This window comes from Alligator mississippiensis, chromosome 14 (assembly GCF_030867095.1).
Source record: "Alligator mississippiensis isolate rAllMis1 chromosome 14, rAllMis1, whole genome shotgun sequence".
Classification (NCBI taxonomy): Eukaryota; Metazoa; Chordata; order Crocodylia; family Alligatoridae; genus Alligator; species Alligator mississippiensis.
The window spans coordinates 26,404,043-26,464,425 of record NC_081837.1 but is presented as its reverse complement, the minus strand read 5'-3'; the positions used below and the strand labels follow the sequence as shown (position 1 = coordinate 26,464,425).

At 46.3% G+C, this 60,383-nt stretch overlaps 2 protein-coding genes across 8 annotated transcripts; one reads left to right on the top strand and one right to left on the bottom strand.

Moving 5' to 3' along the window:
- Window positions 1-13,480: 13,480 nt before the first annotated feature.
- UNC45B (unc-45 myosin chaperone B) lies at window positions 13,481-39,210 on the bottom strand. Of its 3 annotated transcripts, none has more exons than XM_059717395.1 (20): window positions 39,123-39,210; window positions 32,785-32,946; window positions 30,942-30,978; window positions 30,131-30,306; window positions 29,667-29,756; window positions 29,107-29,274; window positions 27,436-27,604; window positions 26,946-27,116; window positions 26,103-26,274; window positions 24,689-24,989; window positions 23,801-23,895; window positions 23,113-23,254; window positions 21,361-21,501; window positions 20,943-21,070; window positions 19,612-19,678; window positions 19,206-19,319; window positions 18,987-19,102; window positions 17,165-17,282; window positions 15,809-15,964; window positions 13,481-14,234 (listed from the first exon to the last, which is right to left on the bottom strand). In XM_059717395.1, exons 2-20 carry the CDS (start codon window positions 32,944-32,946, stop codon window positions 13,968-13,970), a joined length of 2,790 nt encoding a protein of 929 aa, XP_059573378.1. In that variant the 5' UTR covers window positions 39,123-39,210; the 3' UTR covers window positions 13,481-13,967. The 3 variants fall into 3 exon arrangements, with proteins under 3 accessions (XP_059573378.1, XP_059573377.1, XP_059573379.1); XM_059717394.1 differs by lacking the exon at window positions 39,123-39,210 and adding an exon at window positions 38,855-38,959; XM_059717396.1 differs by lacking the exon at window positions 39,123-39,210 and adding an exon at window positions 34,644-34,822.
- RAD51D (RAD51 paralog D) lies at window positions 39,207-60,065 on the top strand. 5 transcript variants are annotated; one of them, XM_059717399.1, is made up of 11 exons: window positions 39,207-39,283; window positions 40,136-40,286; window positions 43,015-43,076; window positions 43,240-43,358; window positions 45,120-45,201; window positions 45,794-45,928; window positions 46,491-46,586; window positions 47,948-48,038; window positions 51,893-51,963; window positions 52,338-52,505; window positions 57,516-60,065. In XM_059717399.1, the coding sequence occupies exons 2-11, from the start codon at window positions 40,205-40,207 to the stop codon at window positions 57,597-57,599; spliced, it is 990 nt and encodes a 329-aa protein (XP_059573382.1). In that variant the 5' UTR covers window positions 39,207-39,283; window positions 40,136-40,204; the 3' UTR covers window positions 57,600-60,065. The 5 variants fall into 5 exon arrangements, with proteins under 5 accessions (XP_059573382.1, XP_019348525.1, XP_014451443.1 ...); XM_014595957.3 differs by lacking the exon at window positions 39,207-39,283 and adding an exon at window positions 39,517-39,619; XM_059717400.1 differs by lacking the exon at window positions 39,207-39,283 and adding an exon at window positions 39,691-40,037.
- The last annotated feature ends 318 nt before the right edge of the window (window positions 60,066-60,383 follow it).

Here is a 60,383-nt window from a genome sequence, read left to right as displayed (position 1 = left end):
TAGTCCTTATGTTGAGATTGCCCCCTCACTCTCATGTAACCTTGTAACAGGCCCCCGCCCAACTCACCTTGGCACTGCCACTCAGGTGGCCTGGCGACATTCAAGCATCCAGTGTCACGGCGAACAGTGGAGCCTCGCCCATTGGCCAAGGGCTTGGCTGCAACGGGTGAAAAGTGGGCTTGCAGATGGAGGCACCCCCGGGAGCTTCTACTGGGACACTGTCAACGTGTTAGATGCTCTCCTCCCAGCGAGGAGGGATCTGGTGGTTTTCCCCAAGGCCAGCATGCCCAGGGAAGCAGTTCACACCCATCTTGCTTCTGCAGCATCGTTGCCTTACTTGGCTGCGCAGTATGAGCCATTTAACTTCCATTACCTGTTGAGCTGTGAAGTTGAACATAAAAGGCAGAAGCAGAATGCTTGGGGTCTCAATTCTCACCAGACACCTGAGAGAGAGAAGAAAAGACAAGATCGTCATGCCGATGTGTCACCAGGGGTAATGACAAGACCCAGGTCAGTCTGAACCTTACTGCTGGCTAAAATTTTCGGTTTGGTAAAGGATCCAATTTTGTGTCTGGTAACGTACGTTTTATTGAGGGAGAAACTGTTTGAAGCACCTTCATCCAACAGCACATCGGGCTTGTAGTTAATTAACTCAGGCGGTGTGGGGGAGGAGGTGTGGCTGACAATGAATGCGCATGTGTGTGTATTTAGAAATATGAGCCACTGACCAGGTCTGAGACTACGGTTGGGTTCAGCCACCCCAATTCTGCCTGACAGGGCAGTTTTGAAAGCAAGGAGCCCAACTGGAACCTCGTGACCCAGTGGACAGGGCTTCCCAGTGATTTGGTCTTTTTCCATCTGGCTATTGAATGAATGTGTGTGTGTGTATTTAGAAAAAATGAGCCACTGACCAGGTCTGGGACTAAGGCTGGGTCTAGGCACCCCAATTCTGCCTAAAAAGGTAGCGTCGAAAGCAAGGGGCCCAGCTGGAACCTCGTGACCCAGTGGACAGGGCGTCTGAGTGATTTTGTCTTTTCCAAACCCCTTGTCCCACTAGCTTCTGCCGAGAGCAGGAGTGAAAGGATCCCTCTTGTGTTTCCCTCCCCATTTCCATTTTATGAGCCGGTGTCGGGTCAGAAGCCTTTTGTCTGGGCGGTGAAAAACTGCGGGGCAAGGCACTGAGCGACCCGGACATCCTAAATAAGCCTCTCCTATGTCTCCCTGTGTGACTGAAAATGGGAACAAGTCAGTCTAAACAAGTTCCCGTCCCCCCTAAGGGGACTCCGGCGTACTTCATGTACACACACTATTCTCCCGAGGCTTGCAAGTACCTGGATAAGTGGAACTGGTATACTAGGGATGATCCCGTGAAGCATTTTCCACAGGAAGGAACATTTGATCAGGATAAAATAATGCACTTAAAAGGGGCATTAGAGTCCCGTGGATCCAAAACACCACAAAACCAGTGGGACGCATTCTTTTATTGGTATGATGAAATGTCCAAAAGGCGGACAGAATCTCAAACTAGAAGTCTAAAAGACTCTCAAGAAAAATTAAAACAGCAGTTAAAAGCTGTTTGGGAGAAATTGGCTGCTCCCCCAAATTACACACTGGCCACCGCTCCGATGTATCCAGCATTGCCCAGGGCACCCCCACCGCAGGAGCCAGCAGAGGATATCCTTGACCTTTGTTCGAACCCTGCTCTCCTGGGACTCCCACATCAGCAACAACCGGTTCAACATCAGGCTGCAGCCCAGGTCCAAGAAGCCTTACCTCAACCACCAGATGTTCCCTGTCACAACCTCAAAGCAGGAGATTGGGTCTATGTAAAGGTCTATCAACGGAAAAACGCACTTCAACCCAGATGGAAGGGACCTTCCCAGGTACTTCTGACCACTAATTCTGCTGTTCATTGCCAAGGTCACCAAACGTAGACTCACGCCTCGCACTGCAAGAAGTTATCACCTCCATTGGACCCCGAAGCAGCTGAATTCCAACCCAGGTTGGGACCTTTCCCTGAGGCCAAGGACAAAGACCCTCAGGACCTCACTCAGGCAAGTGAGGAGCATCAGGGTGCAAGTGCTAGTAACCTCTCCCCTGAACCCAACACCTCAGCCCAGCCGGATTCATCAGTTGAAGAACAAAGATATCATCTCTGGCCTCGAAGAAAGGAAATGCTACCACTCGGAAGATCACCACCTCGATCAAGACCAAGAGCCGACGTTCTCAGTCCTTTAGGTAACCTGAGCCCAGAGGACGAAGAAAGACTTTGGCTGCCATCCTGGGTTTGGCTGGTAGTGTTCTTTTTCTTACTGGTGCTGGTTATGTTTGTTGTTGAAATTCTTTGTCCCTCCTGTCTCTAAAAATGACACAGATATCCTGATACATCACACCTGGGTATCTTAGTATCACCCAAGTGGGGTGGGAGAAAAATTTGTACTTGCAGATCTCCCTTACGGTGGCTCAAGCTGGAAATAAAAGTGATTGCTGGATATGCTCTCACAGCCCAGCGCACCTACACCAAGGAATCCCAATGATTGGAGTGCCAATATCCCTCCAGCAATGGGGAAAAATAAACGACGGCTTCGTTAGACACTACTCAGTAGCTGCCCATCGGTCCGCTCCTAAGGAATGGAGAGCCGCACCTGCTAACTGGATAATCTCCCCAAGAGTAGAGGCGCCTTTCTGTTACAGATCCAACAACACCGGAGCTTATAATAAAGCCACACCTGGAGGACCCCACCCTCATTGCCTAACTACTCTAGATTATAGCCCTAATAGCACCAGTGGAATCCTGTTGGGTAAAGTACCCTCTCTCAGTTGTACAGGATTCATGGTCTACAACTTTTCTAAGGAACCTCATGTTGCTCTCATTGCAAACAGATCGGAATTTGACATTCACTCCAATTTTACTTCTTGTAATATATCTCGGTCCAGCAGGGTAGCAGCCGAACGTGGTCCGTCCTAGACAATACATATCAATCGAAAGTGCTGGATATGGCACAACACCTGTCCAGATTTGAATACCCTTTCTGCCCCGGGCCTTTACTGGCTCTGCGTAAACAGGACTCATAAAATCTTGTCCTGGAATTGCGTGGGGGCATGCACTCTTGGACGTGTTATCCCTGGTTTTGAAATGCATAGTGCAATATATCTGGAACAAGTAAAACATTTCAACCATCACATGAAAAGGGCGGTTAACCCCTTAGCTACCAGAAACACAGGGTTCCATCAATTTCTGACAACCTTCATACCGTGGCTTGGAATAAGAGAATTGGAACTAGCTATAATTAACATTTCAGCCACAATGGAAGCTATGGGAAATGCCACTGCGGATGCAATTCAGGCTCTGCAAGAAGAGATCTCCCAGATCTCACAAGTAACTATACAACACCGCATAGACCTATATTACCTATTAGTATCCCAGGGAGGAGTATGTGCCTTAGTAAACTCCACCTGTTGTGTCTATGTCAATCAGGACATGCGAATAGAAACAGACATTCGTAAAATTCGAAATCAGTTAAGGGTCCTACTTCAAGCGGCCTCAAAAAATACTGACTGGTGTCTAGAAGAAATGTGGTCTTGGCTAACCTCCTGGTTCCCAGATTTCGGAGCCCTTGGCAAGAAAATCCTATATGGAATGTTGTTTGTCTTGATAGTTCTGACAATGTTTTATGTCTTAGTGCAACTGATCCTCTGCTGTGTGAAAGCCAGCAGGAGAAGCTTTAGCAAGGCAAGAAAACCCACGGCAGAGTCTAGAATAATGGTGTTACAAAAGTGTGAGCAAATTGAAAGAAAACATTAAAGGCTGCATGATGAAATAGAGGGGCTCATGAGAATGGAAGTTTAAGGCTAAAGTGAGACTAAATAGTCTCAAAGTGGGGACTGGAATCAGAAAAAAATAAATGCCTTAAACTTTGATCATTTGAGTTATAAGATGACATAACTGCTTTGTGGAGAATTGCTGGCTCTGTACAGTAGAACAGATAAAGGAAAGTGTTTGTTCTTTGTAACTCCTCTGCAACTGCTTCCCTCACCGCGGCCTTGAAGATAGCAAAAAGTATGTACAACTCTGATTTCCAGGTGCAAGAAGGAGGTTTGTGAACTAACCTTGCCTCCCCCATAAGTTCCCATCCTGATTACAGCAAAGTAATGAAGTAATATTTATATCCACTTTTCATGCTAATTTCACTATATGATCATGTGAGTTGTAAGTAACTGTTAAAAAGTATATAAGCCTCCTGATTTTGCTCTTGGGGGGGACCCCTTCCAAGTGCTTGGGAAATCCATGTCACAGCTGTAGTTTCTTTTGAATAAAAGCTTCTGCTGACCTGACCCAAAAGTATGCTGCGTGTGTTTCCATGACACAGTGGTATCCTAGCACAGAAGTACAGAGGGGTGAGGATGCTGCACGAGCAGGGCAGTGTAGGACTCCAACTCCTGTCATGGCCCGCTGAGATTTGAATAATCCTCAGACTCTGCTGAATCCCTATCGTCAACTCTCTCAGGTGGGACACGTGAAGAAGACGAGGAGAAGACTAGCCCCAAAGGCTGCTGGATAGATTCTTGTTAGATCCGTTCCACTACATCCATCTGTACGGCCACAGACTGATGTCAAGAAAAGAAGTAACCAGAGCAGAGGTTCAATCTCAAGTGTTTGGAAAACCCTGCTAAGAGACATCCCCCCCAGCAGCGCCTCTGAGAGAATTGTGCCAACTGCCCTGATGCGCTTGACACTAGTGATAGTGGACACGTTATGTTGCAAATAACGTATCGCAATAGTTATATCATATCCCATGAAGTCATCAAAAAATTACTGGACGCACTTGTGATTGGCTTGCTGAGTTTTAGGTCCTTTTTAAGTGACCACCTTTCCTGTGAGTTTTTCAACCTTCTGACTCTTAAACAATATGAGTTAGTGACCATGGACCCCTGCAAAACCAGGAAGCTGTTTATGTATCACCTGCCAGGAAAAGGGGAAACAATTGTGGCCCTGAAGATCATTGAGAAGTTAAGGAATGTGTTTCTGTGAGAAATGGAGGAAATTCTCTACATCTGTGAGAATCAGCCCCTGAGAGAATTGGTGATGTAAGCATTACAGATGTCCCTCCAAACTTATTTAGATACTTTATCTCCTCAATTCTGAGTTTTTATTCTCCATTTAGCATGAAAAAAAGCCCCTTGTCTTGGAAGCAAGTATGAGGGCTGTGGGGGGCCAAGTGACTGCTGCAGCTCCAGCACCAGCTCCAGCTGCTACTCAGGGTCAGGACTATAGGTGCAGCTGCAGCTGCTTCCTGCCCCACCACATCTGTCTCTGTACCCTGCTATCTGCCCCCTGCAGCCTCTTCCCCACATTTCCATCCCGCATTTAATTTCTGCTTCCACACACGTCCCCCTCCCCTTACCCTTGCTTCTTACTGGCAGGCTCCTTCCATACTTCCACCTGGGGCATTGAACATAGCTACAGCCCAGCTATGTAGTACTGGCATGCAGCCCATACAGCTGCTATCAGGGCTAGACTGTGGCTGTGCTCAATATCCCAGGCTAGAATAGGCATGGACTCTGTCAGCTCAAAGCAAGGGTAATGAGAGGGGTGGGAAACAAAGGCTGGGGGGAAGAGGGAACTGCCAGGCAGAGGAAGGAGGAGAGCAAAGGCTGATGGGGAGGGAGATGGGTGGGCAAAGCTTGGTAGGGAGAGGAGAGGGGGACAGGCAGGGGGAGAAGTGGCAAGGGGGCAGGCACAAGAAGGGGCAAACTGTTTAATCTCCCCACACAGCTTGCTTGTCACACAGCTTTCCATGTATAGAACCTAATGATTGGGGCATCATCTTCAATTCAAGGTCATCTTGGATTCAGGGAAAATACAGTAATACACATGAAATGGATTAAGACTGGGGAGAACTTGATAGCCAGAAATCTTTCCCAAACTTGTAGGAAGCCTTTACTTCTCTGACACCTTCTTTCCAGTATGAGCTGGCAGGCTCATAGTTCAGCAGCAATGTAGTTCCATACTAATGAGGGGGAGATGAGATGGTGTTAAAAACCTCTGCTCCTCATCCACATTTCTAGTTTGTACTCCTGCTATCTCCAGGAGAGCAGAATCAACACTTGAGAAGATGTCACAGCTGGGAGGGTAGTTTTCATGTTTTAGGCCAGTATAGACACTTTAGAAAGCTTTTCTTGACCATGTGTCTTGAAATATTTGGGGCCAGATTCACCCTCCCACTCTTCCAGGGTTGTGTCAATTATTCTGCTGTAAATCAACTATCCCCTTTGCCCCATTTGGGAGACTTGCCCCTGTGGAGGACAGACAAACTTCAAACTAGTAGCCTCTTGCCTAGGGGCTAAATCAGAAGGTTCAGCCTTAGTTTCCCAAGGAACACCTGACTATAGTAAGGAATCCCTGACTATAGCCATCATGTGATGGGGTTGATGCATCTATGGATTGCTGTTACATGGCCCTGCACTACTATGACCACTCATTGTCAGGTTTATATGTTCTCCAGTTTAGTTTAACATGCAGCCCCTTTCACCATGAACAATATAAACATATTTATGCGATTTCCACCCCTGGCACAGATCTATGCATACTGTTAAACTTTTGCTCATCCTAATGGACCTACTCCTATGCTTAGATTTGGTTATATACTTGTTCAGCCTTGGTTTCTGTAGAGACATAACTGGGCAGTTTTTTGCCCTGGCAGCAGCAGGGCTAGAAGCTCCTATTTTTGTACCCCTGCCCCCCAGTCAGTGCCCAGGGATGATGACCCAGTTTTACCCCCTTTTAGTTATGGGTTTTTGCAGGGTGCTCTGTAGAAGTCTTGGCTGGTAGGAACCAGAGCCAGGATATAATGAAGTTGGTATAACCATAACTCGTTATTACACAGTCCTGTGTTGCTATGATTACCCATTGTAGCTTCCCGTGCCTCTCTCCCCGAGCGTCACACGTCTGGGTCTCCTTCAAACCTCTCCACCGCCACTTGGGTTGCACGACCAGGCTACAGACAGCAGCCGTGGGTCAGCTCCCCAGGGGTCTCGCCTGCCACATCTTTGATGATGATCAGTTCTTAAGTGGGAGGAAGATGTTTAATCCCATCTCCCCTGGTTCTTCGCAATGTTATTTGTTGGGGCCGGTGTTCTGGCCCTTAATGACACTTGATTTCTTAAGTGTGTGCTACCGATGGTACGGGCGTCCACCGCTGCCCTTTGGTGTTCCCTGATTCATGGGATGTCAGCCTCTGCCCGAACTTCAGGTCCCCTTAACGGGTTACCCCCTCCCCGGGTTCAGTACCTCTTGCCTGTTGTCTGCATCCGGGCTCTGGCTCCGTCATCATCACCAGTGTCCCAATCATCGCTGCTGCTGGTCTCTGTCCACGCTGGCCTCATAGGTGATTCGCTGGGCCCTAGCTGGCCCACCTTGTCTCTCGTGGTTCCCCGTCTGGGGTGCCATATCTCTTCGACTGCCGGCCCCTCAGTCCTCCTTGACCTTTCCGAGCCAGGTGGGAACGCCTCTTCCGGTCCCCCCAGTTCCTTCCTGCCGGGGCTTTTATCTTGGCGGGGGGTAGCCACATGGCCAATCGCCCTGGCACGCTTTTACAAAGCACACCCACACAGACGCAGGTTTTCCCATTGATCCCGCCGCCATGGTTTCACTTTCACCACCAGCAGCCACCAGCACAGCATCCTGCCACCTCTCTCTGGCTTCAGGTAAGTTTCCTCCACACCCATATTTCTGGCTGAAGGACTGTCCAACGTAGAAGGGATTTCTGTGTCTTGTAGCGCATAGACATTACAAAAGTAATTTGCACATTTCCAACTCATGTTCTTAGTTAGATATGCATTTAGAGAATGAGCAGACTCAGGGACTGTATCACTGCATAGACCAATATTTATCAATATCCTCTTATGTCTCTCTTATTTTGCAAAAAGAAAACATTTGCCAGTCTGTGACCTGAGTTTCTTTCCTAAACAACTTTTATAAACCAGTGAAACACATAGTAATTGATGAGGCGCAGAATTTCTGGACAGAAGAGGGAGATTGGTACCAAATAGCTGAGCAGATCACACAAGACGATAATTGCAATAAGCCTGGTGTTTTATGGATCTTCCTGGACTATTTACAAACAAGTCATGCCTATTCTTGTGGCCTTCCACCTCATTCACAACAGTTTCCACAGGAGTGGCTAACCAAAGGGGTCTGGAGTGCAACACAGATATACAATATCATGGCAAAATAGATGAAGAAGATTCACAGCTAAATATCCCTTGTCAACAATTGAGAGAGTTGTTAGATGAAGCAGAATGTGGCCACTGCTTGCCAGGTTCTTACAGCATAAAGTATAATTTGAGTCAGAGGCAAATAGCACATTACGTGGTTGATAAGTGTCTCCAATATTTAAAAAATGGTTACTCAGGGAAAGACATTGCTATTTGATGCTGTACACTGAGAGAGAAGGAAAGCTATTAGAAATTCTGCCATCCTTAATGAGAAACAAAATGAGGCATTTCAGGCTGGAGGCATCTTTCACAACAGCAGAAGACATGATGAGAAATGGCATTGTTCTTGACAGCATGCGTCGCTTTTCTGGCTTGGAAAGATGCATCATATTGGGTATCAATTCTGTCCCTACCTATGAGGCAATTTCTGAAAACCTGTTACTATGTGTTGCATCCCGAGCTAATTTACAGCTTCATTTGCTGTAGTGTGAGATGAAAGATAGTGTAAGGTTGGAAAACTTCATGGCAAAGCTGAAGGTGTTGTCTGCAACAACTCTCTACAATTACTCCCATGACTGTCCATCCTGCTGCTGTTCGTTGCACTGCACTGAAGCTGTTGTCTGTTACTAAAGTAGCAACTCCCATGACCTCTTCTTGGCCCATCTCAAGGCCTATACTGCAGTCTTAGACCCCTTGATCCCTTGGTATGTGTTGATGCTGGCGGTTACACCTTACACGTCTTAAAATTCTGCCCTTTATTGGCTTCCATCATAGGTGCTTCCAGGATTTTTTAAAAGGGGGGCGGGGGGGTCCAAAGTAAAAACTGGCACGTCAGGGGTGGCTGCACCCCCTGCTCCTGGCCTTTCCCCCACACCATATGCAGCATCCAGGGATTTTTTAAAGTTCCCAGATCAGGTAAGAATCTCCCCATCCCCAACCCTCAGTGTCCCCTCTCTTCACTGTGTGCTCAGCAGGACCTCCAGCCCCCTCCCATTCCACTCTCACTTATGCTTTGGGGCACAGGAATGGGAGACCCATGTGCCATTGTGGCTTCTGCCTGCTCCAGCTGGGGCTGCAGGGAATGGCTGCAAAGGGAGCCAGGCTACACTGTAGACACCAATGGCAATGGGTGGGTTTCCCCTCCCTATGCCTGCTCCCCAACTGGTGGGGAACATCTGGTGGGACCAGCAAGGCAGGGGAGCCCACATGCTACCACTGCTACTGCTGTCCCCACTTGAGCTCAGCTCCCACTTCCCACAACCCTAGCTGGAGCAGCATAGAAGCATATCTGGGGCTCCTGCAGCCCTGGGTCAGCCAGGGACAGAGATGGGGTGGGTCTCCCCTTCTCTGTATTCATATGTGTAAGTAAAGAGGGGCTTCTGATGTTCCTTTCTGATGTCATCTTGAACTTACGCTGGCCAAAACTGAGCTCCCAATCTCCCCTCCCAGACTCTTCTTTTTCACTACAGACACCACTTACACTTTCCTTGTCACTCCAGCCTCTGGCCTGTGTCATCTTTGGCTTGACCCTCTCCTGGGACCCACTGTTGATACTATTTTTTCTTTCATGTGAATAGTATCTGGTCTTTTGTCCCTGTCTGTACAGCCAAAACTGGTCCAAGCACTCATGAGTTCATGTTGTCACTGCAGCAGTCTCCTGTTTTCTGGCTTCATCTCTGGAAGCTTTGCACCCATCAAGTCTATCCAGAATGTTGTTACTAAGATTATTTTCTTGGTTTGTTGCTCTGACTAGATGGAGCTCCTCCTTGGCACCTCTGTGGGCTCCTCACTTCAAGTTTGCATCAGGACCTTCAGAACGTAGCCACACACTACCCAGCTGATCTGGTAATCTACTGCAACATGGACTCCAGCTATCACTCCCCTTGAAAACCTCTACCTTAAACCTCCTTGCCATCTCCTCCCTCTCTACCCTGTATAGACCTTAGTTGACTGCTAAACAGTGATAATTTAGACTAAAATAGCATTTGCTTGACTAGAGCTAAGCTAAGAGAATGGTGAAGGGTGGGGAATGCTATAGTTCAGAAGATTTTAGAGAGGAACCTAGGTTAAAGTACATCAATTTTGGGTCACTTAGAGCTACTTTAATGATTTTATGCCAGGTAAACTGCATCTACAATAAAACTAGGTTTATGTTAGTGGTTGCAAAGAGATCTCTACTTGACAACAAAAAGGTGCATTTGATTCCCATGTTAGAATAATGCAGCTTCATATTATTGAGTAGATAACATATTAGGTATATCCAAACATCTACTAACCTTATTTGAGATATTTTTATTTCATAAGTTTTTACAGTCTGGCAAAGTAAGCAAGCATAGAGCTCAGATCCACCCAGGGATTTTTACTGAACTGCTCATTTGCAGATAAACTAAGGTTAGGGATTTTTTCAAACTTAGTCTTTGAAATCTAGGAAGAAGTTCCTTTTCCTTGTCAGGCTGCTCATCTAGAGATTTTTTAACACTTTAGGACTCAATATATTTAAGATTAATATCTTTCTATTTTAGATATGAGTAATTATTTTGATAATGAGCATTATATTATTTTTAATCATTACCTGTATTGTCATCACTTATTCAGTGCTAAAATCATATTAAAAGATCCTTCACTGTGTTTCTTGGAGTGTTTGGTTTTACTGGGACAGACGTTTTGAATCTTCCTTAGTCCCTACGACTTAGAAAATCCTTCTCGCAAGCGGGTGTGTAGCTGCGGTGGCCTAGGGTCCGCAACAATACCTCAGTTTAATAAGAGCATACAAACAAGTCAGACTTATTTATACCCATAGGCGTTAGCACAAAAACTGTAATATAACGCATGAAGCCCAACATGGAAACCTTTTGAAAGGGGTAATTTTGTCATCAGTGCAACTTAAAACTCCAACATTTGCAAAGACCCTTTAGGGTGACATTCTTCACCTTGTGCATAGTACAAGCTGTCCCAGATGCCTCAAGGACTTTCACAGTCACCCTGACCTCCCTCACTACCTTCTGCCGCCTTTTAAATGTCACTCACTCTTTAGCAGTAGTCGGTCACAGTCTCCCTGGGCCTCCTTCAAGGGTGCATGGAGCGTATCAGGGAGCAACGCCGCCCTCCAAATTCTTTCATAGGGCTCCAGGCAAAATGGCCTCTAACTTGCAGCTCCTCTCCCTTTTCCCTTCCTGCTAGCCCTCAAAGTAGCCTTGTAGCTATCTAGGTCTGGCTTTCCTAGGTTTGGAGTGGCCCCACCCCTCTGCTTAACTCTTTACAACCCAGGGGGAGTAGTTACTCCTGGAACACCTCTGGGGGCCAACACTATAAACGAAGAGAAATTGTCCCATCAAATCAAAAAGCTTCCTGAAATCACTCCTTAATGATTTAGTGCAATGACTATATCAGTGGTTCTCAACGGGTGCCACAGCACCTCTACTGTGTCCAAGGAGGACCTGCAGGGCATATCAGGATGAAGCTGCAGCCATTCCTGGTCCACCCTCCACTCCTCCTCCTGGCAGCAAAGGTGTAGGGTACAGTTCTGCTTTGGTCACAGCTGGGTGATACCCAGGACACTGGCTCCCAATAACTTTTGAGGTACAACCCATGGTGTTGGCTTGGATCTGTAATCTGGTGATCCAGGCTGACCTTGATAGGCTTAGAAAGTGGGCAGATAAAACCCTGATGACATTCAATATGTATAAATGTACTCCACCTTGGAGGGGTGGGGGTGGGAACCGCATCACGCTTATAGGCACGGCAGTGCTTGCCATGCAGGTTTCAGCTGAGGGACAGCGTACAAACACAGAGTGGCAGAATTGGTCTGAGTTGGCCCGGCAGCAGGATTGGGCTCAGCTGCATCTCTGCCAGGCTTCTCGGACCTTCTCAGGCAGAGGAAATCAGAAGAGTTATGTGGCACATGAGACTGAACAAGGCCTGTTTGCAGTGGGGTAGGGAAATAAGCAGGTTTAGAAAGCTGAACAGAGGGAGGACAGTTCTGGTAGGAAGGGACAGAAGATCCCTGCTCAGGGTGTCACTATTTTATAGGGATGCCCTACATCTAGACACTTGGGAGAGATGAGGCCAGTCAAGTCAAGGTGTGATGCTGAGGGAATAAGTAAATTTTACAAAGCTAGGTCAGAATCAAAAAGCCTATTAAACATGTGGGTGGATATTCTGGTCTTGTGTCACCGTAGCTTAGTCCTCTTCTGGTGGTTCACGTGCCATAAGTGCCGTTATCAGAACACTTCCTATATTTAAAGAATAAACCCATAACTTACATAACCTGCACCATTTCAGCAGAGACTGCCTCAGTACTACAGGTCACACAGATCGACAGCTTTCTCCAAGGGCTGGCCCCTAATTATTTTTAATTTATACAACAGGAACACCTAGGGTTTGTAATAATGAAGAATTGTGGAGGCATAATATAGACGAGTCACAGAGAGAATAGCCTGGCTTACAATGTAGGTGTCAGGCAGCAGAGTCAGGAGCATGGGCTGCACAAATGGGGTGTGGATGAGGTGGTAATAAAATGGAACATAGCATAGAAGCAGCGGTCGCAGCCCATTGCTGCCCACCTTTCAGTGACTTCTCGGACAGTCTCTGATTTTTTTCACCTATCTGCTCTCCTACTTCCCTGCACACCAACTGTTCTTGCCTGAGAATTACTATAGCGCAGAAAGGAGACAGCTGGACCAGGATGTGTGAATTCTACTTGTTCCGCCTGGAAAGGATCACTGTGTTAGTATCCATCCAGTCCCTGCAAAGCAGGAAGTTTCTCTTAACCTTCTATCATGCCTGGCACCCAGAGCCAAAAAGCAGCTTTATGTATTGTACGGAGGTACATAAGGTCTTTTCTATGAAGGAAAGATAGATCTATTTATTTATTTATTTTTTGCTACAACTATACCAAAAGTGTGTGTCCACATTGCTCCGTACGCACTAGCTGAATCCACTTCCCTTGTGAATCCTTGTGTCTGCAGAGCTTTTAGAAATTTTTCGCAATACTAACTACCTACGGACAGACCTTCTATCATAGTCTCTAGTCGTGCATGATGTCTCTGCAAGCGCAACTGTCTCTGCACATACTGAAGTGTTCTCCAAGATTTATCTAGATGTTAATCAGCGACTCATATTATTGGATGAATAATCAGAGGACAATACAGCACTGCCTATTTCTGAGGTGAAAAAGTGCAAGCTCTGTCTTCACTTCTTTTCCCCTCAGTAAATGCTGACTAACAAAGACTCTTATTAAATCAAAGGGAGACTGCAAGGAACCCACAGAGCAAAGATGCTGTTTATTATGAATCCACCCAGTGCTCTCACACACTAAATGCCTGCATTCCAATTAAAAAGAAGAAACAATCATTTTTAAATAACAAATCTGAATTAGTTTCTGAACATCTGATGTGAAGAAATAAAACCTTGTGCTTGTTCTTCCACTGCTAGGAATTGCTGAAATAAAGAATTTTCATTTTTGAAAAAAGTCCACTCATTCTCTTTATCTTTTTTGAGACTTCCTGAAACAGCAGCTGTTCAATGTGCTTCCCATATTGCTTCTTTCAGTGGAAATTTGCTGAATCCTGGCACTGAACGTATTTGCAGTATCTAGATATCATTAAGTTTTACCTTCTTTCAGGACAAAACACACAAAGCCAGTGCTCAGTAAAGCCTTGGCTATGGGACTGAGTGTCCTTATGCAGATCTGGAAGACTTCCAGACCTCCTGGTGGCCTCCTTGCCATTTCTCAATAGACAATGATGTCCTCAAGCCTGTGACAGCGGCTTGATCAGCCCATAGTCCATGCACTTCACAAGGCACTCACGAGCTGCGTCAATAGCATGCTGTATTTTGGGGTCATCTTTTTGTTTGCCAACGACTGTCAGGATCTCCAGGAGCTCACTCTCTACCAACTTTTTGGCGAGTTCTTTGTCAGCGCTGATTAGGTTGTAAGCAACAACCAGCCCACGGTGCTGAACATCCACACTGTCATGCAAGCAGAGCCTCTGCAGGATTTCCAGCCACTGAATTGTCTGAACAGAAGGAGAAAAAAAAAAACCTGTGAATGACCAACTGGAGATTTTTTATATTATGGGAAAATCTCAGTTAAGAGCACAAGGTTGGCCTGCCTCTAGGTAAGGTCCTTTTCAGTGGGGAGAAAGTGGTGATTTAGGACAGGAACAATTGATGCTAGCCCGTGAAAATTTCTCTCTGTTCCCATGAAAGCTCATCCCCCATCAAGCTGTTATGCTAGATGGTGTCTTCTGACTCTAGAATAACAAATTCCTTTCCACAGTTTTGTTGGAAAAGACCTGGCACAGTTATCACAAATGTGGGGCCTTTAACTGATTCTGGAGCTATGTGACCTAAGGGAGCAGGGTAGGGTTACCAGACTGCTTAAACAGCTGGCATAACCAGACAGCAGGGAACTACATTTACATTTCAAAGCAGAACCTGTAAGGGGTGAGAGACTGGAATACATGAGAAGAGGCAGAGGCAGACAAGATTCTTTGGGTAAATGTGATATCTTTTATTAGACCAACTAAATAGTTGGAAAAATTGTTCTTTGCAAGCTTTTATGCGCAAACACCCTTCTTCAGGCATAGGGAGAGAGCCTGAAGATGGGTGTTTGGGCCTAAAAGCTTGCAAAGAACAATTTTTCCAACTATTTAGTTGGTCTAATAAAAGATATCACATTTACCCAAAGAACCTTGTCTGCCTATGTCTTTAGACCAACACGGCTACAGCCAACACCCCTGAGAAGAGACAAAGACACTGAATGAATTAGTTGTGTGGAGTATGCAATACATGATGGACTGGACATGAGAAGCATGTTATGATCAAGGCACCCAAGGGGGAACAGGTGGTGCAAATTCACCTCTAAAAACCCAGGCAAAGATGAAGCCTGTGGGATCTCCTCCTTATCATCTAAGATGACCTGCAGATCCCCCGGAGACTTTGAGACATTCTGCCCTCAGGATTACGCAAGAGCTATGCAAGGCTTTCTGTTGTCTCTCTTTGGCTTATTATGTTTTGTTTTAAGTTAGGAGAAGTTGTGTGTGCTGTCACTGTGTCTTACTGGACTGTGTCTTAGCTTGGCAGAATGTTTCTGTTGTCTTTGTTACATACTTGAAATTCCAAATTGCTGTACTCAATTAAACGCTTTCTTCAGAGAACAGACTATTCTTGTTCAAGCATTTATGAATTCAGTGTCACTACCTATAGTCTAATATTAAAGTCTGGTAACAGTTTGCTTTTGAATCACTGATAGCTAAATTGAGAAATGGAGATATTAGGCCCATGGAAACAGAGGCTGAGCAAGCAGCCTTCATCAACCTGTCTTGCTTTAGTTCTCTGCCCAGGAAAGCACTTTGATAATGTCCTTTAATTCTTCCTGCTTTTCCAGCCAAGCACTTCTGTACTGTTCTGCCAGTCACCTGAATCCTTACTTTAGCTATCACCAGTGATTCAAAAGCAAATCTTTACCAAACTTAACATTAGGTAGCGGCACTGAATTAATGAATATTTGAACAAGAATAAATCCAGGTTGCTATGGAGTTGTGTGCTCACACCATTCAACCTTTGGGAATCAGATTTCACTCCTTACCACTTGAGTCATTTTATAGCAGAGTTTCTTCTGTGCTGCTGTCAGCATGGCCAAAGCTCCCGCAGCTGCTTTCTGGACCTTCTCATCATCCTCACTACACAGTAACACAATCAGCTTGAGTCTGTCATTTCCATCAGCTACAAACCGCTCTTGAACCTGAACAAGAGGGAGTGAAAAGATGGGTAATCTGAATGAATGGCAAAGCTGATGGGATTTATACTGAAATCATAGCTTCACAAGCCTTCAAATTAAGCAGTTGAACTAGAAATAGCATTCAGACAAGTTACAGGAATTGCCACACTCGATCAGACTTGTGAACCAGGTGATTTGGTATCTTCAATGAAACCGTGGTCAACACTAGAAGCTTCAAAGACAAGTAAAATAAAACCCAATAGGGAGAGGATGTGGATAAGCTACATCCAATCAGAGTCTCCCAATAGTTTCAGGTTGTTTTAAACCACAAAAGATAGCATTTACATTATTTCCAAAACATGTGACCTGAAGAAGACTGTCCTGCATTCAAAAGCTTGTCTAACACTATCCCAACTATGCAATTGCTTCAATAAAAGATATCACCCTAAGGAATCCTTTCCTCAGAATATTTTAAGGCACTGAGTTGACTGGGTTAAACCTATTGCAACTAGGTTGCATGACTGCTGCCCTTCATTTAAGATCACTGAAATACAACATTCAGAGCCTTTATGCAATCAGACATTTGAAAACACAGATCTCCCCCCCACAAAAACCAAAACAAAACAAAAAACCCCAAAAAGGAACATGTGTGAGATGGTTTTGCTGGTCATTGGTTTGTGTATCAGAAGCAGCAGAAAAACCAGAGAAGCTGAGAGAGAAAGCACCGGAGAAGCACCAAATACAGCAACAGAAGCATTGTGAGTGTGACCCTGAGAAAAAAGTTACAAGCTGGGCTGATTGCTGGCTGAAAGAGGCTTGGAGGCATGAGCACAAAAACCTCTCCTATTTGATTCCTCCTATATTAAGGAGAACAGGACTTGGGTGTCTCTGATACTCTTTATAAATACAAAATTGCCTTCCTAAAGAAAATAACTTACAGACCCCAAACTGTAGCTAACTGCCAAAGAGAAACATCTAGATTTTCATTACATCTACTGCCTTAGAATATTCAAAGTTCTTAGCCTCAGTATTGTGACTGATTTCCACAGTCAGGTGTAGAGTGAACTTTTAGGTGGAACGTCTCCAGTTGAAGATTTAGTGAGTCCCCCTTGTTTTGGTGTTATACAGTAGAAAGATGGGGGTCCCCCAGCTATCATTTCTGTGACATCTGAAAGTTAATACAACTGGATGTCTACTTGATGGTGTGACAGATAGAATAAGTACCTCCTTGTTGACAACCAGGTTACACATGCATTCTGTAGCTGCCTGTCGGAGTTGGTCATGGTTCTCAAACATATAGTTTTCAATCTCTGGTAAGGCTCTCTCTTTGATTATCTTCTGCCTGAATTGAGGGAAGCAAAGAAAAACATGAGCGTAGAAGGTGCAGCATACTTGACATAAAACAGAAAGTAAGAAGCAGAAGCAGAGAAAGCCCTTTAAAAAAAAGAACACACCAACTTTATGTAAACCATGAAACCATTCAATCCTTCCCACCTACTACTAATTTAAGAGTAGACAATGAGGTTACATGTTCCTTCTTGATATATATCAATCACTAATTAACACCAGGATCTTTTTTCAGGCCAATCATAGAGGAAGATTCAATTTAATTATATTGTCATATGCTCATATTTGGACAGAATCTTCTGTTGAATAAAGCTATTCATCATTTTCTCTGCGTAGTTTAATATCTAGTTAATGGCCCATCTTCAACATTGTAACCATATCCTCAAGAAAGGTCTCCACTACAGTGCCATGCTGGTAGGGGGTGGGGTTCAAAACCCATTTAGCAGAACGGAAGTAGTATTGCAGCTGTGTATTAGAGAAGTTTCTGCAAATCTGTAAGAGCTGAGCAAGCTACCAGGAATACAGTTCAAAGATAGCCCCCTGCAATTCCTTTTCTCAATAGAAACAAATCAGTAGGGCAAATGCCATATTGATCAGACACTAATTGTCATCCTCTTCAGGATCATATAAATGGAGCATATACCTTTATACTGAATTTTTGTTCCTGAAAAATTTTAATGTTTTGCTAATTAATCATAAAAGTAGAGAGAAACTTAACACACTGATCTGCACTGACAGAAACCTGACTGCAGAAACTTCACTATTTTCCAAGACTTTCTGCCTTTCCAACTCAAAGTCAGGATTCCCCATTTCAGCTCAAGGAGGCAGCCTATCCTGATCACACACCCTACACACTGACTCCAGGCAGATACAATTTTTCATTAGCCTGCCTTAGTTTTTCAGGTGTAACCAGTGGGCCCTTGACTGCCATGGTTTGTCTCCAAAGTTATTAGTCATCTTTTACTTCCCCTATTCTTTAAGAGATAGTAGCTTAGATTTTTCACATTCACCACCTCAAAGTAAATTCAAGTAAAAAAAAGTCTGGTGTAACACAGTAACAAGCCCTCCAGTTCTGACATTAGCCAGTAACCTTCAAAGGATTAAAAATTCTGACCACTGGGAAGCACAGAATGTAAGAATATGTCTCTTTTTAAAGACGTTCCACAAAGACTGGAGAGTTTATGTGATTAAACTGAAAGGGAATACTACTAAGGTAGACAATAACCCAGGTATACTACCATAACAGAATAATGGAAATATAGGTAAGACATTGACAGAAGGCCAATGTGTCAGTTACCAGTATAATTATATTATTGGATGTACCTAAGCCGTGAGATGAAACTGGTTAAAACCTCTGACTGTATTTGAAAACTTGTCTAAGTTGGTCCCAACCATGCAGTTGGTCCCATAAAAGATCTCACTCACAACATTTCTTGCCTCTTGCATAGACCTGGTGAAAAAAAATCATCTGAATTTGAAGCTAAAATAATGGGAGAATTAGTTCAATTAACTTTTTTTTAATGAAAAAAATATGAACTCACCAGTAGCTTACAAACATGTGGGTCAAAGGCAGTTGTCTGTATTTACATGGTGTGAAAGGGCATCTAACTTTAGCTTAATTTTCCTAAAACATGCTAGTCTGATTAAGTGGTCATGAGGGGGAGGGATGGGGAGTCATAGAAGATTTTTTTAAACTCACCTGAGTTTGTCACTTCTTCCTGAGAAGTTCGTGAGACCCAACAAAGCCTCATAATTCTGGAGACCATCTCTCTCTGTGTTGAGCAAACTAACCAGTGGCCGCACCACCTCATACACCTTTGAGTAGGAAGGAATCTATTGTTATTCTTTGGCTTTCAGATCCCTGTGAGTTTCCATCATCTTACTCAAAGAAGTTACAAGGAAAACTGCATTTACTTACCCTCTCCCCTGGGAATGCAATATCAGGATTGGAGATGGCAGCCATTTTTGCCAGAGCATGAGAAGCCTTTACTTTACCAACGTCTGTGCCTTCTATAGCCAGAGGTATCAGGGCCTAATTATATACATCAAAGAATTTATACTCATGAAAATATTAAACTTTCAACAAGGCAGTATTATTTTTAAAAAACCCTTTGAAAAAAAATCCAGTTTTGTTTACTGGACAATTAGAAAAAAAAATCAGGATATTGGATATCATGGTCTTTGTCTTATCAAGCACTCCCCCACAACAAAAATGCAGCCCACTTCCTAACAATATAGATCCAACAATACTTTACTGAAGGGGGCAGTATCATACTGTCAGTTTAGTTCCCACTGGCCCACTTCAGAAACAATAAGACAATCACCTTTCCACCACCTTGAGCTACTATAGTGCCACGGTCCTTAGGATCCTCACACAAGGCAAGAAACACCCTACAAGAAAAAAAACATAGCCCTGTTTAGTGATAATGGACCTGTTAAAACACTGTCCCTCCTCCCTGCTTCACACACCACTCTTCTATTCCTAGCTATCACAGCAAGAGCAGCTCATGCAGCAATGCTTATACTTTATTACAGTGCTATGAGGAAAGGGTGAACGTACTCAGCTTAATTAGTGTGGAGAAGAGAAGACGGAGGAGGGGATTTGATAATAGTTTTCAAATACCTGAAGGGTGGTTATAAAGAGGAGGATGATAGACTATTCTTCATGGCCACAAGGGAGAGGACAAGGAACAATGGTCTTAAATTGCAACAAGGGGAGTTTAGGTTGTTTATGAGGAAGACTTTTCTCTATGAGGATGGTTAGGCATTGGAACAGGACACCCAAAGAGGTTGTAGAATTTCCAAGCTCCATATTTTTAAGAGCAAGTTAGATAAATACTTGACTGGGATGGTTTGGACAGGGATGATGCTGCCTTGAGCAGAGGGTTGGACTAGATAACCCACTTTTCCATGATTTTTGGATAAATTAGAGAAGGAGCTGAAGAGGGGTCCTGCAGCCCTGTTCCTTCATTTTGTTAACATTAACATGTCAAACTGTAGCCAACAGCTCATAAGTGAGAATCTTGCACTAACTCCAGGGACATATAGATTTCTGGAGAGCTTTTGTTAAAAAATACTTCTCATTGTCTTTTATTTTTTAAAGGACAGAACTCATGGGTGAGAGCCAAGTGACCAGTTTGTTCTGTATACATGAATACACAGCCCAATGCACAAGGAGATTTAGAATGGCTTCTTTGTAAGAAAAACAACTTGTATCTAGGAGCCCAGCTGTGGGTGATTATTAGCTGGCAGTCAAAAGTCCAAGGGGAGAAGGAGCAAAGAACTTAAGTTTAGGAAGGAGGAGTTTGTGGCCAAGGAGCAGACCAAAACCCAGCAGAGTTTGCCTTTAGGGAAGGACCAGAGTTGAAGGACCCTCTCCTGGTGCCTGTAGAAAAGCTAGTGTTGCTTTACATGCTTGTTTATTTCTTTGGACAGAGGAGTATTGTTTTGTGTTATGAGGACTAGATGAGAAGCCCCCAAGGGAGCAAAGCCAGACCACAAGGCTGCAGACTCCCAAGCCTGTTGATGGACTATTGTTTGGTCTGAAGGACTCCTAAGGGGGTAAGCCATGCCTGTATGGCAGCAGGAACCCCAAGCTGCTTACGTAGACATGTTGATTCTGTCAGTCAAAGAGAGTTAATTGAGATGAGTTTACCTGGCAAGCAGCTCCTTGGTCTGGTCTGTTAAAATGGCACTATCAGCTTTCACCATACAGGTCAGGGCAGACACCACTCCAGCTTTAAGTAACCGTTTCACTCGCTTCACAACAAAATCCTTCTTGTCCTGATAGGGACATTGAAAAAGAATGACCATAGAGTTTCTATATGCAGCCACTGTCCCACTTACTGCAATCCTACAAGTTGTATTGAGTAACAATACAACCCTGGGATGCAGAGCTAGGGATTAAAAAATGCTTGACCTGCAGGAGTTGGGCAACATTTGTGTTTTGATACCACAGCTACAACAGTTGCTATAAAGTAGAAGGGGATGCTGCAATTCTCAAAAGAGCCATTGTTCAGACTGGATTCTGAATTCCTTTATCTGGCCAGGGATCATGAAAACATTAAACCTACCTTGGGATGTTCCTCAGGCACATGCTGCTTAGAAAACTGGGCCAGCTGCACAAGCTCTGGGATGAGTTCCTTGACTTCATAGCTGTTAGTACAGTTCACTAGAGTGGAAGCCACAGAGTACAAGATAGTCTTGTCACTTGTCTGTACAGGAAATGAACAACATTAGAATGCATTAAGAGGCTACAGAAACACAGTAAACTACTATTACAGCATCTTGCTGCAATCCCAGGGGTCTAGCCAGAAGCCTAGGTACACACCCAGGCTTGAGCTTGCAACTCTATGGCTCTAGAGTCAGTACACTCCCCTGTAGGCCAAACAATTAGGCCAGGACGAAGATCTCTCCCATGGCTCTGCCTTCGCCAGCCTCACAGTCACATGCATACATTTGCCCACGTTCAGACCACTCAAAAAAAAAAAAATTCAAACCCTTGTCGGACAGGCCTACACCCTGCAGGAAGAGGCCATAGGCAGCCACAAACATCCCCCTTTTTCCTGCCAGCATCACGCACTGCCCAGGAGATACAACACAAACCTCCAGGGCTGCTGGCTTCTTTGTGCTCGGGCCTCAACAGTCTCGGGTGCCCCAAAATTAAAAAAGAACAAAAAAACCCACTTTGGCCCCCACAAGTTCCCCTTCCTCACACACACTTCTAGTGCTCCGATTGAAGCAAGGGTTTAAATCTGGGCCTCAGCATGGCATGCCGAGGCCCCAACTTTCTGACCCGGAGCCTTGCCACTACTCCGTTTGGTTCTGGGGACTGTGCCAGCTTCCATGTGTCCTAGTGAAAATAAAAATATTCCTGGACCTGGGGCTCCAGCCAGGACACACACTCAGGCTTGAACTTGCAATTCAGTGGTCCTGGAGTCACTACACTCCCCTCTGAACCAAGCGACTAGGCCAAGATGATGCTTTCACCCATGGCTCTGCCTTCTCCAGCCCCACAGTCACATACATACATTTGCCCACCTCCAGCCCACTCTTATAAATAAAAAAATAAATAATAATTAAAAAAAAAAAAAAAAGAAACCCTTGTCAGATGGGCCTGTGCCCTGCAAGAAGAAGCCAAGGAGGAGACAGCCACAAGGAGGAGGCAGCCACAAACATCCCCCTTTTTCCTGCCAGCATCATGCACTGCCCAGGAGATACAACACAAGCCTCCAGTGCTGCTGGCTTCTTCATGCTTGGTCCTCAACAGTCTTGGGTGCCCAAATTCAAAAAGAACTAAAAAAACCCATTTTGGCCCCCCACAAGTTCCCCTTCCTCACACACACTCCAAGTGCTCTGATTTAAGCGTTCTCAGGACTACTTTTCTCATACATCTTCAAGAATTAAGAGGAAGAGAAAGAGGACAGTGCGGAAGCATAGATTGGTTATGTGATGCAGTGACTGAAGAGTTGTGGGTTAGATTGCTGGATTCTGTTCTGCATTTATGACCATCTAGTGCATTTTTGGGTAAGTTACTTGATGTCTTTTTACTCTGGTATTACCATTTTAAGTATGGGCATATGCTTATTTATTTATTAAGCCTGAGCACCCCGCCTGAAGAGAAGCGTACTGTTCATGTGGTAGGCAACCTTAGTGGTCCGATGGGGCATTAATGATCTAAGGTATCTCCTGAATATGGCAGGAAGTGATCTTTCCCTCTTTGTCATCCTTAGTAGTGCCCCTCGTGAGTATTACCTATCCAGAATTTACAAGGCTGGAGAGAATAGACAAGGAGTCCTAAAGGGGCAGTGGAGAAGAGAAGGTACCTTGGCTAATTCAAACATGGCGTGCATGGCTGGCTCATCTTCTACAAAGTCATCTTTCACATCTGCATCCAGGGTTAGGTATGCCAGACCTTCTACAGCCCATTTTCTGGTGCGAGTATCAATGCTGGTATTGCACAGCCACCTGAAAGAGACAAAACTTCCATCAATTTTCCTAGGAGGGAAGGAGAAAAAACCTGAAGGAGCACTGGGGTAAGTTATTTTTACCAGCATCTTCAGACAACATGAAGATGACTCAGGAAATGGCAGATTCCCAAAGGTGAAGATGCTGGCTTGAAACGGGAAGATCCCTTATGTATTTTATAAACAGCCCTTTAGGTGACAGGGCCATCATCTTTAGTATGTGAGATGGTGAGTGAGCAAGAAACATCATTTATTTTGATGCTCACAAATGTGAGACAAGATAGGTATACAGCAGCGTGGTGCACAGAGACAGCAGTGTCTGAGAGTCCTAGGCATAGATTCTTGAATAATGGTTTGGAAAGTGCTAAAGTGTTCTCTAAGATTTATCTATGTTAATCAGTGACTCATATTATTGGATGACTAATCAGAGGACAATATAGCATCCAGACCTGTACCAGAGATGGTATTTTAAAAATATTTTGTAAGGGACAGAAGGCAGCACAAAGTAATGGGTGAAGACCACTGACAGAACATTAAAGGTACTCACTTTCGACACTGTTTTGCTAGTTTTTCAGTGGATCCCTCAGCAAATTGTCTCAGTCCATAGTCAGTGCCACCTGCTGAACCCAGCTTGCAAAGGCCCTAAGAAAGATGGAAAATTTATTATAGATAGAGATAGCATTGTATTCTATAATATATAGCATTTATAGCGCTAGACTGAAGTTTAGCTTAAATTTTAGGAAAATAACAAAGCACTAATAACTAGCAGGCCCAAATTTGTACAATAGCAGAATTCACCATAATCTGCCAATTTTTGGAGGTCTTCTCATGTGGCTTTCACATAAGTTATCCATATTCCACTATGGACGTGCCTGCTATATCTATCCCTTGTTCATTGAGAGAAGAAAGTTACCACTGTTTTAAATCTCCCCAGTATCAACAGTTTAAAAGCAAGGTACAAACTGATCCAGATTATCAGTGAAGAGAAAATCCCATAGGGTTCTAAAGCAGGTTTTCTGTTTTTGCTTTGATGCACCACATCCATTTATGGTCCATTGTATAAATGAAAGAGACCTTTAAATGAAAGCTTTAGAAGAAACTTGATAAAACTGTTCAGCCTCATGTGTCAGTCACTGGCCAGCTCCTTTTTCATGTTGGGGGTTCCAAGGTGGCAAGCGTTAAGTCTGAAGCTTGTGGCACTACACCACTTGTTCTCTGTTGCAATCTGCAAACCATCATGCTTGCCCACACTTTAAAGTTATAGTACTGCCAGCTGTTACTGTCAGTGGCCTGAATCAGGGGAAGATGCACCAATGCAACACTAGAATTTTTGTCCTGTAGGGTAGGTACAGCACAGGCAGGAGCTCTGCCAAGCCCAAGGATAGGTTGGTAAGAGCTGGCGCACAGAAGAGCTGACCGAGGGTTGAAAACTCACCACCAGAGCTCGAATTTTGATCTTCTCATTCTTAGTCTTCTTGTAAATCTCTTTCAGGAGTGTTATTCCATTGGTGATGATAAAAGTAGCCCGACTCAGCTTGGTAGATGCATGAATGAGAGCCTCCACAGCCACCAATTGGTCAATCTCTCTTTCAGAGCCACACAAGGCAACCATCATCTCCATGACACCCTTCATGCCCAGCAACTTGTTGCCCAAGTCAAAAGGGCCTTGCAATACTCCAGACACTATTGAGATGGCATGGAGGGTCTTATCCATGTCCTGAGGATCAATCTTGCTCCTACAGGGAACAAAAGAAAGTCAGAACCTGTTTTTTGAAAGAGGGTCTGAAGTGGCATTGTTATAGCTTCTGGTACTTTCCCCCGAACATCTGCCTTGTGGCTGATGTTGTCCATCTAATAAGGTAACTGCCAAACTGGAATTTATTCCAACGCTCTTCATCACAGAAGTTCTGAATTCTTCCTCCTGATTTTTATTCTGAAGTAGTTCCAAGCACAGGTGCTGACTCCGTGGGTGCACCAGGGCTCAAGCACCAAAAAAAACCTAGTGGGTGCTCAGCACCCACGGAGCCACTTGCAGATGTTAAAAAAAACCCAGCAACCACACTTTACTGGAAGAAGCAGCACGTGACTTCAACCCAGTTCTGCAGCATCTGTAAAGATGAGGCACTTCAGCAGGGCTTTTTAGCACTTTTAACTAAAGCTAATTCAATCAGCTATTAGATAAAAGCATCAAAAAGCCCTACTAAAGTATCTGATCCATACAGACACTGCAGAGCCTGGTAGAAGTTACACACTGCTTCTTCTGGGCATGCGTGGGGTTCAGCATGGGAACACACCAAGTTAAAATTAAAGTGCTGGGTTGTTTTTTTTAACATCTGCAGGCACCCACCGGCAAAAAAAATAAATGTCAGCACCTATTGTCTACAGCCTGAGCAAAGTCAGAGTGAGCTTCCTCAAAACCTCACCCACTTGTAGAGGGACTGCCCTGGAGTATGGAGATGTAACAGTTGTCTAAATCCCTAGCTTTTCCCTTCAGAGGAAAAAGAGCCCCTTATTTTTCTGCTGGATGGAAAAAATTGGCAAACTATTTTGCTTGAATGATGCAAACACATGATCATTCAGTACACCACTGAACTCTAAACTGGGATTCAAATCTGCTTTTCTGGTTATTGTTTCTAATGTTAATAATAACTTGAGTCCACACAGAGCTTTCAGGGATCTTTGAACAGAGAAATAAAAGAGGACGTTTTATTTTGTCACAGTTATTTCTGTCAATAATCCCTAAGAGATTTTATAACTTTCGATGCTTGATTTCCTTCTTTGAGGTCTGTATTCTATACCTGTGTTTAACCACCCCTCAGAAAAGCCATGCCACCCCAGCCAGGACTCACTTGATGTATTCTTCACAGATCTCTCGGAAATGATCTCGCTCAGAATCACACCGCAGATCATCATACAGTTTATTCAGGAGGATGGAAGCCGTCATCTGGGTGTTTTCAGTTAAGGGTAGGCAGTCAGGCATATCAGGAATCTGGCCCACCACTTTCAATATCTTTTTTAATCCTGGATGCACATGAAAATAAAGGCTTTTAGAGTGGAGGGGCCCATACCAAAAATTAAAGTAGTGTTCATTGGATGTTTTCTTGCACTCAAATAGACAGCCTGAAAGGTTTCCTGTATTTAGTTAGTTTACAGACAGATTTTGTAAACTGTTGGACAAACATCAATTAACGTATTATGTATACAAGCAAGCACTATACAATACAAGCAAAGACAATGCATGAAAGTAAAGATTTGCAGAACTGAGCCTTTAAAAAGTGGTCATGAAACAAAGACCCCCCCCAACATTTTTTTTAACAGAACTTGATTACCAGTTGGATTAGTTTATAATAAGTATAAAACTTGCTAACATGAATGACATAGGAGCTTTGCAAATGAGGAAAAGGGATGGCAAAAAACATTAGAGTCTGCAAAAAACCTTCCAAATATAATTCAAGTACTTTTAATCATAACTTAGTTTCTAGCAGTCAAAAGCTAGCAGTAGTAATCCATCTAGCAGTAAAAACCTCTAGCTTTGTGAGATTAAATTCAACCCCTGATGTTTGTACTATACAATCAGATCAGAATACATTTCTAGACCCAGATCAATTTAAATTCACTTAGTTGAGAATGGCTTGAGAGGTTTGGGCCCATGCAGTCTAAGTGTGAGAAAGGGATGTTGAGGCTGTACTTACCATTGTCAACAACAAAGAGAGTTCTGCTATTATCATGGATTCTCAGATCCTTTCGTGGTATATTCTTGTTGAGCAGGTTGAGAGCCCGGTCCCGCCCTTGCCCAGATACCTTCTTACTGACCAGCATGTCAAGCAAGTGCACTGTGATTATCTTCAAATCCTTCTTGGTATCTACACAAGACAAGACAGCATCAGATAGGCTAGAGGAAGGCCCTTTTGAAACCTGATGGACTTACTGAATACTGTTAAAAAGTGTTAACATTATAAAAATCAGGCTATATCCCAACCATCAATCCCATGCAAGAAGACAGTATTATACCAGTAATTATATGTACTAGTTATAATTCTTGCCAATCTTAAACCTGAACACCTGGCCCAAGAGCATGCATAACCACCCAGAGGCACAGGATCTACTATTTTATCCAGGGAAAACTTGATGATCTGTTCATATTGTATCCATCAAAAACCCAAAATGACAATTTGTGGTTACCCAACACCAAAGCTTCCTCTTTCCCATGTTGCTCTTCCTTTCCCTCTCCTGATAAGGAGTCAGTAATGGCCTGCAGGAGATTGCAAACAGCCAAAGAGATTTCTTCATTGTCCACGGACATCCACATGCAAATACTGTCAATACCAAGCTGGTGAAGGATTGCTGTGGTCTGCTCCAAAAAAGCAAAAACAGGATTCATTGTTTATTTCCTAATTTTTCATATAAACCAGTTTTTCTTTGGTTTTCAATTATATTTCAGCAATGAAGTATCCTTATGGAAAGAATTTAAATGTACTGCATCTACCTATGACAGGTGCGGGGAGTAGTTTTCATTTTTTCTGTTTCCCGTTTATGTTTATAGAAAGATAGAAACACTAAGATACTGAGGCAGGAGACAACTTCAGAGACAGCAGGTTTTAGTCAGGACATTGCCTGTAAGACAGAATTTATTCATCCATACTTTATGAACTGCAGGTTTACAGGAAAAGTCCTATATTAGGGTGTCCTTAAATCAGCAAGGTATTGTTTAAAGACAGAATGTTTTATTGTCCATAAATAAATCCAGTTGCTAAGTGAAACACATGAAATTATGTCTAATGACATGTACCATTGCTATAAACACTAACCTGCATCTACACCATGTGAAATCTCTAACAAAAGTGACAGTTGTCTTTGTTATTATTCCAAATCCCAAATTACTATTCTAAATGGCAACACATCACAGCGGTGATGGTTCTTTGAATGGTTCTCTGACTTTTTTGCCAAGTCAGTCTGCTCATGCATAATGATAATTATGGGAGAATAGAGGTCCTTACCATGCCATTTTTTATTGTCTTTTTATTGGATCACCTTTATTTTGTGTTTACAGTGTCTACTGATATTTGCCCTGTGTACAGATATGCACATCTACATCCATTTCCAGTTATTTCAACTTCTTTGCTTTTTCCATCCTCCCCCAGTAAGAATCCTATTGTTTATCTTGGATAAACACTTGGTTGGGATGGTTTAATCAGGGATGATGCTGCCTTGAGTAGGGGGCTGGACTAGATGACCTTGTGAGGTTCCTTCCAGTCTCACTTTCCTATGATCCTACGATCATTAAATGGTGGATTGTGATGACGTCTATGGAGCAACATAGGATAGAAATAGAGAGGTTCTGCTCATGCACCTTTTGAGGGCCACTTCACACTTGTGGATGTATTAATATGAAAGCTGACTGAGGGCTTTCACACCATCTGGCATGAAGTCAAGGATCCTTGGCTTAATTTGCCCTTAATCACTTCCCCTTACAGGATAGTGTCTGCACATACACTTAATTTCACAAGTGCATCTCTTAAACCAACCTCAAGATAGAGGAGCTCTCCCATATCTTTGACACTGAAGCTCACAGATAGAGTCAAAGGTTCAGCACGTAAAGTTGCACCTTCTAGAGGTAGCCTCTTATCCACTAATCATAGTACTTTTACTGAATTTTGTTTCAGTAACCAACAGTCCCCTGAGAAGCCAAATCACAGTAGTTGAAATTGGCCTCTGTTTTCCCCACAAATTTGAATAGATACAAAAGTAAGAATTGTCATTCTGGGACTAGCCAAAGGCAAGTGCTTTTGGAAACCTGTACTCCCCTGGTTGCAGTGAGAGGTTAATACAAGGTCCCCAAACAACTTTGCTTACCCGTGCCTTGTGTCCTGAGCACATGCCTGAAAGAGTCCTTACAGCTGCTAGGATCAATTCAACATTTTTGGTTTCTATCAGCTTCATTAGCAGGTTCACCCCATTGTTCTGGAATATCCTCTCAGCTCCAGCTTCCTCCCGCCCCAGAACAATAAGATTGTTTGCTGCCTGGGTAAAAGGAGGTGAGAGAAATCAAGGGATCAGTTACAGGATAAAGCTGGTAGCCAGAAGTTTTTCAGATCAGGTAAGACAGATGCTTGGCTGGGATGGTTTAGAGAAGGATGATCCCTCCTTGAGCAGGAGGCTGAACTAGATGATGTTCTGAGGACCTATACAACACTGCTTTTCAAGGATTCTGTCATTTGAGAGTTTTGTTAATGTTCCAGCAGTGCTGTGTGGTTTACACAACAAAGGCTTTCTGATCTCTGTTGCCTCATTGAACCCAAATCCTCCCTTTTCCCCTTCTATTCCTGCATGTTTCTCTTGAACCCCATGAATGATTGGGAAGGGAAAGAAGGACATAAGCTCTTGGGTGTGAGCTTGACACCTGTTGTTCTCACCTTTTCTCGCTTCTCTTTATCAGTGTTCTCATCCAACAAGATTTCAAACATCTTCTGCACTCTGGCATCCATGGAGAACTGAATGTGCAACTGCACAAGGATAAAAATATCGTGTCTTAGACATGCAACGCTTTAGGGAATTCTCCCCTTTCTGTTTTGGCTGACCACAGACAGCTGCCAGCCATTCTAAGTTGCTAGTTAAATTGACTTCAACTACCCTAAGTAGTGATAAATGTAGAATTTCTAGAGGACAGACAGAGCCTGAGCTGCTAAGATGTTCTCATATGGAGAACAAACTTTTGAACACACAGTACATTATCTTCCAGTCTGTCAAGCAACTAACATTTTCTTTTGGTGGATATGTATGTGGTTGTCTAGGAGAGACTATCTTCAGGTTCAGTCACCTTGAAGCCAAGGCCTACATGCACAGTCCAGCCCTTCAGTGCTGTGGCAAAAACACCTACCTTCTCCTGGATGTTGGCTCCCAAACGCCTCAAGATTTCCTGGAAATTTTTGTTGTGGGGCTCAATGGTGGCACACCGTTGGACATCTTTGAAAGCTTGGTCCAGCTTACCCAGCTTCTCCAGTGCCTGGCTGCGCCTGTACAAGGCTTTGATATCTGAGGCATTGATGTCAATTGCTAAGGAAATGATTGATTAGAAGAAGCATCACATTTCACTTCTCAGGAGTGCCCAAACAAAGGATTAATTAAAAGTACAAATAAAAGCTCATATCAAGGCCCAATTCTCCTTCCTAAACTTCATTCCCATATAATTGCCTTTACCTGGGTCAACTGCCCAAAAAACCCTCTTTGAAAATGTGGAACAATGTTCAGAAAGAAGAGCTACTTCAGTGCCCTGGGTATGGACAGATAGACAGATAGTCTATTCCTGCTTCCTCTTCCTCATCAAGCCCCACTGTGTGCATAAACAGTGACATGCATTTCCCCTTAAGACTGAGAGAACGAATGAATTGAAAATATGCTATAGAGATGCCAAGGCAAAAAAGTTATATATCTGATTTACTGAATTACATAAGACATCCCACTACGCAAGTACAATATACAGCAGCTAGTAACACTGTACTCCTTCCTCTTTTGGGTTTTTCTTTCCCAGGTTATGCAAACCAACTACTCCCAACAAAAAATTAACCAAGTATAGGTGACCTGATTAACTTCACACAAAGGCAGAAACCTGGAAACAGACTGGAAGAGGCACCAAATAAATCAAATGAGCCTCTTAAATCCCCAAATATTAGGGCCATTGGCTTACATACCTCTAGAAGCATCCGACGCTGCTTGGGCATAGCTCTCCTGTTAATATAGAAGGGGAGAGAGGTTCATTAGTTACCAGGTTGGGCACTGGTACGCATTCATACTAACTTGTGTTGTGACTTTGTATAAATTAATCTCTCTGGGGCCATTTCTCCAATGTAGAATGTGGCTGCTATTAAACACTTCTGTAAGACATTTTTGACCTTTCTATCAATTTCAAAGTTTGATAGATTTGGAGATACTTTTCTTCACAAAGCACAATGAGATGGACTGTCACATAAACGTGACACAATATAATAGCTGCCAATTAAACCATCATGTATTTAGGTAGCCGGCTAGCGTGGGATATGCATGTGGACACGCATGAAGACAATATTTATCTAGAATCGGTAGCATTTCTCGTGGTGCAACAGAAATGAAGCTTAGGAACGTGTAGCTGAATTCTAGAAAAAAATGTGACTAGCCAGTCTAGCGTGAGGGAAGACTCCTTTGCTCTCTGTGTTATCTTAATTGCAGCTATTCTGGAAACCAAATTCATATCCTGCAGCTAATCAGTTTTATATAAAAAAGTCTCAGAAAGGAATTGTGGCTTGAACATTCTGGTTCCTCTATCAAAAATCCAGGGTTCCTGCTTTTGAGTTAAAGGAGATTCATCACAAATAGCAAGTAGCACATGGGCCCAAGTCTTCTGGTGTCTGGACCTAGAAGGTAAAACCTTGCACAGGTTGTCCTAATGCCTTATGTCATGGAGATGTGATAGTGAAATCTCTGGTATTAGTCTGCTTTATCTGTGCACTACACTGCCATTGCTGAGATGCTGTTTATATATGAAACTGTTGCTCCTTTGTTTCACAGTGCTTACTGACAAAACTGCAGCCTGTCCACTACTGCACATGGACATGGCTCTGGGCAGACTGGTTATCATTGAACGCTTCCCTATTCATGTGACCCAGACTTTAAGAAGGTGGACATCTAGCATAAAAGAAATACAGTGTCTATTTCAGCAAGAACCTATTTAATGCCTAGGATGACTCAGCACAAAGGAAAAGCAACTTTGAGGTCGCTCCCATCCAGGCCCTGCCTCAGCTCCATTCTTTTCTAACTATTGGTAAATCCTTAAAACTCCCCCAACTTTTAGCGTTCCATACCAAGCACTGGATTGCTCTCATACGTATGTCTAAAGCAACCTAGCTTGGAAAGCAGTGCTTATACTGAAAGAAAAAGAGTGCACTTTTTTCTATCCTAGCTAGTTCCTAAAACATTGCTTTGATATAGCTATACTAATTAGTAGTAAGCTCTGACCTTAGAATGTCTCCCTGCTCACAATTTGGCACAGTGGGGAGGTGTCAGTTTTGGGGAAAAGTGCCAGAGATTTTGGAACTGTAGAGTTCGAGCATCATTATCTCCTGTTTTCAAGAGCAGGCACCTAAGTCATACAATCCTCAAGTCCTTCTCCCCATCGGTGGTTGGAATCGTTTGCCTCCCCCCAGGGTTCGAATTACACTTTGACACTTGGGGATGGGGGGGAGGTTGCAAAAAAAAATTGGCTAGGGTTGGGGCTGTGTGCATGGGTCCCCACCAGTACCGCAGGGCTGGGGCCAGCAGTGGTGGCAGCCAGGAGGAGCTGCTGCTGCCACCTGGGCTGCTTAGAAAGGCATGGGGTGAGCCAGAGGCTGTGCATGGGATCCGGGCTGTTGTCGGGGCGGGAGAGGGGAAGGGGTGCTGACCAGCTTACAGGTGGGGTTTTTGTCTATTATGGGGGGGGCTTAGCCCCCCTGGAGCTCTCCCATAATTCAAATCCTGTTTTCCCCTATATTCAGACCTAATCTAGAGTTAACATCTCACCTTTTTCAGAAAGCAGGCTGCCCTGTTCCTGTATAATACAGCCTGGAGTGATTTGTCCTTGGTGAGTTTTATGGCTTTGGTGTAGCTTTTAATGGCATTCTCATAGTCATTAGCTTGAAAATATGTATTGCCTTCCTCCTTCAATTGACCTGGATCATCCATCTGGGGAAAGAAGTCAAAGTTTAGCCTGATCAGGCATCCTACTGGAAATACCAATTGTATTAATGTTTGTTTGGTATGACTTCTAAGATTAAGTTGTCTCTGGTGCTGCTGGAGTGGTAATACGTTAGCTAGACATCACCTCAGGGTAAAAGGCTGTGCTTGTGTAGAAGATCTTTTCCCAACACTTCTCTGATATTTTTTTGCTGCCCTATAACAGGGAGTTTAGTATTGTGCATGTTAAACATAATGATCTAACTGAGATGGAAGGTCTTTTTGCCCATCCACTCAGTGTCCCTTGTTTACATCGAATAGTAGCACCCTGTAACCCAATGTCAAGGACTGGGTTGGTCTAGAACCACCCTTAACTGGTGATTTCTCCACCAATGTGCGTATTATCTACGTCATACCAGCCATTTCAGATTATAACTCAAATGCCTCGGACCACCTTACCACAGCCTGATGGAACCAAGCGCTTGTATTACCATCATTGTGGCAAAATCACCACACCGTTTTGCTGGCCTTGTTGATGCTCTCTGCTAAAATGCATCTGACCTCAGTACTAAAATGCATCTGAATCAACTCTAGATGAACCATATTACAGGGTTAAGTACAGAGAGATGGATGCTACACTCATATTAACTTGAGCTACAAGTCTAATGCAAAAGCCTATGAAAGAAAGACTTTAAAGCAGAATAAAAACAAGAGAATATTCAAAACAATGTCATAGTCTGAGTTCCCCTGAGAAGAGGGGAACATCTGGTTTCAGAAGCCTGAGCGAGCAGATTATACGCAGGCAAACAAAGTTCTTTTAGACCAACATGACTGCAACCTATACAAACTATACACAGGCACTGGAATTTATGCTCACTTGCATCAAGAAACTGGGAAAACAAATAATGTGATTAATCTCAAAGGGTCAAAATGAAAGCCATCAGGACAGCAGACTAGTCTGTAATATTTGGCTTCTGAAATACAACCTAAATGAAACATGGATGAAATTTAAATTAATTCTGAAAAACAGAGCCTTTTTGGAGTGGGGGACTCAAAAAAGAGAAATTTGGGCATCTAAAAATGTTATAGTTTGACAAGGCCTTTAAAAATGATGTTGCAAACAATCTAGGTCTAATCATTATCTCTAAGTGAAAACATCCCCTTAAAAATACCAGTAAAAGAAGCAAGGAAAAAAAAAAGAGGACGAAAAGTTTTCAGACTAGATTCACTTCACATGAGTAATATCCTCAAGACAGCAAATCCACAGCAAGCCATTTTCACCCTCAGAGCTTGCATAGAATTATGAAGATGATTAAAGCATTTAGCTTGGCCAAAATATTTAACCTCCCCCCAAAATTACTCCTCTTCCCCAATACAATCTGGCAATTTAAAAACTAAGTCAGCAGACCTTGCATTTTTTTAGTCAGTCAGTCTTTGGCATTAATATTTTGGCATTAAAATCAGCGCAATGCACTCAAAAGTGACTATCCGCATCATATGGCAAGACCAAACCTTATCTTGCTTTTCCCTTCCTAACCATATTTGGTTAATACTGGCTGCCCTGGGACCTGTCAGAGTCACCTGTCACTGTGGGCTCAGCTCCCCGCCCCCACTGCAGAAGTGTAATTCAAATAAAATGAGCCATTTTCTTAATGAAATGCCCAAACTGCCTACTTCTGCTCTGTACCCAGCTTTGCCCTACATACCTGGCATAGATCTCCAATGCTGAGAAGGTCACCAACTTGGTTCACAGTCTCCCCTCTGCTAAGCCAGTCTCAATTGCTCCCAACTCTTGTACTACACTGATACGCTGCTCTCTGGTACTTTTTATATCTCAATGAAGTGGTTGTGAGCCAAGGACGACAGGATAGTGAACCAGTGCATAGGGTAGGGTCTGATTTCAAGAGAAAAGACCCTTTTTAAAAGAAGATACTTAGGAAGCCTCCTCCTACCAGAGAACCAAAATATATTTCAAACACCTGCAGTCATAGAAAAGAGCTGAAATATGGGATATTTAAACAAAAGAAATGCAGAGTCAGGATGATTGACCCCCCCTGCTTCAATACACAGACCCCCTTCCTTTTCTATTTAAGGAAGCACAAGACATTTGAGCCTTAGGAACAAATGGTTTGATTCCTGTGTTGGAACAAGAGACCTGACAGCAGCTGAAACAGCCAGACTCTCCCAGCACCTTCCAGAACTCACTTTAGAAAGAAATCCCATTCACATGTCCAGTGCTTCCTTCTCTTTGCAGTTTTGCATCACACCTAAAATGGTAGGAGCCCAGAAACATCTGTGTGCATATCTAGCTTTGTAGATTCTCTAGATATAGAACTGCACTCACTTTAGGGTCCCTATTATAAAGGTTCCCAATCACCAGGCTGCAGCCTGGTACTGGGCTGTGAAGGGCTGGCTGCTGGGTTGTGGCACAAGACCCCTGCTTGGACCCCTGTCTGTCCTCCCGGGCAAGCGGCTTCTGCCACCGACAGTCACATGTGGGGTTAAAGCTGGGTGGCGGGGCAGCCCCAGGAGGGAGGCAGCTGGCTCTGTGTACCCAGCTCCACTCCTGTCCCGGTCTGCAGTACAAAAAAGGTTGGGAACCACTGCCCTATTATATATAAGCTGTCTGGGAGCCCTGGCAGGGTGTTATGCTTTCAGTGACTTGTCCCATTCGGGTGGGTCACAAAACTGGTGGCACGGTACCTGGCACAATAGGCTGTGTGAGGCTTTCCTATTTAAATGGAATGTTTGCAACACTAGTATAATGTTTTATATATGCTGAAGACTTCAACTCTCCTAGAAACAGGGCTACAGTGGCCATTTTAAAATTAAGAATGAAAAAGACACACCAAACAGAAAAATGTCTATGTATCCAAGACTATGATAACATACCAAACAGGGATTCCTTCATCAGAAGCACTATAGGCAGCCTGCTCAGAGGAGGAAGAGTAGAGCACTGATTTGAAAGATAAAAGGTATAGGCATATGATAGGTATGAGGGTGAAAACATTTTGGGTAAAACAGAAACAAAGGATTTTGGCTGTTCAATGAGAAATCTAACCAAAAACTCAGTACTGTCAAAGCAGCCCTAAGGAGGGTAAAACCTGGGCTGTCTTAGATTTTATATAGGTTTTTATACTACACTTATTACCATGGCATCTACACACCTTCCAGAATTGGATCAGGTAACAAAATTAACATCTCACATATATTTGTTCCTTCCTTCTCACTTCAGAGTCTGGTATATGCAATGGAGTGCTTTGCACCTATACATTTGTTGCTTTATTTAGAAAAAGCAAGAATGAAGCACACCTTTACTTCAGGGTGGAAAGTCAGGAGGCTTGTACTGGGAGTTAGCTCCTGTGGGAGTTCATTCTCCAGCCTCAGACAAGCCCTCACGTGGCCAGGTGGTGGAACTTTTGGAAGGGGAGACCAGATTTCAGTTTACATCCTGAGAAGCTAGTTTGAAGGGTTGAAATTAAGAGCCAGCCTAGTATATTTGTTGTGGCTCTTCTTACATTGCAAGAACCTGTTGCCAGCCTTGGCTATTTTCAAGGGGCCTAGGCTAAGCTGCAGAAATGCTGCTAAGCAGAAGGCCCAAAGCCTGTTTCTGAGGGACTGTAGTGTTTACTTTTGCAAATGTGACAATTAACTTGGTCAGCAAATAAAGGAAACCATCAAATACAATTAAACAAAGCACAAGGCCTAAAAGGAGATAAGACCATACATTAAATAATCCATATATGCTATATCATAGCTTTATCTTAAAATAGTAGTAGTAGTTGATGGCTAGGAAATGGTATCTAGAGGTTTGCTTTTTGGAACTGTAGGTAAAGGAGATATTGCCTTAGAACAGGGTTTTTCAACCTTTAAAAAAAAGTGTACTTTTGGTGGGGGGCTGGCAAGTGGCCAGATGTGGAGCGGGGTGGCGAGCAGCCAGATGTGGAGTGGGGCATAGATGAACCAAATTAGGAGGACATCAGAAAGAACCAAATTAGGACATGTGCATATGATGGGTTTGTGAAACAAAGGAATATGCAGACAAGACAAAACATGGACAGTATGATGACCAGGGATCCTAGTTTTCTCTGATTAAAAGTTGCAAATTCTCTGATTAAAAACCCAAATTCTGTGATAAAAATTAAAGGGCCCCCCACAGCCCCTCCCAGGGCTGTTGGTGCCTCGCACTCCACCCCCCCCGTCTCAACAGCCCTCCTGATGCCCCTCGCAACAGCCTGCCAGACCCACAGGCATGTAGACACAGATGCTGACACCTACCACAGCAGGTAAGTGTGTGGGGGGAAGGGACAGGGCAGGGCGGGGGAAAGGGAAGGTGCTGGGGGAATAGATGAAGAAGGCGGGGGGGGAGTGTGCCCCTGTGCCCACTCCCAGGAGCAAGGCTGGGGGGTGAGGGCAGGGTGCCACTCTGTGGGCTACACACATGCCGGCTGGCCTGACAGGAGGTTTACACATGGAGGCCACTACCGCAACTCTGCCACTGCACTCTGCGCTACCATCCCACGGCCACCTAACTGGCTTTGTGGGCAAGTGGTGCAGGGCGCGGCAGCAGCAGTGCAGTGGCAACCACCGTGTGTGGGCCACATATGTGCTGCCCAGCTGGAAGGTGAAATGGGGGGCTTGCATGCAGTGGCATGCCCAACTGGCTCCGTGGTGGTGTGGGGTGGTGGCAGCTGCATGCAGGGTGGGGGGGCTTTGTGGGCAAGCGCTGCTACTGTGGAGCCATGCCCCTTCACACCTGGATCCTAGAGGTGTGGGGCTTAGGGGCTGTGGGGCAGGGCTGGGGGCTGAGGGAACAAGGGGTGCTGCCAGCCCCAGCCGGCACATTGCGGTGGCGCAGGGTGCTGGTGGCTGCATGCCGCATGGCCACCACCATGCTGTTGCTGCCACCTGGCGGCTGGCTGCACAGCTCCAGGCACAGCACCGCAGCGGCAGTGGGAGGTTTTGGAGGCAGGGGCTGTCACCACCATCACGGACCTCCAGGTAAGTGGCAGTGGCGGCCGCGTGCAAGCCCAAGTTCCTGCTGTGGTTGCAGAATCGGCCATGGAGCTGTGCTCTGGCCGAATGCCAGCCTCCCTCTTCTCCTCCCCCAGGCAGCATGTGTGTAGCCTGCATATGGCAGGTACCACCACACCATGCCTCATGTCACTTGCCCGCAACGCCTCCCTGCAGAGGGGCACCCCTGCCCTCACCCCCTGGCCCTGCTCCCAGCTGCAAAGTGCCGCCTGGGGCCGGCAGCACCCCCTTCTCTCAGCCCCCAACCATCTTCCCAGTCCTGCCTCACAGCCCCACTTACCTCCATGCTCCAGGGGTGAAGGGCGAGTCTGAGTCAGATCCGCAGCCTGGCCTTGGCTGCTTCAGAGGCTCAGGTCCTGCCCTCCCCCCTCTCCTTCCCCTCCAGCCAAGGCTGGGGGTTTCCCACCCTTTTTGCAAATCAACTCTTGCAGGCTGGAGCTGTGCCACCCTGCAAGAGCTCTTTGCAAAATTGGATTTCTCTGCTAAAAAGAGAAATCTGCGTTTTCTCTGATAAAAACGGAATCTGTGGTTTTCTCTGTTTTTCCATGGGAAACAGAAAACCTGGATCCCTGCTCATCACCCGCTAGGGAAGGAGAATCTGCCAGGAGAAGGGGTTGATTAGAGATGTATCCCATCTGGGAGCAGAGCTGGCTTTCCACACCCCCTAGTTCTTTTGCTGAGCCTTGGAAACTGGTGCTTTTAAGTCGGAGACCAAGTTCAGTTCTATTTCCAATCATTGATGTTTCTGCAGCTTCCTTGTTACACAACCTTTGCTCTAGGATCTGAAGGAAGGTGTTCATGAGTTGTATATATGCTTGTTTCTAATATAATCCACTGGGTCCTAGTTTTAATAAACAAAAAGCTGTGAAAGGCTTTTTTTTACCCTCTTGTTGATGCCCAGCAAGGAGGGAACAGACTCCAGTTCTGATTTTATGCATGTGGTTATTTTTACTTGCATGAGCAGCCTCATGTGAGTCAGTGGAGCAACTCGTGTGACTTGAAACGAGCTCTGTGCAGAGGGACCCTTTGCTTGCTGGGGAATTTGCTGCAGGGTCAATGACTTCAGAGCCGAGCAGTGGAAGGGCGCAAAAACTCCCACCGAAGAAAACAGACTGGTGGCAAAACCAGGAGTTGGGGGAAGCTGTTGATACCTTTCAGTTGTAGGCCACAGTCCTACCACCAGCCAGGGGCTCACGGGACTTCACCCACCCGGCTCTGAAGGCAGGATCAGGAGCCTTGTGACTCTGGGGAGAGACTGTGCCAGTAGCAACCGGAACAGGATTAGCAAACGGGAGTAATTCACGTCTTTCAGGTGCTCCGGGGTCGCACGTGCAGGCCTAGTGGAAGCGAGATCCGGGCACGGCCGAGCGGGCAGCGAAAGGACGGGGCAGTGTTTCTCGGGGCTGGGATTTGTGGCGGCCCCCTCTGCAGCCGCCGCGCGGGGGAGCCGGTCGCGGCCCCGGAGCGGGCTGGGCGGAGGCGGAGGCGCAGGCGCAGGAAGTAGGAGGTGCCGCGCGGATGGAGGCGAGCGGTGGGGCCGCGGAGCCGAGCCGGATTTCCCTGCGCGCTGGGCTGGCGGGTGTCTGTGCAGGGCTGACTGGCGTGAAGCGGCCCTGGCTGCGCTGCGCGCCCAGCCCTGCGGAGCGAGGTGAGCGGGGGCTGGCGCTTTGCCCGCAGGCAGCCCGGGCTTTCCGTGGGGTTGCAGTGGCCCGACTGCTGCAGGGGCAGGGGCTTGCGCTCTCCGCTTTTTTTTGTCAGACTTGGCCCAGATGCGATGATATAAAGACGCGGATCGTGGGACTGTGCAGAGCCCTTTCCCCACTTCAGAGTTGGGGGCGAGTGCTGACTTCTCAGGACCCCGGTGCAGGGAAGCCCCAATCCCTGACTGGCACCTGTAGATGCTACTGCAAAGTACACCGCGAATAAGTTCATGTGCGACCACCTGCAGGGGCCAGGAGAGCTAACTAAGCAAGCCTGTAACTAGGCTCCTGGACCAGGCTCTGAGAGGGACTCTTCAATTTGGGGCAGAGTGGCCTGGCAGGCATCTACCGCGGTCGGAGCTCCTGGTGCGGGCCACGTCTTTGTTTCTCAAGGTGGGACAAGGCAAGGCCAGTGGCACCTCCGCGTTGCTGGATACAAACCCCTCCTCTTCTCTTCTGTGCAGGGTGCGTGTCTGCATGGTGTTCAGCCTCCCGTCTCCTGCGCCCTACCCCCCTGGGCACGTGGCAGGGCCATGGTGATGCTGCAGGCAGGACTCTGTCCTGGTCTGACGGCAGAGATGATCCAGCTTCTGAAAGCCAGTGGCATCCGAACAGGTAAAAGGCAGCCCAGAGTCTCAGAGCAGGACTCACCCCCCCCCCAGGGGGGGATGAATTGGGAATGGCAGAGGGCTCTCCCCCTTCCTAGGACCCCTGAGCCTGTTCTGATGGTCTGTGCTGTGGGGCAGCCCCTAGGAAGCTACTCCAGGTCCCAGCATGTTCTGTGCGCCTTGGTGGCTGGCTCAGAGTCTAACATTGCTTTCAAGGGACAGGACAGTGGATGTGGTTCATGCCTCACACAGCAGTAGCGGGGACTATGAAAATCCCCATGCTGTAAAGGCAGCCAGATCTGCCTATCTAATTCCTGACCTTGAACATGTTACTTTAGTACAGGGCTGGGCAATTATTTTGGGAGGAGGGCCGCTTACTGAGTTTTGGCAAGCCATCAAGGGCTGCAAGACAGGCCATCAGGGGCAAATAAATATTTTCTAATTTTTTTTAGGGGCACCATGGGCCGGATAGAATGGCCTGGTGGGCTGCAACCGGCCCACGGGTCACCTTTTGCCCACCCCTGCTTTAGTATTTGGAAGCTTGGCATATCTTGGATATTTGAAGTTATACTTTCTGCTAGGCCATTCCTTCTTGGTGCAGCACCCTCATCCCTGCTGCCATTGGGGAACGGGTAAGGCAGTTGTCCCCAGGGAGCATAATGACACCCGGTTCCACTTCTGATCTCAGCAGGGGTTGGTGGCTCTGAGAAGTGACTGAGGGCCTTGTTACTTGTCAGTTGTAGGTAGCTCCTGGAGCTCTTAACCCCAGCATTGTCCACACGTTAACATGTGAAACTAGTTTTAAGCACCCTTTAAGCAGCACAGCTTAAAAATGGACCACCTCAGCTTAGATTGAGCTCTGATCCATCTTACCCAGGTCACATTACACTTATGTTTAGCCACTCTAGGCTACAGCTTATTGTGAACACTCCCCCACCCCTGGTGGCCTGGATTGGATCCACTGCCCCCCTGGCCCCTCACCCCAGTTGAATCAGCACCCCTGTCCTCTACCAGCCATGATTGGCCTGCTGCCCCCTGGAATGGGTCCGCTGCTCTCCTGCAAGCCAAATCCCCATTCATCCCCCTTGCTGCCTCACAGCTTACTTTTGGCTGCTAGTGCTGCTCCAAGGGAGCAGGCAGTGACCCCCACTGCCAGCCCCTGCCACTGCTATCATTGCTCTCTGGACTGGGCTTAACCCAGAGAGGAGCTGCTGTGCATTGGCAGCAGTGGAGGTGGGGACCAGGCGGGGGTGTTCCCTTTCCCTGCCTATCCCCTGGGGACAGCACTGGCAGCTGAAAGTAAGGTGGGAGGGACGGGGGGATCCCTGGGGTGGGGGAGGGATGGGAGTGGTAAGGGGTGGAACCTGAGGGACAGGAGGAAGCCCAGAATGGGTGGGGAGGGGGCAGGATTCTTACCTTTTGGTCATCAGGGCCTCTGCTGGCTTGAACATAAAACTGCTTCAGACTTGAGCTAGCTGTAAGACTGATTGGCATTTGAGCAGCTCAAACTGCAATGTGTAACAAGGCCTTAAGACAGGGGTGGGCAAAGATGGCCTGCGGTGGACTCAGCCCCTGAGTTCCCAGCAGCCTCTGCCCACGTCAGTGTGGCTGCCTTTCATGCAGACCCCAGACGTGGTGGCACTGTAACAGCGTGGGACCAGAGTTTCCATGGAGGCCAGCCCCAGCAGCGCTGGCATGGCAAGCGGCTGGGCGGGGAGCTGCTTCGGGGCTGGGATTTTATGGTAGTGACAGCGTGGTCCAGAGCTGGGGCAGAGCTGTGATCCATTGCCCACATACCTTGGAGCAGCTCCCCATCCAGCTGCATGCCCTGCCAGTGCTGTTGGGGCCGGTCTCCACGGAAGCCCTGTCCTGTGCTACTGGGATCTCCGTGGAAACTGGCCACAGCAACGCAGGATGGGACTGCTGGGAAATGGTGTTCAACTGCCAGCCAGATCCACCATTTTGCCCACCCCTACCCTAAGAAATGCATGAATTCACAAACTGAATGTGGGGGGGGGGGAGGGAGGGGGGTGTTACATTTGTTCCTAAACTAATCCCATCACTGTGGTCAAGGGTGCTGGAGAGAGGCTGGGTTTTTACTTCTTCCCAGTCTAATTTGGGCCCCAGCCTGGTTTTGCTAGAATGGCAATTAGAACCATTTTTCTTAAAAATGGACTTTTAGAGCTACTGTTCATGGGACCCAGTAAATGTCCTTGAAGATTGAAACTTTCACTCGCTTTCACTCATTAGTCTGCTTTCTGTGTATCCATTTTGGTTGAAAAAAACAGAGGTATTAGGCACATGGAAACAGAGGCTGAGCAAGCAGCCTTCATCAGCTTGTCTTGCTCTAGTTCTTTGGCCAACAAAGCACCTTGATGATGTCCTTTAATTCTTCCTGCTTTTCCAGCCATGGGCTTTTGGCCATTATGAAGCTGTTTGGGCGACTGGTGATAAACTGGAATCTTCTAAATTAAATTCACTGTAAACCTTGTGTCCCATTACAAACCCAGCAGAGACAGGGGAGTCCTTTGGGCTGAATTGCTCAGCTAACTTGGGTGTTATTGTCTCTGCAGGCATTGCCATGGCCAGACTGTATTTTAGCTTGATTTGGAGCTATTCTAAGGTTGGGAGATGACTAGGCTGAATGGTGGGACTGTGTGGTAGTTAATTACTTTCCTGGCATTGTGGAGCTGTCAGACTTTTCCAGCTGCTCATCTGTTCATTCTGTCTTGCAGTGGTTGACCTCATCTCATCAGATCTGGAGGAAGTTGCCCAGAAATGTTCTCTGTCTTACAAGGTGAGAGGAGACTCTTGAATGCTGATGTTTACCCTGGACCACAACTCTGCTGTATTAGGGGCTGGACAAAGAGATGGTACTGCCTCAAGGAGCTTCTACTTCCAAAGCTCCTCAACCTTGTAGTACCTCAGTCTCATGTGCGGCTGGCTGTCTGTCCCCACAGGCTTTGGTGGCAGTGAGACGTGTTTTGCTGGCCCAGTTCTCAGCATTTCCCATCAATGGTGTTCATCTGTATGAGGAACTCAAGAGCTCCATGGCTATCCTGTCTACAGGGAACAAGAGGTGAATGTGTTGGGCATGTAGATGAGTGAAAGATGCACCTGTGGGGTTTGTGTGTGTTACATAGGCTATTGCTGGAAGCAGAGTTGGGTTGAAGTTTTGATCCCAAAATGCCCCAAGTGCCACCTGGATGAGGTTGGACCTGAGACTGGGTCTGTCAGGATTCCACACCTGTAAGGACTGGGCTGAGGCCCTTGACACCTAGAAGCAGCAGGATTGCCTCCTGAATACAGGGCAATTCTGCTTTTCATGTCAGAATTGATAGTCTCATCCTAGCTGAAGCCACCAGTCTATGTCTGTGCTATTACAAACGTGCAAAGGTGCTGCAAATTTCATTCACATGCAATTGTATTTGCACAATGGCAGCATCAGGATTGGAAAGCTTTTTCCCAGCTTTCAGAATGTGCCAAGCAATTATGCACATGCTAATTTAATAAAATCCTAGAACAGAGGTTGGCAACATTTTTGGACAGAGTGCCAAGAACACCTGCAAACTTGGCTTTCAAAATACTGGTGTGCCAGGAGCGGACGGTGGGGAAGCCACAAAGGGCCCGATCCTTATTGTGGCATGGAAGGGGCTGAGGCTGCACTGCCGTCTGCCCCGAGGTGTGCGTGCCAAGTAAAAATGCCTTTGTGTGCCACACTCTGGCACTTGTGCCGGGGGTTGCCTGCCCCTGTCCTAGAACTTCTGGGCTGGAAGGGACCCCAAGAGATCATCTAGTCCAACCCCTGCTCTGCAGCAGGGTCAAATTTACTGCAAGGTAGTTTGTTTCAGTGCCTCACTGCCTTTATAGTTAGAAGGTTTTCTTAATAGCCAGCCCACAGTCTCCCTTGTCACAGATGGACCTGGAATTTTCTTGTCTGTCTCCTCGGGAAATGTGAGACGTCAATTGCCATCCTCTTTATAGCAACCTTTTATGTACTGGGAGGAGGTTGAGTCCCTCCTCAGACTTCTTTGTTTCCAGATTAAACAAGTCATGTTCCTTCAGCCTTTCCCGATAGGCCACATTTGAACCACCGAGATTGGTTATAAGCCCTTGAAGACAGCTGAGCAATGATCATCCTGAGAGTAATGGCCAGGCATAGAAATTAACTATCTGATGCTTAATATCGCCCACTTTCCCTTTCTCCTTCCCTATGACCATTCAGAAAAACTCACCATATTCAAATCTCTAGACGTTCAAACATGAATGGCGCATGCCCTCAGCAGTTGGGGGGGGCACAGCTTCACCAGCAGCGGCGGGAGCCTGGCGGCGGTGGGTGGGGAGCTCCCGCAGACGCTGCTGGCACTGTTGGCCCGGGGGTGGGGGGAGGCGAACACCGGCCATGGGTCGGCGACCACCCACAGGTGCTACTGGCAGCGGCATCAGCGGCCAAGGGCGATCAGGTGCCAGAAGTGGGGTGGTGATGGCCTGCAGGCGCCATCGACAGTGTCGCTGGTGCCTTTTTGCAGGGGGTGCACCGCCACGTGCACCTCCTACACATTGCCCCTGCCTTTAAACCAGGCAGGGTCCCCCTTCCCCATATTTGCCTCTGCTCCTGTACGTGCCACACTGTATGTTTTCTACTCTGACCAGAACTGTGGAGTGGATGGGAAGCATGAGTGTTCTTGGCTGTGAGGCTGTGGATTCTGGAGGGCCTGGCCAGTGAGGAATGTGGTTTCTGACTGTACTTCAGCTGCAGGTGCTCAGGAATTGCTGCTTTGCAGCCCTGGATGATTCTAAGACTGAACTAACCTCCTCCTTGTGTGTGTTTCTCATTTAGCTTGGATACGCTGCTGGACTCTGGCCTGTACACTGGGGAGGTGATGGAGCTTATGGGAGCACCAGGCAGTGGGAAGACACAGGTGAGTCACCCTGGGTCAGATGGTGCAGTGTATAATGGAAGGGATGCCAAAATTCCTCCTTGTATATAAGGTGTCCTCCATTTACATCCTGTACTGTATGGCACAGTCTGCATCCACAGGTGGGTTCAGACCTTGTTTGTAGATGTATCTTCCCTTTGGTTTGATAGCTTAATTTGTGCTCACTGTGGAAATAGTTACAAAAAATTAAAGATGCATAAATGGCTACAGCCAGATGTGTCTCATCTGTGCCATGGTTCTTCTCCAGTGACTGGCCCTAAGAAGGAGATTCATTAACCTGATCCATCTTGCGCCATACCCAGAAGCTGGGGCTCTGAAGAATGAGATGGAGCAAATTCTTGAGCAAAAAGCCTCTGGCAGCGAAACCATCTATCTTTGATATTTGCATGAAAACTGATAGATGTATGTAGGCTGAAGGTCCCTACTTATTCCATGTGGAGATCAGGCAGTGCACTTGCTTCTCAGCTTGGCTCAGGTGTGCCCTGCTGGGTATTGATGTGTTTTAGTGCCAGACAAGCCCTTCCATTCAGAAGGGTGGGGGGATGGACTGATGCTTGTGCTCTTTCCTTCCTAGGTGTGCCTCAGCATAGCAGCAAGTGTGTCCCACAGCCTCAAGCAGAATGTCCTGTTTATTGACTCCACAGGTGGGTTCACAGCCTCTCGCCTACTCCAGTTGGTTCAGTTCAGGACAGAGGAGGAGGAAGAGCAGGTGAGAGAAGCTGCAGAGTCAGTGGCCTTCAGTTGCAGGAGCAAAGAACTCAGATACTTGTAAATGCAATGCCTCTGACAGACCTTCAGGCAATTCCATGCTCCACTCTTTCCTCTGCATGGGTTTGTCCTAGTTTCTTTCAGTGGGTCCACTCTTGGTTCAGTGGGAGTTGTGGGTACTCAGCCCCTTTTAAGTACCAGACCACTTATTCAGGCACTTAGCCATAGTTTGGGGTGAGGGGTGCTAATTCTAGCCTACCGTGCTTTCAGCCTTTATCTTTTTGTGTCCTGGTTTCCCCATGTCTAAAATGAGGACAACACTGATGCATGGGACAAAGGGCTATTTGGGTCCTTGACATGAAGGTGATAGATAATTGCAAATGCTCTTATTATTAGGGGCAGGGTGAGTTCACAGGGCTAGTAGATATGCTGGCTGGGAGTGCTGGACCCCAGGTTCTAATGTATGCCCACCATCCTGATTGTAAAGGGTAAGTTATAGTGAGGGGAAAGCTGTGGGAGACCATGTATTCCCTGTGTGATACTGCTGCTGTCCCCCTCTGCAGGTGGAGGCCTTGCAGCGAATCCAGGTGGCCCATGTGTTTGACATCTATAAGATGCTGGCTGCGCTGCAGGAGCTCCGGCACTGCATGTCCCAGCAGGTGGGGCCTTGTCATTTGCATCCTCCCTGTTGACTGCTCTAAAGTGACACTGTAAAGAGCTGAGTGTTGGAAGTGACATTGGATTTGATCCTGCCAATGCATGGAGCTGCTTATATATTGCCTTAGAAAATTAGGCGACTGCGGTGTGCAAATTGACTGGAGGGCTGCACCCAGCGAGTGGTGGCGGACGGGTCATTTTCGACCTGGAGGGACGTGGGCAGTGGGGTTCCCCGGGGCTCGGTCCCTGGCCCCCACTGTTCAACATCTTCATCGGTGACTTGGATGAGGGGGTGAAAAGCACCTTGTTCAAGTTCACAGATGACACTAAGATGTGGGAAGAGGTGGGCATGCTAGAAGAGAGGGACTGGCTACAACTAGATCTGGACAGGTTACAGAGGTGGGTGGATGAGAATAGGATGGGTTTCAATATGGACCAGTGCAAGGTATTACACCTGGGGAGGAAAAACCCAGCAGCATACCTACAAGCTGGGGAACTCCATTCTTCTGAGCACAGAGGCAGAAAAGGATCTTGGAGTCACTATTGATTCCAAGATAAACATGGGCCGCCAATGTGGGGACGCAGTCAGGAAGGCTAACCACACCTTGTCATGCATCCACAGATGCATCACGAGCAGGTCCAAGGAGGTGATCCTCCCCCTCTATATGACATTGGTCAGGCTGTAGTTGGAGTACTGAGTCCAGTTGTGGGCACTGCACTTCAGGAGGGATGTGGGTAGCATAGAGAGGGTCCAGAGGAGGGCCACTCGCATGATCAGGGGGCAGCAGGGTAGGCCCTACAAGGAGAGACTACGGGACCTGAACCTGTTCAGCCTCCACAAGAGAAGGCTGAAAGGGGATCACCTACAAACTTGCCCAGGGGGACCAGCAGACAATGGGAGAATCCCTGTTCCCCCGAGCATTACCGGGAGTTGCAAGGAATAACAGCCATAAGCTGACTGAGAGGAGGTTCAGGCTAGATATTAGGAGGCATTACTTCACAGTCAGGGTGGCTAGGATCTGGAACCAACTTCCTAGGGAAGTGGTGCTCGCCCTTACCCTGGGGATCTTCAAAAGGAGGCTAGACAATCACCTAGCTGGGGTCATTTGACCCCAGCATTCTTTCCTGCCCATGGCAGGGGGTCGGACTTGATGATCTGCTTAGGTCCCTTGTGACCCTACCAACTATGAAACTATAAGACTGCAGGATTGGGGTTGCTATTCTGTGGACCTTAGTTTCCAAGTGGCCTCAGGACTAATGTTCTAATGTTGCAGGGCTGTACTGGCCCATACTTCAAGTTGCTGTTTTGAATGGCATGTGCTGCTCTATCCCTTTCCCTCACACATTGTGCTTCACTCCTCAGGTTGTTTGTTCTGGGGGTCCTGTGAAATTGCTGGTGGTGGATTCTGTCTCGGCTGTAGTTTGCCCACTCTTTGGAGGCAGGCAGTCAGAAGGTAAGCATACTTGCCTCGGGGGCAGGCTCCAGCTTGGGAATTTGGGACTGGGCCTCAGGCTGTAGGCACACAACCTGACCTACACAGTGAGGTAGAATCATAGAAAGCTAGGGTTGGAAGGGACCTCAGGAGGTCATCTAGTCGAACCCCATGATCAAAGCAGGACCATCCCCAACTAGATCAGCCCAGCCAAAGCTTAGTCTAGCAGGTTGTTGAAAACTTTTAAGGATGAAGCTTCCACCACCACCCTGGGTAACCTGTTCTAGTGTTTTACTACCTTCCTAGTGAATTTTTTTCCCTAATATCTAACCTAAACTTCCATTGCTGCAACTTAAGACCATTGCTCCTTGTTCTGTCATCTGCCATCACTGAGAACAGTCCAGCTCCATCCTCTTTTGAACTGCCCTTCAGGTAGTTGAAGGCTGTCCCCTCTCAGTCTCCTCGTCTCTAGACTAAATAAGCCTAGTTCTCTCGGTCTTTCCTGATAAGTCATGTCCCCCAACCCCTGAACTGTTTTTGTCACCCTCCACTGGACTCTCTCCAATTTGTCAACATCCTTTCTGTAGTGGGGGGCCCAAAACTGAACAGAGTATTCCAGATGTGGCCTCACCAGTGCTGAATAGAGGGGAATCGTCATTTCCCTTGACCTACTGGCAACACTTCTACTGATGCAACCCAGTATGCTCTCAGCCTTCTTGGAAACAAGGGCACACTGCTGGCTCATTCAGCTGATTGCCCATTGTAACCCCCGGGTCCTTTTCTGCAGAGCTGCTGCCCAGCCAGTCAGCCCCCAGTCTATAGGGGTGCATGGGATTGTTCCATCCTAAGTGCAGGACTTTGCACTTGTCCTTATTGAACCTAATGGGATTCCTTTTGGCCCAATCCTCCAATTTGTCTAGGTCACTAAATCCTAGCCCTACCCTCCAGTGTATCTGCTGCTCCCCTGAGCTTGGTGTCATCTGCAGACTTGGTGAGGGTGCACTCTCTGCCATCTTCCAGGTCATTGATGAAGACATTGAACGAAACCAGCCCCAGGATGGACCCCTGGGGCACTCCACTTGATACCAGCTGTCAACTAAACATTGAGCCATTGATTGCTACTCTCTGAGCCTGACGCTCCAGCCAATTTTCTATCCACCTGACAGTCCGTTCATGCAGCCCATACTTCCTTAGTTTGCCTGCGAGAATGTTGTGGGAGACCATATTAAAAGCCTTGCCAAAATCAAGGTAAACCACATCCACTGGTCTTGTCGCATCCACAGAGCCAGTCACCTCATCAGAGAAGGCAGTCAGGCTGGTCAGGCATACCTTGCCCCTGTTGAATCCATGCTGGCTGTTCCTAATCACCTTTTTCTCCTCCAAGTGCTTAGAAATGGATTCCTTGAGGATCTGCTCTATAATTCTTCCAGGGACTGAGGTGAGGCTGACTGATCTGTGGTTCCCTAGATCCTCCTTTTTCCCTTTCTTAAAGATGGGTACTATGTTTGCCCTTTTGCAATCATTTGAGACCTCTCCTGATTGACATGAGTTTTCAAGGATGATGGCCAATGGCTCTGCAATCACATCAGCCAACTCCCTCAGCACCCTCAGGTGTATCCCATCTGGCCCCATGGACTTGTACATGTCCAGCTTTTCTAAGTAGTCTCTACCATGTTTTTTCACTGGGGAGGAGGTGAGCAGCCCTCAGTAAACTGTGCTGCCCAGTGCAGTAGTTTGGGAGCTGACCTTGTCTGTGAAGACTGAGGCAAAAAAAGGCATTGGATACTTCAGTCTTTTCTGCATCCTCTGTCACAAGGTTGCCTCTCCCATTCAGTAAGGGACCCACACTTTCCCTAATCCTCCTCTTCCTACTGACATACCTGTAGAAATCCTTGTTACTATCCTGGATTTTATTCTGTAGTAAGGAGCAGATGTGGCCAGCCTTCCAAGTCAGCTGCCTGCAATAGTTGGTATTACATTGTCTGGCTACTAGGTGGTGTATGAGCTGCTTTTATGAGAGAGGGGCTTTTTCTGGTCTGAAGTTTACTGGAGTAGTGCTGTGCTGGTCATTTTATAGTAGTGTATAGCTACTCCTTCCTGTTACAGGAGTAATTTGGCCTGGAATGGAGTGACTTATGTAATGTCCAGCACGTTGGAGCAGGCTTGATTAATCGAGCCTGTTGGAGCTTGGTAATTACTGCGCTCCAGCAGCTTCCTGCACCTTGTGTATCAGTGTCCCTGTGCTTAAAAATGGTGGCAGGGGTGCTTGAACTAAAGCTCTCAGAGCTGCTCTAATTAATGCGCCACCCTTTCCAACCTTGAAGAATTTGTAAAAGTGCCCAATAGGCTCAAATAATGAGGATTCATTCATCCCAATTTCTGGCCTTTGGAGATAGCAATCCTGCCTTTTGCAAAACATTCAGAAAGTTTGGCACCGAATGTCCTTTGCAATCAGGTAGCTGGAAAATCTGTTTCCAGCACTCCTGGGCCCACTGATTACCTGCAAAAATTCAGATGGCATTGGCAGTACAGAACTATACCTTGTGCTCTCTGATACCTGGGCCTGGGGGCTGGGAGAGGGAGGATTTTTTATTTTTTTAACTTTAATGCCAGTGTTGTGTTGGATGAGGTGCAACAGGTAAATGTATGTATTTGATAGCTCAGGATGTATGGCTTCCCTGGTACTGAGAAGTAGGCCTTCCCTATCTAGTATTGCTCTGCATGTGCTAAGCCTGGAAATGTGGCTGCAAAGCAGGCCTGAGGCCCCACGCCCCACTACCAAGGTTCTTGAGCTGGCTGTCCTCAATATGCCTGAGAGCAATAGTTCCCTTAGAGTAGATACCCTCATTTCCTGGTTTGGCACATTTGAGGTAGTAAGGGATGGGCAGGCCATGTTTTTCAACAACTCTCTCAAAAGTGCCAGACTGACATCCCTTCATATATCTTCTTAGTTGCCTGTCTCCCAAATAGTCCTGCCGGTCTAACTTCTTACTCCTCAGGATTCTGTGGGGCTGCTGCAGGCCCTTGCAGATCTTTGTCAGAAATTCTAAGAAGTTGGTGTTGGGGAAGTGCAGTGGCTTGGCAATGGAACTGCAATAGCTAAGTCACTGCAAAGGCCAGATTGACTGCAGCTGATGCATAGACTCAAGATGGGGAGTTAAAACTGCTCATTGCCAGTCCTCTGAGCAGTCTGCTGCCCTGAGAGTGAGTATTGGTGGGGGAGTCCTCAGTGTGGCTTCACTTAGTCATTTCCTGGTTTGGGGTGTGTGTGTGTAGCAGGAACTCAGCAGTGGCAAAGATCACCTGGTGGCCTTTGTGAAAGAAGGGACCAATCTTTAGAGGATGAGTCACAGGTCATGGAGGCACACTTCTTGGGAGAGGCAGTGTCACCTAATGAACAGAGTACTGGATGGGGCTCTTCTTCTGGTTCTGGCCTACTGGGTGAACTTTAGGAAGTACCAGCACCACTCTGTGCCTCAGTAACCCCATCAGTAAAATGGAGACAGTGACACCAACCTGCTTTTTGAAAGTGCTTTGGGACTGAGGAACAGTGTTCAGTAAGAGCTAGGTGTGTCCTAGAATTGATTATCTGGGCCTGATGCAGTACATGTTGATGGTGTGCCTGGTTGCAGAGGCTGCTGCTGTGTATGCTGGTTTTGTTCTTTGGATAGTTGGAAAGTAAGAGGGGCTAGCTGTGAAATGGGCACTGATGAACAGTATTAAGCTAACGTAATACACAGAGGTCAGCCTGCTTGAGTGGATGTGAAGGTATTCTGATGAGCTGCTCTAGATTCCTCATCTCAGGAGATGGCATTGGTCTCTAAGAGACTTCTAGTGGAAGCATGTGCCAAAATGTCCTTTTCTTGTCTCTGTAGGTTTGGCCCTCATGATGCAGCTGGCGAGGGAACTGAAGACACTTGCCAGAGAATTTGGCCTTGCTACTGTGGTGAGTGCCCCTGGGCTTTGTCTTTCTCTTCCTGGGGTGAGTGGTGAGGGAGAATAGCAAATATTGGATGATTTGGGGTATTTGCTTTCCAGATAAGTGGATGTGCTTAAAGCTGAACAGGTCTGCAAAATGGGAGCCTAGCATCTCTAAAAGCACCACCCCATGAGACTGTCTTCTGAACTAAAACTTGGCTTCCATGAAGCCTCCAAATACCTTCTCCCTGTAACTACAGGGTGAGGAGAAGGAGAGGAATAAGAATCCATAGAAACAGCTGATTTATCCATTAGCTTCCTGAGTATCCCAGTGTTTCCTTACAAGGAGCAGTGATGTTACTGCTGGTAGCTGCCTAATATGTCTACTTTATTGTACTGCAGGTGACTAACCATGTGACAAGGGATAGTAGCAGCGGTCACCTCAAGCCAGCCCTGGGCCGCTCCTGGAGTTTTGTGCCCAGCACGCGCGTGCTGTTAGAGAGAAGCCAAGGGGCTTTGGGGAAAGCCAGCACACAATGTATTGCTTCCTTAACAAAATCGCCCCGGCAGGTGAGAATTTCCAGGTGAACCAGGGATGAGGTCATGGAGAAGAGGGTTTAGAGCAGAGTTGGTAGTAGAGGCAGAGTCCTTGCTCTGGGGGTTGCAGGAGCTTGGGCTTCCCCCATGTGTCTCTGCATTGGGCTGGGGAGCTAGTGGCAATACAAGAAAGCTGTAATCTGTTGAAAAGAAAAAAATGATGTGGCTTGTAAATAGCCTGACTTCTATTTCTGGGTGTGTGAAGTCAGTGGATCCATTTTTTACTTGGATCACAGTGACTCAGTTGCTCCATTCTTCCTGACTTAGTCTCTGATGATCTCGTATCTCTTTTTGTAAGGAGAGGAACTGATGTCCTGGTTACTTGGTAATGTGGGTAAATACATCCACCTTGGCTCAGATTCTTGCTGCCATTTCATACTGGATGCTCTGGGACAGATCTTCCGGGAGTCTAAACCAGCCTAACTAGTGGTTCATAGAATCATAGAAAATTGGCATTGGAAAGGGACCTCAGGAGGTCATCTAGTCCAACCCCCTGCCCAAAGCAGGACCATCCCCAGCTAGATCATCCCAGCCAAAGCTTTGTTTAGCCAGGTCCAAGGATGGAGCTTCCACCACCTCTGGGTAACCTTTTCCAGTGTTTTACTACTCTCCTAGTAAGAAAATTCTTCCTAATATCTGACCTAAACTTCCCTAGCTGCAACTTGAGACCATTGCTCTGTTCTGTCACCTGCCACCACTGAGAACAGTCCAGCTCCATCCTCTTTCAAACCCCCTTCAGGTAGTTGAAGGCTGCTATTAAATGCCCCCTCAGTTTTCTCTTCTCCAAACTATATAAGCCCAGTTCCCTCAGTCTTTTCTCATTAGTCATATCCCTTAGCACCCTCACCATTTTTATTGGCCTCCAATATCTCTTCATCCTTTCTGTTTGGGGGGGCCCAAAACTGAATTCCAGATGTGGCCTCACCAATGCTGAATAGAGGGGAATAATCACTTCCTTGCCCTACTGGCAACATTTCTACTGATGCAGCCCATTATGCTGTCAGCCTTCTTGGCAACAAGGGCACACTGCTGGCTCATTCAGCTGATTGCCCACTGTAACCCCCGGGTCCTTTTCTGCAGAGCTGCTGCACAGCCAGTCAGCCTCCAGCCTATAGTGGTGCATGGGATTGTTCTGTCCTTAGTGCAGGACTTTGCACTTGTTCTTATTGAACCTCATGAGATTCGTTTTGGCCCAATCCTCCAATCTGTCTAGGTCACTCTAAATCCTAGCCCTACCCCCCAGCGTATCTACTACTTGCCACAGCTTGTTGCCATCTGCAGACTTGCTGGGGGTGCAATCTCTGCCATCTTCCAGGTCATTGATGAAGACATTGAACAAAACCAGCCCCAGGACTGACCCTAGGGCTCTCCACCTGATACCGGCTGCCAACTAGACATTGAGCCATTGATTACTACTTTCTGAGCCTGATGCTCCATCCAGTTTTCTATCCACCTTACAATCCATTTATCCAGGCCATATTTCCTTAGCTTGTCCATGAGACTGTCGTGGGAAACGGTATCAAAAGCCTTGCTAATATCAAAGTACACCACTTCCACTGGTCTCCCCACATCCACAGAGCCAGTCACCTCATCACAGAAGGCAATCGGGTTGGTCAGGCATGCCTTGCCCTTGGTGAATTCATGCTGACTGTTCCTGATCACCTTTCTCTCCTCCAAGTGCTTAGAAATGGATTCCTTGAGGATCTGCTCCATGATTTTTCCAGGGACTGAGGTGAGGCTGACTGGTCTGTGGTTCCCTAGATCCTCCTTTTTCCCTTTCTTAAATATGGGTACTATGTTTGCCCTTTTCCAAACATCTGGGAGCTCTCCTGATCACCATGTGTTTTCAAGGATGATGGCCAATGGCTCTGCAGTCACATCAGCCAACTCCCTCAGCACTTTCAGGTATGTCCCATCCGGCCCCATAGACTTGTACATGTTCAGCTGTTCTAAATGGTCCCTAACCTGTTCTTTCACTGTTGGCTGCTCACCTCCTCCCCAAACTGTGCTGCCCAGTGCAGTAGTTTGGGAGCTGAACTTGCTTGTGAATATTGAGGTGAAGAAAGCATTGAGCACTTCAGCCTTCTCTGCGTCCTCTGTCACAAGGTTGCCTCCCCCATTCAGAAAGGGACCCACACTTTCCCTGATCCCTCTTTTGCTACCAACATACTTCTAGAAACCCTTCTTGTTACCCTTCCCATCCCTTGCTAGCTGCAACGCCAGTTGTGCTTTGGCCTTCCTGACTTCATCCCTGTATGAATGCTTTTATACTCCTCCCTATTTTTTCGTCCAAGTTTCCACTTATAAGCTTCCTTTTTGTGACTTAGTTTGCTGAAGAGTTCCCTGCTAAGCCAAGCTGCTCTTCTGCCTTACTTGCTAGTCTTTCTGTACATTAGGATTGTTTGTTCCTGCACTCTCAGTAAGGGCTTCTTTAAAGTACAGCCAGGTCTCCTGGACTCCTTTTTCCTTCGGACTGGCTTCCTAAGGGATCCTGCCTATGAGTTCCCTGAGTGAGTCAAAGTCTGCTTTTCTGAAGTCTAGGGTCCTTACTCTGCTGCTCTCCATGCTTCCTTCCCCCGCACTGACCATGCCAGCAGCATCTGCGGGAGCTCCCATCTTACCGCCACCAGGCTCCTGCTGCTGCCACCAGCGCAGCCGTGCCCCCCAGGGGCAAGCATTGTTCATGCCTGAACTCAGTCATTTTGTGGTCACTGCTGCCAAAGATATCATCTACTATATTACATTCCCCACCAATTCTTCCCTGTTTGTGAGCAGCAGGTCATGAAGAGCATGGCGCCTAGTTGGCTGCTCCAGCACTTGCACCAGGAAGTTGTCACCCTCACTATCTGAAAACTTCCTGGATTGCCTGTGCACTGCTGAATTGCCTTCCCAGCAGATGTCAGGGTGATTGAAATCCCCCATAAGAACCATGGCTTGTGATTGGGAAACTTCCCCAAGCCGTTTGAAGAAAGCCTCATTCACCTCCCTCATTCGCTTCCAAGGGAGGTGGTGCTCTCCCCTACCTTGGGGTTCTTCAAGAGGAGACTGGACAAGCATCTAGCTGGGGTCGTCTGACCCCAGTGCTCTTTCCTGCCCAGGGCAGGGGGTTGGACTCGATGGCCTACTGAGGTCCCTTCTGACCCTAACAGCTATGAATCTAAACCATTTCCTCCTGGTCTGGTGGTCTGTAGTAGACACCTACTACAACATCACACTTGTTGCTCTCCCCTCTAACTTTAACCCAGAGATTTTCAACAGGCTTATCTTCAGGTTCTCTCATTCTTTAACGTTTCACTTCCTGGTTTGAACTCTTTTAGGATGTGGCTGTGTGTTTGTAGCTGGTAAAATTATTCCTGTGTACATTCATTTCTAATCCAGTTTGAGATCCCCTGACCTGAAAGAACTATAAAATGTTTGGGGCATTAATGCTTTACTTGACTTCAGGCATATTAATTATTATTTGCACTGCAGTATCGCCAGAAGCCACAATCAAGGTTGGTGCCCCATTACGCTGGGCACATAATAACAACTTGTAGCCTGTGTTGTGAACTGCTGTCAGTGACTGCTCTGTGACTGCAGCACCTCACAGAATTGGAAAAAAGCAAAAAGCATTGAAGTTGAGGCTGCTTGTCAGTTTTTGACTTGCAGAATAGCAGCCCTGAAACTAAGTGAGAGCTGTCAATTTCAAGGCCACTGTTTAGCAGCTGAGAAACTGGTTAGCAGATGATTGATTGATTGATTGATTGAGTCTGCCAGTGTTCTGGGTGGCCAGGTAACTCCTTGGTAACCAGGCCTAAGGAGATGCAAACAGCTGAGCATATTCTGTGTCTGCCTGAATCAGCCTGTGGCAGAATGCCACCTCTGTCTCTCCCCAAAAACTCTGCTATGAGACAATTTGGTTAACATGGTCACTGCAAAGGGCATGGCTCTTTAGGTAACCCTGAGCTGTAAACTGAGCTGGATACATTCTTGAGGGAGGGGGGAAAACCTGCTCCCTCCCCCTACGTGACTGGCATCACATACCTGGGGAAGGAGCTAGAGACCCTGCCAGGCTACCTGGCAACCAGTGATGCATTTCAAATTGATTGGCTGGCAGCCAACAGTTGCTGGCCTCCATTGGACTAGGTAAATGAGGTCATAAGGACTGCCCAGGAGAAGGAGAAGTAGTCATGATGAAAACTTAAGCTGGACCATCTGAAACTGGCTTTCTCTTGAGACTCATGATCAGTGAGCTGCCTGCCTCCAGAGGGACTCTCCACCTGCCTCTGGATGATACTCATGAGTAAGCTACCTGAGATCTAATAGCTATAGATATATAGCTTGCAGTAACTCAGATGTGTGATCAATGGCTACCTTGTTTGCTCTATGGGATTTCTTTAACATTGCTCTACCCTGTACCCTATTCCAAACCTACTCCTTGTAATCAATAAAGTTCTCCTGTGTACCTAGTGTGGGAGACTTATTGGGAGTGGGTCTAGCTTATGCCTTGGGGTCCCCTTGGTTTGGCTGACTAAAGGAGACCACTACTGGTGCTTCAGACTGAGGGGAGCACCCCAAGTTCTTGCAGTGGGTCGAGAACCCTCAAGGACTGCTAGGCCTGTGTTTCCCAGGGGGCACAGGGCCAGGATCAGTCCAGACCTTGGGTAGTGGCGGCATTACGCCAGGGTAGTGGGTGTGCCTCTGGGAAGGGGGTCGGCCAGACGTGAGGTGCCACCAGGGAGGCACTCGGAGCCTGGAAGATGGTTAGGTGTAGTGAGGTGGGTGGTTCAGTGCAGTGCCCTACTGGCCCGCCACACAGCCAGCATACAAAGTGCAGTTTAGGTGGTGCCTTTAACACTGACATCAGTGGGAACTGGTAGATGGCTTGCAGTGTCTGCATGTCTGTTAGCGATGGGCATTTTTAAGTGGCTTTGACTCTACAGATGTTCTTAGCGGCAGATTCTCAGCTATACAAGTTTAAATTCCTCTTGGGTTCTCTTGCAGCCAACTGGAATAAAGGTAGAACTGGACATTGGAGGCTATGGAGCATTGGAAGAGAGACCAGGTGCATCTGGAGAGGAACTCTGATGGAGGTGAAAAGATGAAAAGTAGATTTCAAGGCCAAGATCTTGTCTTTTACTGTGGACACCTTTGCTGCTAAAATAGAAAAGACTGCAGAACTGGACAGTGTGAGCCAAGGCACTGTTAGGATGAGGAGAGAGTTCTGTAGTTCCAGTAAAGCGGTATTGTATTCCATCACTGCCCCACCTCAGGTGCTCCCTTCTCCAGTGTGACCTTGGGATCGCAAAAAGATTTCAAGGGAAAGCCTTTGTGGCCTGGGCAAGTGCAGCATGTGTGGCTGCAGTGCTTCTCTGGAACTCATTAGAACCACAAACCTGTTACCTGGGGTCTTATGGATCAGCAGGAGAACCTCTGTCACTGTGGGATCAGCAGAATTCGCTGACAGCTCTATAAATCCTTGCTGGTCAATGACTTCTATTTTTTCCCTCCATAACCACCTGCTGCCAGATCCCAGAATCCATTGGAGGGGAACCTCTGGGAAGCTTCAAGGAGGAATACAAAAGAACTGGGCCTTCGAGAGCAAGAATCCTGTCGGCTCCAACAGATGGTGGTGTAAACACTGTTATCACTGTAGAAAACAGTTGTTACAGCAAGCTTCAGGTGTCTGCCTCACCCTGCTTATTCCTCAGTGGAACTGTAGTGGACATGGGCTTCTAAAGGAAAGGGACATGCGTGGCACTCGTGTTGCAAATGTTTGTGATGGAACTCTTTCTACAGAGTATAAAGGACTGCATTGTAAGCAGCACTGGCATTCATGTACCTGAGTAATGTATCACATGGCTGCTGCCTCGTGGAAATGGGCCTTTTGGGCCAAATACTCCACTGAAGTAAATGAGTGTGGCCCTTGGCTTACACCACTTGAGGATCTGGCTGTGTTTTAGGAGCATTGTTGTTGATGTAGTTGGTGTGTTTCTTTTCCATCTACTTTTTTTGCTTGAAAACAGGGCACTTGTGTATTATTGAGGTGGTTCTACCCCAGTTGTACCCAATGGTTTACAATTCAAAGTGAGGAAAGAAATGGCAGGAGCAGAAGAACTTGAAATCTTCAGGAACTGTACTAGGGATCTTCCCACCAGATAAGTTACAGCAGTGTTTGCACCAGTGACAGCTCTCATGTAGACAAGTCTCTGGTGTCTGAACTCACAGTTGCTTTTTGTCTGACATAGCTCTGATGGAAGCTGTAGAAATAAAGGCAGTAAACACTACTGCAGTTGAATAGATGTTTGACCCATGAGCCTTTTTAATACATTTTTCCAGCTAAGACATTTCTGAGTATATCTAATTTTTATTTGTAAGCCAGCTTCCCCACTAACAAGAAAATATGTGAGACTGTAGCCAAACTGAATATTTGACAGAGCTTTCAGGGAGTAACAGCAGGTCTTCCTACCCCTAGCAGATTGTTTCATACACCTGTGTGTCACTACAACTACAGTGCTTGAGAGAAACCCAGATCTCTATCCTCTCAGGGATATAATTTAATGGGAAGGTGGTGAACATCCCCTAATCACAGAGTCAATTAAAACAGAGGCAATGCCTGTGCCAGAGTGTTTACAATCGCACTTTTTCCTTTGCAAATTGTTCATTGTTTTATGTGTGGAGACATTATGAGTCAAATTCTCTCCCAGGGAAGTCAGTGGAGCCGGGGCAATTTATGCCAACAGAAAATTTGGCCTGTTATGCGTTTTGAAACCAGCTGTGAATAAAACATTGATTTTTTTTTTTATATATTTTTCAGGTAACCCCTTCCTCTTATGGTTGCATTATTCATCAGTTTGGGATTCCTAGAGGAAAGCTGAGCATAAGCAAGGGGCTATGGAGCAGAGAAAGAAAAGAATGTCAAAATGTCTAGTAACACACATTTGCATTAAGGTTTTGACAATGAGAGTGTGATATTACATTCTCCAAGACTATGTCAATCATTAGGGAAGAGATGCAATATCTGATTTGGGTGAGCTAACTGGGGGACTAATTTGGCTTTGGGCAATTGTTATGCCAGATTCAGAAGGAAATGAGCTTGGGAGCTGAAGTAACTTGATAGCATGGAAGGAGGAGACCTCCAGTTAGATGGAGCAAGGAGAATGTAAGAGGATTTCTCAAATGGAAAGTCACAAGGAAAGGGGAGACCATCAGGAGTGTGTTGCGGGGGGGAGAACAGTGGTTAGGTGAGAGAATGAGAGGACTTGCGTGAACAAGAGCAAGACAATGGTAGAGTGACTTAATTTGAGTGAATGGATGAAAGTTGGCAGGTTAATGGGACACTGGAAGGGCTGAGTGAGCAACTGAGGGGAACAAAGCATTGCAGAGTTAAAGAAGCTGTACCAACTGTCCATGGAATACTATGAAAAAGGGATGATTTAAAGTGTGCATACACATACATGATTTGAATGATTTCATTGCCTGTATTCATAGAAATCCCATTTTTGCTATGTACCAAGAAAATAAACATGTTCAAATAATAGTCACAAAACTGTACCAATCATATGCTCTCAGTCTGTTCTTTCTCTGGATGAGAGGGATAATCCTAATACACTACTGCAAGAGTTCAGTGTCACTGTGTCCTCATGCCCTGGATACTGATTGCCATATCCCAAACAGTGAGTTGAAAATGAGAAAGGGGTAGCATGTAGTCAGATATCCAAATAGGAGGAAAGGAAGAGAGAAATATGACTTATTACTTGCGGATTATGAAATCATCATGGGGCTCTGATGCAAAAGATCTGGAATAAATTGTGAAGTAGAGAAGGCTTAAATAAAGGCTAAAGGACAGATGCTGATCAAGTGAACCCTGGC

Excerpts from the sequence above, each read along its gene's own strand:
- UNC45B (XM_059717394.1), bottom strand. The coding sequence starts at position 38,941 with ATGAGGCTGCTCATGCAAGTAAAAATAACCACATGCATAAAATCAGAA. Across the intron at positions 19,103-19,205 it reads TTGCATTCCCAGGGGAGAGG|GTGTATGAGGTGGTGCGGCC; the intron begins GTAAGTAAATGC and ends TCCTACTCAAAG. Across the intron at positions 14,235-15,808 it reads GCTATAAAATGACTCAAGTG|ACAATTCAGTGGCTGGAAAT; the intron begins GTAAGGAGTGAA and ends CCTTCTGTTCAG.
- RAD51D (XM_059717399.1), top strand. The coding sequence starts at position 40,205 with ATGGTGATGCTGCAGGCAGGACTCTGTCCTGGTCTGACGGCAGAGATG. Across the intron at positions 48,039-51,892 it reads TGGAGGCAGGCAGTCAGAAG|GTTTGGCCCTCATGATGCAG; the intron begins GTAAGCATACTT and ends TTGTCTCTGTAG. Across the intron at positions 52,506-57,515 it reads TAACAAAATCGCCCCGGCAG|CCAACTGGAATAAAGGTAGA; the intron begins GTGAGAATTTCC and ends GTTCTCTTGCAG.